General features: G+C 49.8%; 4 protein-coding genes across 6 annotated transcripts in view; 2 read left to right on the plus strand and 2 right to left on the minus strand.

The window, feature by feature from the left end:
- Nucleotides 1-4,265: 4,265 nt before the first annotated feature.
- PLAUR (plasminogen activator, urokinase receptor) lies at nt 4,266-18,870 on the minus strand. 2 transcript variants are annotated; one of them, XM_082862809.1, is made up of 7 exons: nt 18,615-18,870; nt 16,906-17,016; nt 15,490-15,630; nt 8,785-8,937; nt 8,075-8,209; nt 5,724-5,870; nt 4,266-4,828 (listed from the first exon to the last, which is right to left on the minus strand). In XM_082862809.1, exons 1-7 carry the CDS (start codon nt 18,664-18,666, stop codon nt 4,575-4,577), a joined length of 993 nt encoding a protein of 330 aa, XP_082718935.1. In that variant the 5' UTR covers nt 18,667-18,870; the 3' UTR covers nt 4,266-4,574. The 2 variants fall into 2 exon arrangements, with proteins under 2 accessions (XP_082718935.1, XP_082718934.1); XM_082862808.1 differs by having other exon boundaries at nt 15,490-15,633; nt 18,615-18,844.
- A 12,198-nt stretch (nt 18,871-31,068) lies between these two features.
- LOC309976438 (uncharacterized protein) lies at nt 31,069-43,646 on the plus strand. The gene is made up of 8 exons (XM_082862008.1): nt 31,069-31,083; nt 31,241-31,387; nt 34,100-34,243; nt 36,133-36,273; nt 37,717-37,848; nt 39,763-39,927; nt 40,185-40,331; nt 42,463-43,646. The coding sequence occupies exons 3-8, from the start codon at nt 34,186-34,188 to the stop codon at nt 42,678-42,680; spliced, it is 861 nt and encodes a 286-aa protein (XP_082718134.1). The 5' UTR covers nt 31,069-31,083; nt 31,241-31,387; nt 34,100-34,185; the 3' UTR covers nt 42,681-43,646.
- A 16,576-nt stretch (nt 43,647-60,222) lies between these two features.
- IRGC (immunity related GTPase cinema) lies at nt 60,223-61,588 on the plus strand (the record flags this gene model as incomplete). Its single annotated transcript, XM_082862009.1, is given in 4 exon segments — nt 60,223-60,408; nt 60,414-61,045; nt 61,047-61,311; nt 61,313-61,588. Coding segments are annotated over 4 exon segments (1,359 nt in total).
- Nucleotides 61,589-69,310: 7,722 nt separating this feature from the next.
- Nucleotides 69,311-69,733, minus strand: part of SMG9 (SMG9 nonsense mediated mRNA decay factor) — an 18,843-nt gene continuing 18,420 nt past the window's right edge. For both annotated transcript variants that reach the window (XM_082862525.1, XM_082862524.1), the window contains exon 14: nt 69,311-69,521. In XM_082862525.1, the coding sequence (XP_082718651.1) occupies nt 69,443-69,521 (79 nt within the window). In that variant the 3' untranslated portion in view covers nt 69,311-69,442. The remainder of the gene's footprint in view (nt 69,522-69,733) is intronic.

Here is a 69,733-nt window from a genome sequence, read left to right on the forward strand (position 1 = left end):
GCTCCGCAACGGGAGAGGCCACAGCAGTGAGAGGCCCGCATACTGCAAAAAAAAAAAAAAAAAAGACACCCAAGAAGAGATGGCCCTTTGTTATTGCTTCTGAATGTGGGTGTGATGTCTGGAACTGCAGTGGCCATCTTAAGGCCATGAGGTAGATAAGCTTGAATGGATCCTTCAGGACATAATGGAAACATTGAATAAGTCAACCCAAGAACTGCCCTAACTCCTGAGCTCTTGTTCTGTGAGATAATCAATTTCCTCTTTGTTTCAACCATTTTGAGTTGGGTGTCCTCTTAAATACAGCCCTGGCTACCATATTGCCTGCGATTCACATAGAATACATGGAGGCAGCCCTGCTTGCAGATTAAAACACTGTAAGTGGCAGTTTTCTTTTTCGATTGCTCCCCCATCCTTGTGATAGGATCTCTCTCACAGAGGTTGTTTTCTCAGCTCTGGCCAAGTGGGCTGTTTACCATGAGAATTGCCCGACCAGTGGATGCCTGTTTACAACCTGAACAACTGTATGTGGTGGCTTTGACGTAAACTTCCCTGGCCATAGCAGTGGAGGTCGTAGGCAGAGCCCTCACCCAAACTGGACCCCACCAGAGAAGAGTCTGTCCGTTAAAATTTTAGAACCAGACAAAAGTAGTTCTTGACATTTCAAGGGCATATTTGGCTACTATGCTTGAAGCAGAAGGTAGTCTGTGAAGAGACAAAAATAAAGTGAAAGCCCAGCCCATGAGGGAAACCACACACTCAGGGTAGGAGAGAGAGGGACACAGAGGGACAGAGAGATTTTGCAAAACAGAGACAACATTGATTTCACACAGCTTTTCAATTCTGTTTCTTGTCCCTGGTGCAGCCCAGAGACCTAGCTCTTGCTCGGATCTAAACTTCCAATAAAGCTGTCGTTTTTGCTTGAGTCAGCTTAAACAGATTTTATTTCTTGCAACAGAGATCCCTGAACAAAAACTTGGGAGCCATTTACTATGAGGTCCTGATCACAAGGTCTGGGTAGAACATTCTGAGAAATTTATCTCAAGCCTTAATATCTGTATCATGGGACATGTATTTCCATCCTTTGATCCCCACAGTAGGGCATCATGGGAGATGCAATCTTAGACTCCAATCTCTGCCATAGGGTCTCCTGGGAAATGCAGCCGTAGCTTCAATTTCTGCTGTAAGGCATCACGGGAAATGTATTCCTTAGCCTCCAATCTCTGCCGTGGGGTATCATGATGGATGCAATCCTAGCCTCCACTTGTCACCCAGGGGAGCAATCCGAGGGTCCCTAACCCACACTTAAACTCTCTCTATAAAACATGTACACCTATCTTACGCAAGGAGGTAAGGAAGCCACCCCCACCCCTCCCATTTCTAATAAAAACCTCACTCTGGGCAAACTTGCAAAAAACCTGACTGTATCTGTATTTTCTAGCTGTGTTTACAAGACAGGAACAAGAGAGCGTTAACCATAAGACATCGGTATAAGCTGACTGAACTTCAAAACTGGGATAAAGGTTGCTCTACAGCTCATTACCATCTCATTGTAACAATAAGATCTCTGCCCACTGGGCCATATTGGTTCAACCCAATTCCCACCCAGACACTCAAGGGCCGAACAAGGGCAGAAAAAGGCATGAACTGCATTCTGGGAAATCACCACCCATTTCCATGAATCAGGATGACAAAAGACCCCCATCCCCAATAACCTTTTTCACCTTTTTCTATAAAAAGCTTGTCCCCGGTTGTAATCAGAGCTTCCCTTCTCCATTCTTGGGCCATTGAATAAAAACCTGTCTTGCTTGCGCCAAACTCAATTTCTTTATTGGCAGAACCTGAGTGGGAAAGAACTTCCTGAAGGACGGGGTTGAGGTCGGGTGGGAGGTGGGGCTTTGGTTCCCTTAGGGCCCCACGATGGGGGGGCCTCCCATCTAATTCAGTAACACAATTTCTGCTGTAGGGCATCACGGGAAAGGTGAAACTAGCCTCAATTTTAATTATGAAGCATCTTAGAAAATGTCATCTTAGCCTCATCTCTGCCTTAGGGCATCATGGGAGATATAGCCCTAGCCCAGGTTTTGTCGTAAGGTACCACAGAAGATGTAGTCTTTCCTTCCTTCCCTCCCTCCTTTCTTCATCACCTGCCATGTCCTGGGCGCTAATCTAGGTACTGAGAATACAGTAGTGAGCAAATAGAAGGGCTTGTCTTTTAGGGAGATTCTAGTGGGGAGAGTTAGCAAAAAAACAGACAAACAAGTGACTGTTTCAGCCAACCATTGCAGCATAACAGAATACTCCAAAACCGAGCTATGTAAAACCACAACCTCTTTATTTTATGTTTCTGTGGGTTGGGAATTTGAGCAAAAGGCATCGTGAGATCAGTGCGTATCTGCTCCACAGTGGACTGGGGCCAAAGTGGGCTGGCATGAACAGCTGGAGATGGATGGGCTGATTCACATCTGAAACCTTGGTGCTGACTGTTGGCTGGTGGTGTGGGTTGAATTGTGTCCCCCCAGAATATGCTGAAATCCTAACCCCCAGGTTCCATGAATGTGACTTTATAAGGAAATAGGGTCTTTGTAGATGTGATAAGTTAAGATGAGGTCAAACTGCGTTAGGGTGGGCCCCTAAATCCAATGACTGGTATCCTTATAAGGACAGAGAGATTTGGAGACACACAGCCCTATTCACAGAAAAGAAGTTCACGTGACAACAGAGGCAAGGACTGGAGTGATGCAGCCACAAGCCAAGGACTGCCGAGCATTGTCGGCAACCCTCAGAAGCTAGGAAGAGGCCCGGAAGGATTCTTCCCCAGAGACTTTAGAAGAAGCATGGCTCTGCCAACACCCTGATTTTTTTGTTTCTAGTATCCAGAAGTCGAGAGGATAATAAGTTTCTGTTGTTTGAAGCCACTGCATTTGTAACTTTGTAGTAATTTATCATGGCAGCCCTAGGAAATGAAAACAGCTGGGTTTCTCAGATCTCCTGCACATTACATATGCTGGGGTTGCCATGTCCAGGGTAGCTCCTTCACTCACTTGGCTGGTGCGTGGGCTGAGATGGCTGGAACATCTGGGGCTCTGTCTTCAAGTGGCATCCAAGCACGAGTAGCTTGGGTGTCCTCAGAGCATGGCAGTCTCAGTGCAGGAGGACTCTGACCCAGCAACCAGCTTCCCCAGGGTTGGACGGTTTCTGAAACCCCCGGCCCAGAGCGTGGCATGGCGTCACTTCCACCACATTCTCTTGGCCAAAGCGGTCACAGAGCCAGTCATGCTCAAGGGGTGGTGATGTTGACCCCATCCCTTTAGGTGACCACAGAGACAGTTGGTGATATGTGATTTGAGGAGATCCTAAAAAGAAATCCTGTCCCTCAGGGGGGGAGGGAAAACTGGGAGTTTGGGATTGACATACACACACTACTATATTTTAAAAAGATGGGCTTCCCTGGTGGCGCAGTGGTTGAGAGTCCGCCTGCAGATGCAGGGGACACGGGTTCGTGACCCGGTCCGGGAAGATCCCACATGCCGTGGAGCAGCTGGGCCCGTGAGCCATGGCCACTGAGCCTGCGCGTCCGGAGCCTGTGCTCCGCAACGGGAGAGGCCACAACAGTGAGAGGCCCGCATACCGCAAAAAAAAAAAGAAAAGAAAAGAAAAGAAAAGAAAAGAAACCCTGTCCTTCACCTGCCCCCAAATACCACAGAAAATGCCCTTTTTCTTCATCAGCCGTAGGGCCCCAGGGGAACGTAATTTTGTGTCTGTGGGCTTGCCTCAGCGAACCATGGAAAACATGAATTCTGCCATGGTACTCAGTTCCCCTGAAATGGTAGTTCTGTCTTTTTCTCAGTTTGTCTGAGGGTATCCTAGGAAATATAGCCCAGCCTTTATCTCCTGCCCCCAGGGCAGCAGGGGAATGAGGTCCAGTCTCTACTCCTCACTGCAGGGCATCCAGGGGTCATCTCCTAGTCATCTCCTATCTCAGAGCCCCCTAGGAAATGCAGACATGTCTCCTTAGAACAACAAAGTAGTCTGGACCTTTGGATGTGGGAGAAGAGACTGGAAGGTTAGTGCTTGGGTGAGTGAGTTGGAAGGTTGCATTTGGAGCCCAGAAATAGATGTGGAAGTGGCTTAGGGTGGAAGCCTGCATGGGACAGCTCCCAAGGCTGGGACCTCGAGTGCTTGGGCCCTACAATATGACCCCTAATTCCAGGAGCCTGAGGAAAGGTGTCCCCCAATCGTCCTCTCTGGAGAAGGGCAGATCTGGCTTTGTTCACTGATACAAAAATCTTTATTTAAGTACAAAATATTAAATAAAACAAATATTAATTAATAATAATAGCGGCAACAATATTAATATCACAAGAGCTCTCGCCTGCTGGCCCGTAGCCTTCCTCTAGTTTTTCTCCTCTGATTCTCACAGTTCTCTGAGATAGGTGTTTCGGCAGCTGGGAAAACTAAGGCCCAGAGAGGGGAGCACACTGGTCTGAGGTCACACAGCAAGTCAGTAGGTCTGGGAGCTAAGGGAAGGGCAAAGGGGTCCCCTGGATCCAGCCAGGGCAGTGGGATTTTGGGGTTCAGGTGCAGAGGAAAGTACCTCCCCACAGTCTGGCAGTTATAAGCAGGGTGACAAAGAGGCTGAGGTGGGCAGGGCCAGGCAGGGAGGCACTCCCCGTGTGGGGCTGGGTAACCAGGTCTGGATGGTTACAGCCATTTCCAGTACAGCAAGAGACGTTGAGATGGGTGAGGCTGAAAGCTTCAGCCACAGGGAGGCGTTGGCACCAGGAGGGGGTTGCACAGCCTCTTATGGTGTAGCTTGGGTTCCCTAGTCCTGAGGAGAGAGAAGACCATGTGAGACTCCCAGCTCTCGGGCCTGGGACTGGAATTCTCACTGGGTACCAGTGAGAATACTGGTACCCAGTGAGAATTGCCCAGGTAGAATACTACCTCGTGGTGGGTACCCCCAGAGAAAGCATCAGGTCTAAGTTTGGTCCTGGGACCCCTGGGGCTCCTTCCCTCAGACCCTTCCAGGGGATCTGTGAAGTCAAGCTTATTCTTGTAATAATGCTAAAACCTCACTTGCCTTTTCATGCTCTCACAAATGTGTTGTGCTCTCACAAGGGGTTTCCTAGAAACCCTAGGACATGTGATCTTGCAACAGACTGAACGCAGAAGCAGATATGAGGGTCCAGCTGTCTTCTATTAAGCCAGATATTAAAAAGATTGCAAAATGGTAGAACAATGCCAGTCTGCTCGTTCAATTTTTTCATTTTGGACAATGTCTCCTTTTTTTCTTTCATAAAAATATGTCCACATGTGCGTTTTCAATTGTTCTTTTAAAATGAACAAATGCTATAGATATGACTGACGTAAGCAATAATTTTTCAGAGCGAGAAGGAATTTTGAGAGCCCAAAGTTTGAGAACCTCTGGAATAAAGGAACCTGCCCAGAACTTCACAGGATAGGATCCTGGGAGGTCCACCGGAAGTCCCACCCACCCACGGAAGTCCCACCCCCAAAGAAATCCACATTTCTGTGGCCCAAGTATACATTTCCTAATGAACAAGTCCTAATTTCTTACTGCACTCTGCACTCTCCTGAAGGAAGTCCCACCTTCTCCAACAGGGTGATCCACCTCAATTAAGTCCAGCTTCATGGGAAGTTACTTCTTGCAGAATCCCCCATCCCCCCCATAAGTATCCTCTCCCAGCCTCCTAATGGCTCACCATTAGTGCCAGTGGCTTCCAGACATTGATTCATGGGGCCTCGGCAGTCAGTGAGGGAAGTTTCTTTAGAGGAACATCCATGGGTGCTGTTCCCCTCACAGCTGTAACACTGGAAGCCGTTCAGTGGCAGGTTTTGAAGCTCCAGGACTTGGAAGAAGACCAAGTGACACAGACACCAAAGAAATTAGCATGAGCGGTTCACAGCATTACATCCCCAGGACTCCCAACTCTCAGCCCTAGATGTCGTGGAGCCCTCTTGTGGTCAGGAATTGGAACAGCATCCTCTTTTGGGGGGGGTTCTCTAGGGTCTGCGAGAGAAATTCCAACCCTCAGCTCCCCACGAGCCCCCACCTGCCTAGACACAGGGTAAGACGAAACAGTCCTTGCCCTCAGAGAACTTACGATTTAGAGCTACACTGTCCCATATGGTAGCCACTAGCCACATGTGGTTGTTTACATTGACATTGAAATTAATATTAAATAATAAAAAATTATTGCTTATGTTAGTCATATCTATGGATATTTACTGCATTGGAAATGAAAACCAAGAGACTTTAAAAAATGTATTAGTGGGCTTCCCTGGTGGCGCAGCGGTTGAGAGTCCGCCTGCCGATGCAGGGGATACAGGTTCGTGCCCTGGTCTGGGAAGATCCCACATGCCGCGGAGCAGCTGGGCCCGTGAGCCATGGCCACTGAGCCTGCGCATCCGGAGCCTGTGCTCCGCAACGGGAGAGGCCACAACAGTGAGAGGTCTGCGTACCGCAAAAAAAAAAAAAAAAAAGTATTAGTTCATTTTAAAAGAAAACTTGAAAACTCACGACATGTGGACATATTTTTAAAAAATAAAAAGGAGACATTTTCCAAGTATCAAGTCCTCAAAAGCCATGTATAGTAGAGGCTACCATATCCGACAGCACAGATACAGGACATTTCCATCACCATGGAAAGTCCTGTTGGACAGTAGTGATTTATAGAGACAGAATAACACAAAGGATCTAGATTATATTGAAGGGCAGAGTTAGGGAAATTTTCCCTGAGGACAATGTTTTAAAGCTGAGACCTAACGAATCAGAAGTAGCCAGCCAGGTGAACTCCTGGGGGAGAGGTGTTCCTGGTGGAGGGTACTGCATGTGCAAAGGCCATGAGACAGACACATGCTGGATTAGAGAGGGCATAGTAGAGTCTTTGCATTTCATTCTAAAAGCAAGGGGAAGGCGTTGAAGGGATTGAGGAAGAGTGACATGATTTGATTTACATTAAGCTGTTGGTGGGAATGTAAACTGATACAGCCACTATGGAAAACAGTATGCAGGTTCCTTAAACTAAAAATAGAACTACCATATGACCCAGCAATCCCACTACTGGGCATATACCCTGAGAAAACCATAATTCAAAAAGAGACATGCACCACAATGTTCACTGCAGCACTATTTACAATAGCCAGGTCATGGAAGCAACCTAAATGTCCATCGACAGATGAATGGATAAAGAAGATGTGGCACATATATACAATGGAATATTACTCAGCCATAAAAAGAAACGAAACTGAGTTATTTGTAGTGAGGTAGATGGACCTAGAGTCTGTCATACAGAGTGAAGTAAGTCAGAAAGAGAAAAACAAATACCATATGCTAACGCATCTATATGGAATTAAAAAATAATGGTACTGATGAACCTAGTGGCAGGGCAGGAATAAAGAGGTAGACATAGAGAATGGACTTGATGCCATGGGGTGGGAGGGCGAAGCTGGGGCGAAGTGAGAGTAGCATCGACGTATATACACTACCGAATGTAAAATAGTTGGCTGGTGGGAAGCAGCAGCACAGCAGAGGGAGATTGGCTCGGTGCTTTGCGATGACCTAGAGGGGTGGGATAGGGAGGATGGGAGGGAATCTCAAGAGGGAGGGGATATGGGGACATGTGTATGCATATGGCTGATTCGCCTTGTTGTGCAACAGAAACTAACACGGTATTGTGAAGCAATTATACTCCAATGAAGATCTATTAAAAAAAAATCACTCTTGCTGCTGTGTTGAACATTGGCTGTAGGGTAGCAGGAGGACCAGCAAGGTCATTGCAACAATCTAGGTGAGCAGCCATGGTGGCTTGCACCAGGATGGTGAGCAGTGGAAGGATTCAAGAGGATATAGAAGCATAAAGCACAGGTCTCGGTGAAGCTTTGCTAGTTTCATTGAATTCCCACAAAATCCTTCTTTGAGAAAGGGCTTGATAGGTCCACTTTTCAGAGAAGGAAACAGAGAGGAGGGTTTCCCTTCAAGCAAGCAGCAGTCAGCCTGAGTGCACCTCCCCACCCCAATCCCAGGCCTCACGCCGGGTCCCCTGCCCCTTACCTGGGCCCCCATTGCATTTGGTGGTGTTGCAGCACCGCAGGAAGTGGAAGGTGTGGTTGTTGTGGAAGCCAGTGGGGCCTGGGCAGCCAGGAAGGTTGCCACAGCCTCGGGAGTGGCGCTCATCCCTTGGACTCTCTGTGGGGGCAGAGGAGGAGGTCAGATTGTTGATGAGGGGCTGAGATTGGATTTGCCCATGGTAGCAGTCCTCTGTCCATCCTCTGCTTCATCCTTCATAATAGGACCCTCATTTTATTGGAAGCAACCATATATCTAGCCAAAAGACACAATTTCCAGCCTCCATAGGTAGAGTCAAGTGGCTAAGTTCTGGTCAACGTGATCTAAGTAGAAAGATTTTATGGGACTTCTAGAAAGGAGAACATTTACAGAAGGAGGGGTGCCCCCCTTTTGCCCCTTCTTTTCCCCCCTCCTTCTTCCTGGAACTTGGACATGAGGTCTGGAGCTCAGGCAGCCATCCTGGACTATGAGGCAATCTTGAGAATGGAAGCAATATGTAAGAAATGAGAAGACATTTGGGTTCCTGGTGACTGTGGAACTGTCCTAGTGGCCCTGGACTTCCCATCACTGGACTTTCTGTGTGAGTACTAACTTTCTACCTTGCTTAAATCCTGGTTATTTGGGGGTTGTTGTTAAGTGCAGCCTTGGGGAGGAGCAAAGCAGGGAGGGGGAGTTGCTGGCAGGTTGGGGCTCACCTTCCAGGCTCTGGTGGGTTACCACATCCAGGCACTGTTCTCCAGGGTTGCGGCATTGCAGGGTCTTGTCCCGGCCCATCTCACAGCTCAGATCTGACGAGGCACAGGAAGCACATTCGAGGTAACGGCTTCGGGGAAAGTTAGAAACCTGGCCTGTTTAGGGAGGATTAGGAGGGTGAGACTCCATGGGGAGAGTCCTGGAGACCCAGCTTCCTTGAGGACTCACTTCAGCATCAATTCTTCCTTATCCCACCCTTCAGCCAATCATCAAGTGCTGTCCATCCCACCGCCTGAATCTTTCTAGAATCCATCCCCTCCTTTCCAGCTCCATGACCAGGTCAGACCTCCTTCAATACCAGCTTCCTCTCTGGCCTCCTGGTTTCCATTCTTGCCCTTCCCACCCCAGTGCATCCCACATAGCCCTAGAAGTATGTTCCTGATACGCAAATCTGACCCTGCCTCTCCTCTGCTCAACACTCTTCCATGGGTCCCCAGTGCCTTCAGAATAAAATCCAAGAAACTCAGCGTGGCTTTCAAGTTCCATCAAAGACTGGGTCCTGGTCACCTTTCCTGCCTCATCTCCCTCCACCAGCCACTCAGACTCTACACCGGTTTTCCTCAGTCCCTGAGTATACATGCTGACTCCTGCCCAGCCTCTGCATCTGCTGTGGTCTTTGCCTAGAACCCTTTCCCTGCTCCCTATTTTCCCTATCTCCTACTCATTCTTCAGAGGCCATCTTCTCCAATTTTGCCTCCTCCGAGAAGCCTTCCTTGACCTCCCAGGCTGGATTAGGTGCCTCTCGGGGCTCCCTAATCCCAGCCCTGCCCACTCTGGGTCATCCCCGTCTGGTGACAAGTCTGTTTCCCTCACTGTTTGTTTGTTTTTGGTCATGCCACATGGCTTCTGAGATCTTAGTACCCCCACCAGGGATGGAACCTGTGCCCCCTGCAGGGAAGCATGGAGTCCTAACCACTGGACTGCCAGGGAATTCCCTGTTTTTTCTTTTTTTCACTCTTTTTGTTTGTTTGCTTGTTTGTTTCCTTCTATGGATTCAGTCCCAGGAGGGTAGGGCCAGGGCTGTCTTGGTCATTATTATGTCCCAACACAACCCAGCACAAGGCTGGGGCCAGAGAAGATATTCAATAAATATTTGTTAAATGAATGAATGAATGAACAATTACTTAAAACCCTTCTATTGTTCCCTGTGGTAGCCAGCTTCCAAGATGGCCCCCAGTGATCCCTGCTTCCTGGTATTTGTCCCTTGTGTAGTCCCTTCCCATAAGGAATAGAGCTGACCTGTGGAACCAGTAGGATACTGTGGAAATGATGGTGTGTGACGTCTGTGTTAGATCACACAAGACATTGAGATTTCTTCCCGGCTCTCTCTTGGATCACTTGCTCTGGGGGAAGCCAGCTGCCATGTTGTAAGGACACTCAAGCAGCCCCACCGTGAGGTCTACATGGTGAGGAGCTGAGACTTTTGCCAAAACCATGGGAGCTGATCATCCGTGTGAATGAAGCTACCTTGGGCGCCTTCCGATGACTGCAGCCCGCTGTCATCTTGACCACGACATGATGAAAGATGCAGAACCGCCTAGCTAAGCCACTCCCAGAATCATGACCTTCAAAAACTTCGTGAAAGAATACACGCTTACTTTTGTGTTAAGCTTTTGGGCAATCTTTAATGCGGCAATAGATATTTAATACACTACCCAATCATGTCAGAGGTCAAAGCCTCATCTGATCGATCTGTGATAAACTTGCCTCTCACACGGACCTTCCAGTCCAGGCCAAGTGGATGAGTTACTTTTCCCTGGAAACACCAGAGTCATCCCTCTGCCTAGGCCTTGGCTCACACCATTCCCAAGCCTGGCATGCCCTTCCCTTCGTGACCCCCAGATACCCGAGTTTGAGTTTGGGCCAAGTCTTAGAGAAATGAGAGGGCTCTCTGAGCCAAGGCTCTCCACGGGCAGGCCAGCAGCTGTAATTAGGTGAATCACTTATCTCCAAAGCCAGATCTTTCCCACCCTCTCCCAAAAGAAAAATAACTAAAAGGCTGACAGCCCACATCTTCTAATATGAACCACCATGAAAATGAAAACACGAGCTGCCATCACTGTCAAAATAGCTCATACCACGCATGGGTCTCCTCTGTGAGCTCTTCTTCTTATGTCACTCTTCTAAATGTGGGTGATCCTCAGGCTCTGTCTTAGGCCCTTTTTTCATTTCTCATGGTACACACTCTCTCCCATGGGATGTTATCCATTGACACAGTTTTATCTCCACCTATCTGCTGGGAACTCAGAAATCTCTCTCCAGGTAAGACTTCTCTCCCAGCTCCATACCTGTATACCCAAAGGCCTCCTGGAGGCCCTTCAAACACCTGAATCTCTACCTGCCCCCAACAAGACTCTCCATCTTCTCCAAACTGCTCCTTCTCCTGAATTCCACATCTCTGAGATGGCCCCATCTGGTCCCCCAGGGTACAATCCTGGCAGACTCCTTGATCCTCCATATCTAGGCACCCATCTGATACTTCCACTGCCCTGTCTTCTGGTTCTGTAATCCTTTTGCTCTACTGTTTCTGATATCCAGTAAGTCCATCTATTGAGTTCTTAATTTTAATTCCTGTTCTTTTTTTGGTTTTATTTAGTTCCTGTTCTTTATTTCTGTTGGAATCATTTAAAAAATGGTTTCCAGATTTCTGCTAAAAAGTAACCTTTCCTTTATTTTCTTGAATATATTGATCATAGCTCTTTTAAAGTTCCCCTGTCTAGTAACTCCAATATCTGATTCATGGGCTTCCCTGGTGGCGCAGTGGTTGAGAGTCCGCCTGCTGATGCAGGGGACACGGGTTCGTGCCCCGGTCCGGGAAGATCCCACATGCTGTGGAGCGGCTGGGCCCATGAGCCATGGCCGCTGAGCCTGTGCTCCACAACGGGAGAGGCCACAACAGTGAAAGGCACGCATACCGCAAAAAAAAAAAAAAAAAAAGATTCATGACAAGTCTGTTTCTATTGTGGGATTTTTCTCTTGGTTTCCGGTCAGTTGGTCCTTTCTGTTTTCTTCAGGGTACCTTGTACGTTTTGACTAGATGCCAGACACAGACGACTATTTGTAAAGGCTCTAAATGATGTTATATTCTGCCAGAGAGGATTAGGTTTTCTTTCTGTCTAAGATCCGACGTATGCATTTTTAGGGCTGGTCCATTTCAGTTTTGCCCTTACTCCTAGGATGTGGTCCCAGGGGAAAGCCTGAGACCTCTCTTTCCAGCGTGGCAACTTCGGTCCCCCAGCGTCATATGCCTGCTGGAATTCCTGCTCAGTGCTGTAGCTTCCCAGATACTATTTTCTGTAGAGTTCCTTGGAGTCTCACCCTATGCATGTACGGCTTGCCAATGACTTGAAGGAAATTTGCAGATTTGGGGACTCCCTTTTCTGTAGTTCCATGCATTCCAGGATTTTACTTCTCATTTTCCAGACACTCTGGCAACCCCAGACTCCAACCTCTGCCTTGTCAGTCTAGCGACGATCTCTTTTCTATTTGCGTTCTAGTTCCCTTCCAGAGCAGTGAATTGGCAAGTGCATTCAAGGAAAAAGCCAGCTTGTCTGTGGAATTCGACTTCTGTGCTCCCCTTATTTCAAAGATTGGAGCACCTCAACTTCCTCTCTTCATTTGCTTGCTCTTGAGTGACTTTAATCATTGTTTATAATTTGTCCAGCTTTTATAACCGTCATTGGCAGGGGGGTTGGTCTGATACAGGAGACTCCACATGACCAGAACTGCATAACCACCCCGACATCTAATCCATTATCACACTCTGCTCATCTACCTGCTAAATAGCTTGTAAATCCATCCACTTCTCTCCATTTGCACAGCAGACACTCTCTTCTTCTTCTTCTTCTTTTTTTTTTTTTCGGCTGCACCACGCGGCATGTGGGATCTTAGTTCCCCCACCAGGGAATGAACCTGCGTCCCCTGCAGTGGAAGCACGGAGTCTAACCACTGGACCGCCAGGGAAATCCCTACACTCTCTTCTTTATCTGGACAACCTCACGCACCTCCAAGTTGGTCTCCCCTCATCTACCTTCCCTCCGTCCTTCCTTCCCTCCTATCTCTCTTCCACTCTGAGGTCAGAATAACGTGTCAAAAAATACAAATCTGAGGGCTTCCCTGGTGGCACAGTGGTTGAGAGTCCGCCTGCCGATGCAGGGGACGTGGGTTCGTGCCCCGGTCTGGGAAGATCCCACATGCCGCGGAGCGGCTGGGCCCGTGAGCCATGGCCGCTGAGCCTGCGCGTCTGGGGCCTGTGCTCCGCAATGGGAGAGGCCACAGCAGTGACAGGCCCGCGTACCGCAAAAAAAAAAAAAAAATCTGATAGTGATGCTCTGTACTTGAAACGCTTTCATGGCCTCCCAGTGTTTCCCAGATGAAGTCTATATGCCCCACCATAGCCTAGAAGGCCCTGTGTGACGTGGCCTTGCCAATTTCAGCAGTTCCTCTTGCCGCATCTCGCCCTTCCTCCAGCCATGCTACTCTCACCCTCCTCTGGGCCTTTATATCTGTTGCTCCCTCTGACTGGAAAAGCCTTTCTACTGTCTTTTTAACAGTCTGACTCCTATTCATCCCTCAAGATCCAGCTTAGCTGTTGCTTCCTGTATAGGAAACCTTCCCTGACCTGAGTCAAGCATCTCTTGATTCTTAGTTATCTCAGCCCTGATCACTCTGGCCTCTGTTTCCCCTGTCTCAGCCCTGACAATTCTGGACTGTGCTTCCCTATTACAGCTCTGACCTCTCTGGTCTCTGTTTCCCCTATCATGGTCCTGACTCCTTTGCATGTGCTTCCGCACCCCAGCTGCGACTAATCAGGGCAGTCACCATCAGGTGATGGGTCCGTCCGCCTCCCCCCAGCCCCGCCCACATACACATACACGATAGACTATGAGCCCCATAGGGGCAGTGCCCAAGGCTATCTCGGTCACTCCTGTGTCCCCAGTATCACAGAAGAACAGGATGTGGTTTAACCAACTGTTCTAGTCATCACAAACAGGGTAAAATGGTGTTAGATATGGGGCTGATAGGGACTTCCCTGGCGGTCTAGTGGTTAAGATTGAGCACTTCCAATGCAGGTGGCATGGGTTCGATCCCTGGTCAGGGAACTAAGATCCTACATGCTGCGTGGCACGGCCAAAAAGATAAAAGGGGGGAAGCTGATATAGATATATTAGTTATTAAATTACTGAATTGACAGCTGCTGCCCAAGAGGACCCCTGACCGCTCCCAACCCTCTCTGTACTTTATTTTTTTGGCCACGCTGCACAGCTTGTGGGATCTCAGTTCCCCGACCAGGGATTGAACCTGGGTCACGGCAGTAAAAGCCCAGAATCCTAACCACTAGGCCACCAGGGAACTCCCTGCAAACCTGTCTTTAGAACTCTCATGTCCTCAAGATCCACTAAAGGGGTAACACCAGGCCCAGCAAGTGGCCTCCAGTTCTGACTGGTCAATATTATTCTGCGGCACTGACCAATATGGTTAAATATTTTGACTATTATCTCTGATTACGAGTATTATTTAGACTCAATTACAAGTGCTTTCCTTCAGCACATCTAACAGAGAGAGGAAGCCATCTAACAGAGAGAGGAAGCCAGCATCCTCTCTTGTCATTTCCTTGAAAATAAATCTCTGATTCAGTCCCCACCAAAAGATGAAAGTTCGAGGTCAGGATAAATGAAAATCTAGTGGAATCGGGATGGATGAAGAACAAGGGAAAAAACCCAGTGCAGAGGCAGGTGCTCTGCTTCCTGACGTCATTGTGACTAGACTGGCTTGAACCCATTTCCTTCCTCACCAGGGCCAGAAAGAGGAATCTGTCTGACTGTGCACCATGGGTCCATTCGCTCCCCAACCTTCCTCTGCTGTGAGAACTTGGGGAATTTGAGCCTTTCTAAGTCTTTTTCTTATGCTGACCAGAGCCTAAAGGCATGAAACTCAACAAAAAGCCTTATGGAAGTTTCTTCACATTCTTATTTGTGGCCTGACTTAAGAATCATCGATTCTAGGGAGCTTTCCAAGCCCACGGCAGCCTGTCTGATTCCCTCCTATTCTGACTTCCTTTAAGAACTCTGAGTCTTTGGTATCTCTGGTCTTTGTATCCCTTGCTGAGCATCTATTGCTTGAATCATCTCCTGTCCCATGAAAAAAGTTACATGGCGAAAACATCAGTGAGATACCTCACGTACCTCTCAAATGGGTGTGTGTGTGTGTGTGGCTTCTTAAAGGCAAGTGTTGCATCTTATAAATAACAACCACACACACACACATACACACCCCCCCCCACAAACACATATGAGATGGGATAGGATTAGGCATGGGATGCGTGTGTAGATGGCAGTGGGATTGGGGACAGTTGAGATGAGATGGGGTTGATTAGGGGATAGGATGAGAGATGTCTTTGGAAGGAGGATGGGTTTGAGTTGGAGCGTGTTGAGGATAAAAGGAAGTTGGGGACGGGATTGGAGGTGAGGTTGAGTTGGGGTTGGAGCCAGGCTGGAGATGTGTTTAGGATAAGGAAAGGTTTGGGCCGGGGTAAGGCATGGAGCTGGGGTTGGGGTGGCCTAGGATGAGGGATAGGACCAGGATGATGACGGAGGTTGAGCTGGGGATGGTTTGGGGTTGGGGATGGTGAGGGCTGCCCTACTCACCAGGACTGGGCTTGTTGCACAAGTCTGACCCACACACGGCCTCTGTCAGGGTGATGATCTGCGTGCCAGTCCGATAGCTCATGGTCCTGTTGGTCTTTTCCGGGTGGGTACAGCCTCTCTCCACCACCTCCAGCTCATCACCTTCTATAAGGAATGTCTCATTGTCACCGCAGAGGCTCCCCTGGGCCCAACCAGCCTCTGACACTCCTGGTTACAAGGTCACCCGCTCCCAGGGCTGATCCCTGCCAGGCCTCTCCTCTTGCTTGAGTCCAACTCTCTCTTTTCTAGAGCTATGCACCCTCCCCCCAACCCCCTACACTGGAAGCCTACTTTCTTTTAGTGATAACACCATCCCTGGGGCCTTCTGGATCCATCTACCCGCTCCCTCCTAGCTTGGTGATCTTAGCAGGGAGATGCCTCTGATAGGAATCTTTAAAGGAAAATGCTTCGAGCTTACCAAAAATATAAGAGAATGATGTAATAAATACTGTGCTTTCATCACCAAACTTTATAAAATATTAGCATTTTGCTATATTTGTTTCAGATATTTTTAAAAAAAGAAACCAAGTTTAAAAGACAGTTAAAGCCTCCTGGTTACCTCCCTCCCTCAAATCCCACTTCCCTTATGCTCTGTCCAGAGGCAACCACAGGTGTAGGTAATTCTAACACCTCTGTATGCAGAATATTTATTATTGTTTATTTGTACATCGTTTATTTATTTTGATTGTTAGATACTATTTCTATTAAAAGGTGTCAAACTCTGCAACATGCTTTTTTGTTTTTCTTTCAACCTTACATTTTTGACACGTATCCAGGTTAATACCTGCAGCCCTAGCTCCTTCATTTAAGCTGCTGTGGGGTATAATGCGTGATTATACTGTAACGTTTTTCCTCTGCTGACAACTGACTTCAGTCTTTCCAGTTTTCCATATCACAAACGTTCAGTCTAAGAACATTCTTTGACAGGTGTCTCTGGGCAAGTGTGGCCAAGGTTCTCTGGGGTCTCTACATTCCTAGAAGTCCAACTGCTTGTTGTAGGGTATGTTCATCTTTAACCAGATATTGCCTATTGCCACGTGGCTCTGTTTGGTGGATGCACCAATTTACCCCCTAACAGCAAAGCCCGCATCTCCACAGCCTCATCGACCTCAGTATTGTCAGATTTTTCTTTTCTTTTTTTGCTGCACCAAGTGGTATGCCGGATCTTAGTTCCCCAGCCAGGGATCGAACCCGTGCCCGCTGCACTGGGAGCACAGAGTCTTAACTACTGGACTTCCAGGGAAGTCCCTGTCAGAGTTTTAAATGCTTGTCCATCTGGGGGCTTGTAACCGGTCTCCGTGTCTTTTTCATGCGTATTTCCCCGATGGCTCGTGAAATAAGGTTTCTTTGTCACTCCCGTTCCCTGCTCCAGCTCACCTTCCCATGTGCGCAGGACCGTGGTCCTGCAGAGGTCCTGGCCGGGGACACACTCTTCCACCCTGCAACTCCCGGTAGTCTTACACAGCATGCACCGCAGGCCCCAGGAGACTGGGGGCAGAGGGGGGAGAGGAGAGGTGTTATCGCTCTGCGCCAGGATCCCGCTCTCGCCCCCTTAAGCCCCAACACCTGGACCAAGTCTCCAGGCCAGGTGCACTCAGGTTCGGACTCCACTTTTGCCCGCCCCTGGGTTCCAAGGCTGGTTTCCAGCCCGTTATACCATCCTTAGGCCAACGTTCTATCTCCACCCTCTACCCTAAAGTTCTTTCTCCGTCCACAGGTCCTTCCCAAGTCCAGCCCTCGCTCGCTTTCCCTTTCACTCTGTCTGAGCGCCGGGCCCATCCTGAAACTCCAACCCCCCTCCTCTCCGCGGGTGTGGACGTTCTAGCCCGGCTCCCAATTAGGTCCTTTCCTCCACCCCGCCCGCCTCGGCCTACTCCGCCTCGCGAGCTCTCCTAGGGGTGTTCTAGCCTCACCAACTCCAGCTAGTCTTTATGTTCTACCCCCGTTCCCGGTGCCCTCCACTAATGCCCACTGGCTCTCCTCCCCTCCGTAGCCTCTCCCCAGCGTTCTCTCTCTCCACTCAACAGTCCAGACCGAACTTCTAACTCCGCGCATCAGCCGTGCGGAGATTCTAACCCAACTACTACTGTGGCCTCCCCAGAAGTTCTCCCCGCTCCCACTAGCTGCTCCGGAACTGTTAGCCCCTCCCACTTCCCCTCCCCGAAGTTCTGACCCCGCCCACTAGCTCCGCCCCAAGGCCTATCCCTGCCCATCACGTCTCCCTTGCGGTCCCTTCCCCGCTCCAAATTCGGAGTCCCCTTCCAAGTCGTTACTCATTCTAGGCCTCCCGCGGTCCGGAAAGCTTTCCCGGTTATTCATTACCGAACCATCTCCCAACCCCTACCCCCAACCCGGCCCTGCCGCGCCCTGACAGCAGTTCCTTCTCAACTTCCTTTCGTTTTCCAACCCTTTTTAGATTTTCCAGAGAAAGGAGGTGAGAAGTCTCGTCGGCTAGAGGATAGTGAAAGGGAAGCCACCTCGAAGGACGAGCCTTGGGTCCCCGGCCCCCGGCTCCGCGACGCTGAGCCTGACTTTCTTTAGACCTTTTGTTAAATGAGACGCTGTCCTCCCTGTCTTGCAAATGTGTCTGTGTGTGCGTGTGTGTGTGTGTGTGTGTAGCGGGGGAGGGGGGATCTGATAGAGGGGAGAGGGCTGTAGGAGCCCCCTGCGGGTCAGAATCCCACTTACAAGGACTTGCTGTGTGACCTTGGACCAGCTACTTAACCTCTCTGTGCCTCAATTTCTCTGTAAAACGAGGTTAAAATAGTTCCGCCCGCCCAGTTGGCAGTTGCAAGGAAGGAGCTTAGAAGAGTGCCTGGACTAAAGAGCGTACTCACTACGTGGCGGCTGTTGTTAAGCGCCTTCGCTCTACGAATATTTCCTGAGCGTCTACTGTGTGCCTGGTACCGTGCCGTGTGAGGCTGCAGACAGCAGGAGAATTATTATTTGAATGTGGGTGGAGGGGCTGGGGACTGAGCCCTCCTCCAAGTCATCAGACTCTGAGCTCTCTTCCCTTCCTCTCCCGCCTCCCTTCCCTCCGGTCTGACCCGGTCCCCGGCGCAGAGATTCGGGCACCCAGCCCCTACCTGGAATGCAGGTCTGAGCCAACAGTAGCAGCACCGGCAGCGGGCGGCCCATGTCCGGCGGCGGCTCCTCTCCGCGGTCTCCCTGCACCTCTCAGTCTGGCCCCCGGGAGGAGACAGTTATGTGGCCCTGGGGGCTCCTCCCAGAGGTTTGCGAAAGAGCGAGTCAGCTCCAGATGCGTGGGTCATCCACCCCCACCCACCTTCCTCAAAAACTTCCTTTACCAGGACGCGCCAGCGAGGGGTAGGGGGGCTGGCTCTGCTCTGACTCACGCTGGCCGTGGTCACAGCTCTCCCCAGACTGCCTGGGTGCAAATTCCACATCTCTCTCTTCCTGCCATGGGACCTTGGGCAAGGGCCCTCACCCCTCGGATTAAAACTTGTCACGAGGGGAAATATGTGCCTATTATTAGATAATATAGGTCTTTCTTTAGTTTTGTTAGGAAGGATAATGGTATTGTGGTTATATGGGAAAATGTCTTTATCATTTAGAGCTGCACGCTGAAATATTTGGGGTTGAAATAATACAATGTCTCCATTTACCTTAAAACACTTCAGCCAAAAAGTAGATATTGCTGTTATGACCATGGTTTTGTGGTTATGTGGAAAACTTTTTCTTATATTTTACAGAGATGCTCAATGAAATATTTAGAGGTTGAATGTCATCGGTGTCTGCATTTACCTTGAAATATTTTAGGAAAAAAGAAAGGCAAAATAGCTGTATCAATTATATCGAGGTAATTTATATGCCATTCTATCTCCTCTGTGTTTGTAAATGTTCATAATAAGTTTTTTAAAAGGAAAATAAAGTGCCAAAGGTAACATAGTCTCTCCCTCCCAGTCAGAACAATTTAATGCAGTTGAATTAAATGCCTGAAACAGTCACTGGCCCACATGGAGGGCTCAACAATCTCTGTCAACGTTTACTGAGGACCTACTTTGTGCCAGGCACTGGTCCAGAAGCTGGGGACACAGCAGGAAAGTCCCTGCCCTTGTGACAATAGGGAGTAAATATATGTTATCTAATCTATTGCTGTCAGGCTGTGATAAGTAAAGTGCAGAAAAACAAACCAGATTGAAGGAGGTGCAAGGGTACAAGTGAGGCAAGGTTGGTTTTAGGCCAGGTAATCCAGGAGGGCTTTCCTGAGGAGGTGATATTTGAAGAGCGGCTGAAGGTAGTGAGGGAAGAAGTCCAGGCAGATGGTCCAGGAAGAATTCCAGGGAGAGGAAACTGCCAGTACAAAGACCCTGAGGTGGGAGCAGACCTGATGAGATCTAGGAACAGCAGAGAGGCCAGTGTGGCTGGAACAGTAATAGGCTATGAGTAAGCAGGAGTTACCTCTACCACTGCAATAATGATTATACTATTGTCATTCTTACTAATGCATCAAAATCTTAAGGTAATCATTTTAAGATAAGGTAAGAAAAATCCCAAAGAAATTCTCTTTTCTAAGAGGTTAAGAGTGTGGGGGCTGACACCAGACTGTGAGGGTTCAAATTTTAGCTATTCAATAGCTGTGCTGCCTTGGGCAGGTTACTTAACCTCTCTGTGCCTCAAGTCCTCTATCTGGAAAGTAAAGCTAAGCGCCTCCCTCCCAGGGCTTGTGGGCTAGCGACAGAAAAGTGTACACCCAAGGCACTTGCACAGTGCCTGGCACATAGCAAGTGCTCAATAAAAATCATGTGGAAAATGGGGTCCCTCTTGGGGCTGGCGTGAAGACTGAATGAGATATTAATGCATATGACGTGGGGAGATAGAAAGTCGGGGTGTTGGTCCAAGTAGGCTTGAGACCCAGCTCACCTACTTGCTCCTGGGCGACCCTGGGCAGATGGCTTCACACCACAGATTTTTGCTTTTCCCAGCTGTGACATGGATCTGGGGTGGGTGGAGGCATCTCTCAGTGAAAGGTAGGTTCAAGTTTGGGATCACATGGAGCTGTGTGGTCTGGCACAACCACTTCCTGGCCGGATGACCTCATTGCTCCGGACCACGGTTTTCTCTTTTTTTAATATATTTATTTATTTATTTATTTTTGGCTGCCTTGGGTCTTTGTTGCTGCGCGCGGGCTTTCTCTAGTTGCGGCGAGTGGGGGCTACTCTTCGTTGCGGTGTGTGGGCTTCTCATTGCGGTGGCTTCTCTTGTTGCGGAGCACGGGCTCTAGGTGCGTGGGCTTCAGTAGTTGTGGCATGAGGGCTCAGTAGTTGTGGCTCGTGGGCTCTAGAGCACAGGCTCAGTAGCTGTGGTGCACAGGCTTAGTTGCTCTGTGGCATGTGGGATCTTCCCGGACCAGGGCTCAAACCCGTGTCTCCTGCATTGCCAGGCAGATTCTTAACCACTGCGCCACCAGGGAAGCCCCACGATTTTCTCTTTTATTTGAAGAATGAGAGAGATAACTCAGAGCCTTCCCATCCCAACTTCAGACTGCTCTGGTCTCCCGATCTGTCCATCTGTCTCTCCCTTTCTGTTTCTCTGTGTTTTTCTATCTCTGTCTTGCTCCTTTTCTTTGCCTCTCTATGTCTCTCTCCATCTTATCTCTCTGACTCTCTGTCCTCTATCTCTGTGTCTCTGTATCTTTTTTTCTGTCTCTCTGTCTCTGTTGTCTGTCTCTCTCAATGCCTGTCTTTGTTTCTTTGTCTCTTTCTGTCTCTCTGTCTCTGTCTCTGACCTGTTCTCTCTCTCCCTCTCAAGTGACACACACTGTGAGGTCCAGTGACGTGTCACAGGAGGGGGCAGGCACGGGGCTGGGCCGTGCACAATCCCAGAAAAGCGGCAGGAATGTCAGCTCCTTCCTCCCCGTGACTCACCTGGGCCTCACCCAGCTCCTACCTGCCTGCTGGGTCCTGGGCGAGGCCCATGGGTTTCGGGGGCTTCCCGGGGCTGAGTAAAGGAGAATCTTGTGCAGAGACAGAGAGGGAGAGAGATCGAGAGAGACAGAGACAGAGAAAGAGACAGACAGGAAGGAGAGAGAGTGAGAGAGATAGAGCCAGAGGCCCAAGACAGACAGACTCAGGGGAAATCAGAGAGGGAGAGAGACAGAGACTTGACATATACACACTACTCTATTTAAAATAGATTACCAGGGACTTCCCTGGCAGTCCAGTGGCTAAGACTCTGCGCTTCCACTGCAGCGGACACAGGTTCGATCCCTGGTCGGGGAACTAAGATCCCGCAGACTGCGAGGCCAAAAAAAAAAAAGTAGATAACCAACATGGACCTACTGTATAGCACAGGGAACTCTGCTCAATATTCTGTAATAACCTAAATGGGAAAAGAATTTGAAAAAGAATAGACATATGTATATGTATAACTGAATCACTTTGCTGTACACCTGAAACTAATACAACATTGTAAATCAACTATAGTCCAATATAAAATAAATTTTTTTTTTTTTTTTTTTTCAGTACGCGGGCCTCTCACTGCTGTGGCCTCTCCCGCCGCGGAGCACAGGCTCCGGACGCGCAGGCCCAGCGGCCATGGCGCACGGGCCCAGCCGCTCCGCGGCATTTGGGATCCCCCCGGACCGGGACATGAACCCGCGTCCCCCGCATTGGCAGGTGGACCCCCAACCACTGCACCACCAGGGAAGCCCTAAAATAAAAATTTTTGAAAAAAGATGAAAAGGTTCTGAAGATTGGTTGCACAACAATGTGAATGTACTTAACACTACTGAACTGTACATGTAAAATGATTAAAATAGTAAATTTTATGTTACATGCATTTTATCAAAATTATTTTATTTTATTTTATTTTTTTTGCGATACGCGGGCCCCTCACTGTTGTGTCCTCTGTCGTTGCGGAGCATAGGCTCCGGATGCGCAGGCTCGGTGGCCATGGCTCACGGGCCCAGCCGCTCCGTGGTATGTGGGATCCTCCCGGACTGGGGCACGAACCCGTGTCCCCTGCATCGGCAGGCGGACTCTCAACCACTGCGCCACCAGGGAAGCCCCCCAAATTAATTTTTTTTCATTAAAAAAAAAAAAGGAAAAAAGAAAACAGCAGCTGAGAGCCAAGCAAGAAACAGAGGGACAGAGAGAGACTGACAGATGGAGTTAGTGAGAACGACCTCCAATTGCCTTTAATGAGAGAAAAGTAGAGACAGATTGACAGATACTGTGTGTGTGTGTGTGTGTGTGTGTGTGTGTGTGTGTGTGTGCGCGCGCGCGCACATCCATGACCCCCTCAGCCTCTTGCCACCTGCCTGAGGAAGTGATCCCCTCTGGCCTGGGCTGAGAGTGGGGGTGGGGCTTCAGCTGTTACCTCCCCAACTCCAGGAGGCCTGCCAGGTAACACTCATGGGCTTTCCCAGCCTGGCCTGGCCGCCTCCTACCTGGGGGACATCTCCTCCCAGGGCCTTGGCTTTCCCTCTGCACAAACGAGGGACAGAAGAGGACTCCCCTTCAGGAGCAGCAGAGCTGGGAGACCCCTGAGGTCCGCACCCATCATTTTCCAGACAGAGAAACTGAGGCCCAAAGGGGAGACTGTCAATGAGGCTCTCCCTGTCTCAATCTGACTGGATGCCAGGGCTACGCAAGACACTGGTCTGAGTGCTTTCTCTCTATAACTCGGTGACTTCTCACGGTCGCCTGTTTTACAGTGGAGGAAACTGGGGTTCACAGGGGTGTGGTAGGCTGAGCCGTGGCCTCCCAAGATATCCAGGTCCTAAGCTCTGCAACCTGTGAATGTTACCTCACGTGAAAAAAGGGTCTTTGCAGATGTGATTAAGTCAAGGAGATTAAGATGGGACATTCATTATCCTGATGATGTGCGTGAGCTCTACCTGTAACCACAAGTGTCCTTATAGAGGGAGGTATGTGGACCTGTGACCAGAGACAGAGTGGAGGAAAGTAGGGTCAGAGAAAGAAGATGTTTTGCTGCTGGCTTTGGAGATGGAGGGAGGGGCCGCGAACCAAGGAATGCAGGATGTGCAGCTCGAGCTACTGAAAAAAGGCAAGGAGATCACTGCACCCCTAGGGTCTCCGGAGGGAGCACTGCCCTGCTAACCCCTTGGTTTGGAGCCCTTAAGACTCATTTCAGGGACTTCCCTGGCAGTCCAGTGGTTAAGACTTCACCTTCCAGTGCAGAGGGTGCAGGTTCCATCCCTGGTGAGGGAGGTACAATTCTACATTCTACATGCCTCATGGCCAAAAAAACAAAACATAAAACAGAAGTAATATTGTAACAAATTCAGTAGAAGACTTAAAAAAAAAAAAAAGACCTGGACTTCCCTGGTGGTGCAGTGGTTAAGAATCCGCCTGCCAATGCAGGGGACACGGGTTCGAACCCTGGTCCGGGAAGATCCCACATGCCGTGGAGCAACTAAGCCCGTGTGCCACAACTACTGAGCCTGTGCTCTAGAGCCTGCGAGCCACAACTACTGAGCCTGCGCTCTGGAGCCTGTGAGCCACAACTACTGAAGCCTATGTGCCTAGAGCCCGTGCTCCGCAACAAGACAAGCAACCACAATGAGAAGCCCGCACACCGCAATGAAGAGAAGCCCCCGATTGCCGCAACTAGAGAAAGCCCGTGCACAGCGAGGACCCAAGGCAGCCAAAAATAAAAATAAATAAAAATAAATAAATTTATATTAAAAAAAAGACTCCTTTCAGATTTCCAACCTCCAGTGCTGTAAGAGAATACATTTCTGTTCGTTTAAGGTACTAAGTCAGTGGTAATATATTACAGCAACAATAGCAAATGAATACAAGAGGTTAAATCACTTGCCTGTGATGACTTGTAAGTACAGAGTCAGGTTTGGACCCAGGCAGTCTGTCTCTACCACCTGCTCTCATAACTACCATACTGAGTATCTCTGCCTTTGGGGGACAAGAACCAGGAGCCGGAAGCCCGCAGCCTTTTTCCATCCCGTCCTCCACCAGTCCTCTTTGCCATGCCTCCCTCTGGTTTCATGATGCTGGGGTGACCTGGGGAGAATAGGGGAGCCAGAGGAAAAAAATGTGCTGAGTTTGTGCAAAGAAAGGTTTTCCTGCCTCTAGCACTTAGCAGCTCAAGTTTCCCCACTTAGCTGCAATAGCAGAAATAACCATTGCAATCCAAGGGCTAATGTTGCTAATAGATAAAAAGCTCGTATCAGGGATTGAAGGGTGTGCCCCACCTCCAAAACAAAAGGAAAGAAAGAGAAAAAGATATGTTGAAGTCCTAACTCACCTACTCACAATGTGACCTTATTTGGAAACAGGGTTGTTGCTGATATAATTAGTTAAGCTGAGGTCACAGTGGAGTAGGGTGTTCCCCTCATGCAATGTAATTGGTGTCTTTATAAGAAGATAGCCATGTGAAGACAGAGACACAGGGAGAAGGCCACGTTATGCTAAAAGCAGAGATTGGAGTTATGGGTTGCCAGCCAAAGACTGCCAGCCAGTCACAAGAAGGCGCCAAGAGGCAAGAAAGGATCCCCTGATGGGTTTCAGAGACAGCACAGTCCTGCCAACACCTGAATTTTGGACTTCCAGCCTCCAGAGTGTGAGACAATACATTTCTGTTGTTTCAGGCCACCCAGTTTGTGGTACTTTGCTGTGGCAGCCACAGGACATGGAAACAGCGCCTATGAATCAATAGAAAAATTAGGAAAGGATGGAAGAAGAAACACAATGACTCTTGTAAAAATGACACTGAAATACCATTTGCGTCAGCTGGCTTTTGCTAGATTACACCACCCCAAATTTGAGTGGCTTGAAACAACAAACATTATGTCTTGAGATTCTGTGGCTTGGCTGGGCCCATCTTGGTCTAGGCTGGCTCAGCCGGGCCTGGTTGATCTTGGATGGCTTCACTTGTAGGTTGTCAGCTGGAATGGCTGGGATGCCCAGAGCCTCTGCCATCCTACAGGAGGCAAGCTGGTTCGCACAGTGGCAGAAGGGTTCTCAGCAGCAACAAGGTGATGACAGAAGCAGCAAGTTCCCCTTAGGCAGAGGCTCAGAACTCATGCAATGTTAATTCTGCCACATTCTATGGTCAAAGCAAGTTCCAGGACTGGCTCAGAGTTGAGGAGAGGGAAATAGACTCCATCTCTCTCTCTCTCTCTCTCTTTATTTTTTTTTGGCCACACCGCCCTGCGTGGTATGCGGGATCTTAGATCCCCAACCAGGGATCGAACTCGCGCCCTCTGCAGTGGAAGCATGGAGTCGTAACCACTGGACCGCCAGGGAAGCAAGGACCGCCTCTTGATGGAAGGAGCCGCACAGAATTGATGGCCACCAGTGTCCTACCACATGCCTTCACCTACGGATTGGCAAAAATAAAACAGTTGGGTGATACACAGAATTGGCCAGTCTGTGGGGAAACGGACACTCCCCCACTGCTGGTGGGAGTGTACATTGGTACAACCCCATGGATGGTCATTTTGCAATTGCTCTCAAAATTACAAATGTAGAAAGCTTTTTTGCTGTTGCAAAACCACTTAATCACTTCTGGGAACTCAGTATCTGTGTTCTTCTTTCACGACAGCATCGTTTGCAATACCGAGTGATGGGAACACACCAAATTGTACAAGAGGTACAATTATCCAATGGAAAAAAGAAAGAGGGAACTATGTCATTCAGCTTACATGATTGTCAGGTGGAAAAATCTAGGGGCAGAACAGTGTGTATCATATCCTGTTGTTTGTACATCAAAGCGGGGTATGCATATGCCCATATTTGCTTGGACATGCATTAGCGAACTGCTCTGATGTCCCCTCACCTCCAGGTTTCAAATTAAGGGCAGGGAAACGTCCACCCCTGCCTCCCTGCCCTTCACACTCTTTACCCTGAAAGCCTCATGTTTGTGCAGCTCATGGCCTGTTTACCCAGCCTGAGTTATCAGCTAACCTTTGACGACAGCAGCTGCTAGTCACGAAGCCCCAGGAGCCGCTCCCTCCTCCTGGACTCTACGCTCCCTGGGGACTGTTCTCCCTTCTTCCCACTGCTCCTGGACCAAGGGCTCAAGACCCACCTGGGAAGGAGGTGGGCCCCCTCCGCAAACTTGTCCCTGCTACAGGACCCTGTCGGGAAGAGCCACCTCCAGCCTCCTGTCTTTCCCCCTTAGGACTAGCACCTTCCAGAGAGAGCTCCTTGACTGTACGCCCTGACTGAGGGCCCTTCCCCAGAGTCTGGGAAGCCTGACAGCCCTGCGGAGTGACCTTGGATTGGTCGTTTCTCTCAGTTGGGCTCTCTTGTCTCAGCCAAGGGGGTAGGCCCATCCCAGCCTTGCCAGGCCCGCAGCTAAATGATGATGATGATGACGACGATGAGAATGATGAGGTCATGACGATGAGAGGGTGATGATGAGATGTTGATGATGAGACAATGAAGATGATGGCGATGAGAATGATGAGGTCATGACGATGAGAGGGTGATGATGATGAGAGACAATGAAGATGATGATGATGATAATGATGAGGTAATGACGATGAGAGGATGATGATGAGATGATGATGATGAGACAATGAAGATGACGACGATGAGAATGATGAGGTCATGATGATGAGAGGATGATGATGAGATGATGATAAGATGATGATGGTGATACAGAGCATCTATTGTTCTCAGTGCTCTTCTCTGATGCCTCAGTTCATTTTATCCTCACAGCAGCCCTGGGATGTAGGTCTTCCCATTTGCCCTCTTTGACAAATGAGGAAACTGAGACTCAGGGGGGTGAAAGGTCCAAGACCACCCAGCCTGAAGCAACAGAACTGGAACTTGAACCCAGGCCTTCTGGTTCCGCGGTGCTCATCCGCCTCTGCATGGGTGTGAGGTTTCCTTGCAGCCTGAACGTCACTAGTATGAGTCACCTCAACCGTCAAGTAGCCGACATTTATGGAGGAACGCCCTGGCTTGATGCCAGTTAATGTCACCAGGGCAGTGACATATCACTCATCTTATCTGCTTAGGGACTGGTGGAGGCCTGATGACCTAACTTGTTTCCTTCCTGGGAAGTGCTAACCAAGCTGTGGTCTCCTAAGATCTAATATGGATCCTGCGGGCGGGGCAGGGATCCCTGACGTAACCTCTGAGGTCAGAGCCTGAGTTTGCAGAAGAATGGAACTGTCCATTGAGGATTAACAATTCTGATTTAAAATCATAGGGCTTGGGACTTCCCTGGCGGCGCAGTGGTTAAGAATCCGCCTGCCAATGCAGGAGACACGGGTTCGAGCCCTGGTCCGGGAAGATCCCACATGCCGTGGAGCAACTAAGCCCGTGCGCCACAATTACTGAGCCCACGTGCTGCAGCTACTGAAGCCTGTGCACCTAGAGCCCCTGCTCTGCAACAAGAGAAGCCACTGCAATGAGAAGCCCGCGCACCACAACGAAGAGTAGCCCCTACTCGCCGCAACTAGAGAAAGCCCGCGTGCAACGATGAAGACCCAACACAGCCAAAAATTAAAAAAAAAAAAAAATCCAGAATCGAAAGAAAAGGATCTCAGTGTTCAACACAAGGCCCCAAACAAGGCAAGGGATAGCCCCAGGGTTACTCCACAAAGGAGAGGCCGGTGGGGACTCAAAGGTTGTGAAGAGACATTCCAAGCGTCGGGGCTGGAAGGCCCTTCGTGGGTGGTTGAGATGGACCTTATTCCCATTGAACAGATGTGCAAATCAAGGCTGCCCAGCAGAGGCGGGGCAAGAGAGCAATGCAGGCCTTGTCCAGAGGAAGGGAGCTGTCTTCCCCTCCCCTCTTGGTGAAACCCAATGTCAATTCAGTGGGGCCTGCGTTCAAATCCTGATTGCGCCAATGTCCTCACTTTGTGGCCTTGGACAAGGCCCTGGACTGCTCCGAGCCTTAGTTTCCTTCTCTGTTAGATGCGGAAACTCAGGGCTGATTTCAACTGTACCAGTTGTAAAAATATTGAGATACCTCCAGATTTGGTTGGTAAAAATCCGCTCCCCCAAGACCCTGGTTGCCCCCTAACCTATGGCATGTCTGGGTCCTCCCAGACATCCCCAGGTTCTACTAACTAAAAGGGAAACACCAGGTCAGTGGAGGGCACCAGGACATTGCTCTAGTAACGGGGCCGAATTGTTACTGCTGCATAGCCAGGCCTATACTGACTGATGCTCAAAATATTTGGAATATGCCTCCTGGGGTTAATGGTGATAGCCTGTAGGATTATTGTAAGGATCTAGTGAGTTAACATCGCTATGGAATGACCAGCAAACCTATTAGTAATAATAATAATACTAACAAGAACATGCTCATCATTCTTCTTTGGCTTCGCTGAGTCGCCTCCAGCTCATCCTACATGCCCCTCAGGACTCAGTTTCCCCATCTCCACATTCCCTAAGCCCTTTCCCCCACTCCCAGTGGCCAGGATGGCGGGTGGGCCTGCTATCTCCCCAGCCTATTTGCTCTCCCTCTTCCGGGGCTGCCACCCTAGCCAATGCCCTTGAATAAAAGGGCAGGGCACCTGGGTTCTGCTTCCTCCTCTCTGGCCTGGATCATGCTCTGGCTTCTCTCTCCTCTGGCGCTCCTGGGAGCGCTGGCAGCCTCACAAGGTAGGCGCATTGTGTGTGGTCCCTCAGAGAGGGAGAGGGTGGGCCCCAAGGCCACATGGGTGGTGAGAGTCTGAGTGCCAGCTTCTTGTATATTGGCTTTTTGTCTAACGGAAGCAGCTGCAGGGAGTGTTTGAGAACGTAGTTCTGGAGCCAGGCTACCTGGGTTCAAATCCTGGCTCTGCCATTTCTTAGCTGTGTGACCTTGAGCAAGCCACTTAACCTCTCTGTGCCTCAGTTTCCCCATCTGTGAAATGAGGGTGATAATGACTCTGCCTCAGGGGGCTCTTGGGGGCATTCACTGAATTACTATGTTTGAAGAGATAGAAAAGCGTTAAATTCATTAACTTGAGATGTCTGGGTTTTGGGGGGGGTTAATAAATTTATTTATTTTTGGCTGCATTGGGTCTTCGTTGCTGAGCGCGGGCTTTCTCTAGTTGCGGCAAGCTGGGCTACTCTTCATTGCGGAGCACAGGCTCTAGGTGCGTGGGCTTCAGTAGTTGTGGCACGTGGGCCCAGTACTTGTGGCTTGCAGGCTCTAGAGGGTGGTTCAGTAGTTGTGGTGCACGGGCTTAGTTGCTCCACAGCATGTGGGATCTTCCTGGACCAGGACTCGAACCCGTGTCTCCTGCATTGGCAGGCAGATTCTTAAGCACGACGCCACCAGGGAAGTCCCTGGGTTTTCTTTAATTAGCAGTAGTCTTTTGATGTTCGACTACCTGTGGGGTTTTTTGTTTGTCTTTGCAGAAACTCCTATATACCCTGGCTCCTCCCCTACCTTTTTGGAACAGTCCCTCAGAACTATCTGAGAGGGTGTATCCCAGGCTTAAGGCCTCAGGAATGCCTGAAATAAAACATAATCCTCAACTTAAAAAATAATTCTTTTGTTTGAGGAGCTTTTTAAGAGCTTAGAACAGTATCAGGTCATAAGTGGCCCTGCCTGAAGGTGAGTTATTATTCATAACTTATTATTATTCCTTTACCTCGTCTGCCTATCTCCCCCCTGGTTCTAATTCTACCCGCTTTGGCTGGGAATTAAGTGGTCAAAACCTAGCCAGGACCTTGCTGCGTGAGACTCTAAGTACCGCCCCCCCACCTCCCCGGCTTCACTTTCCTCATCTGTAAGCGGAAGGTATGAGTCAAGGTCAGAACTTTTCAGACTCTGTGTCTTAGAGCCTTGAGGTTTCTTGGAAGAGCCTCAGGGGCTTCTTGGGGGTTAAGATGAAGACTCACTAGACATTGTCCTCAGCCCAGCTGATAAAGAGAAACGATGAAGGGAAATGACACTCTTAACTGTTCACTTCTGGACTTGGAGGGGGGAAACGTTGCGAGAAAGAGTTCCACGGTGAGAACTGATAGATTACACGGAGACCCTCCTCAGCCCCAGCTTGGAGGTGCTGCGATTCCGGCTCCCAAGGTTTGCCCACACTGTTCCGCGCACCTGGAATGCCATTTACTCAGCACCAGGAAAATGTTCCTGGATCTTCTCCCAACAGTCCTCCCACCCCCAGCCCTTAGTTCTATTCTTTATTTTTATTATTATCCTTTTTTGGCCGTGCCAAGCGGCTTGCGGGATCTTAGTTCCCCAGCCAGGGATTGAACCCAGGCCCTTGGCAGTGAACGGGCCGAATCCTAACCACTGGACCACCAGGGAATATTCCCCCTTGGTTCTGTTCTTGAATTGTGCGTGAGAGTGTGTGTGTTTGTTCCCCTTTTTTTCCTTCTCAAATCACAAGTTCTGATCACCCCTCTCTCTCCACAGGGACCTCCAAAATGTGTCCAGTCTGCTCTCTACCAGGAAACTGCAAAGAGATAACCTGTCCTTCAGCCCGGAACTCCTGCTTGTTAAACCAGTTGCAGCTGGGTGGGGGATCGGCCAGGGGGTGGGCAGGGAGGATGGACAAAGTACCCAAAGTGGGTGGGCAGGGGTCAGAGGGGAGAGGCCTGGACCTGCCGTCCTGGGACTGAAGGTTCCAAACTTTGCCCGGTAGCTCAGCTCACTGCCGCGGGGGATTGGGGGATGTGGTGCTCTCAACACCAGCTGAGGCCCCAGATTGACCTCTGGGCATTGCTGCAGAGGGGCAGAGGTCTGGGAGGGCTTGGGGGGTGGTCTCTAACTTCCCCTCCTCAACTTCTGTCGCCAGCAAATGGGACTCTCGTCAAGAATGGGTCCTGCGTGGCCCCTGGGGAATGCCGAAGAGATGTTTACTCCCTGACCTACGGCCCCGACTTGAGTCTCTGGATCAGCACAGCCTGTTGTGAAAACAGCTGTAGCGGGTTTACCCGACAAGGTTGGTCAGCGGGACCTGGGGGTCACACACCCGGGTGGGGTGACATGGGAACTTGGCCTTGGTTTCCGGCTCTGCCTGGGACAGGAAGAACCTCAGTTTTCTCATCTGGAAAATGGGTGTGAAATAACTTTGGCAGGGGGTGCGTCCAGCACAGGGCTGGCATATAGTAGGCACTCTATAAATTGTAGCTGTGCTTATCCAGTTATTGGCGGTGGGGCTGGAGAGAAACCCCAGACTCTTATTTCTCCTTAGGAGAGGGGCTGCCCCGAAGGATAGTCAAGCAGAACAAGAAATGTCATGGGTGGTGATGGGCTCTGGTCTAGGGTAAGGGGAGGTGCTCATTTTCAGGTGCTGACTTTGCACTTGTTCGACCTTGACAATGAGCATCTCCTTGCTGGCTCACTCCAGACCTGTCTCTGAGTGGTGATAAAGATCACTTTTGGTTGCCTGGTTATTTTTTCCAGAGAAGGAATTTTGTATTTGGCAGGTCTAGCGGTGGGGAGACTTGAGACAGCTCCACATTCAGGGCTACTAGCCATCCTTCCAGACACGTGGGATTTCCCGCCTCCTAAACTGTGCACGTCAACCAAATAAAATAGCCAAGTCCAAGCTGAGAGGTGGGCATGCTATTCAGCATATAAAATGCCAATTATGAGTATAACTGCATCAAACAAAACTCCTATGTGTAAAGAAAGGTTGAAGGGACTACCTCATAATACTCTTTTATTATTATTAATTTTTTTTATTTTAAAATAAATGTATACATATATCCATTCTTTTTCAGATTCTTCTACTGATCATTTTTATTTTATTTTTTGTTCTGTTTAAAATTTTTTTTAGTATGAAAAATTCTTAGCATGATGTTTTTTTTAATTTTTAAAAATTTATTAAAAAAACAAAACATAATGGTACAAAAAGGTTGAAAGTAAAAAAGTTGGAAGAGATATACTGTGCAAATATAAACCAAAAGGAAATTATATAATAACAGATACAGTAGGCTTGAAAGCAGAAGTGTTACTAGAAATAAACAAGGACACTTCATATCAACAAGACCAATTTACCAGGAAGTTTTAAATTTGTATTAAATTTTTATTTTATATTGGACTACAGTTGATTTACAATATTGTGTTAGTTTCAGGTGTACTAGAGTAATTGTCTCTTGGTAGATGCTGAGAGCAGTGCTGTCTGTAGAAATACAATGTGAGCCATATTAGGGAATGAAAGCCTTTCTAGTAGCCACATTCAAAAGCACAAAGAAACAGGCGAAATTAATTTAAGAATCGACCTTATTTAAGGTACCATATCTAAACTATTACTTCAATATGGAGATAATCAATATAAAATTATTAATGAGATATTTTACTTTCTTTCCCCAAACTAAGCCTCTGAAATCTAGAGTGTGTTTATACTCACGACGCATTCCAAAGGGAACCAGCCACAGTTTAACTACTTAATAGCCATGTGTAGAAGGCAGCCACATATTAATCAGCACAGTTCTCTACTTTTCTATATCTGCCAATGTTTCAGTATAAACCCATGTTAAAAACGATATGTGGCTTAGTTTTGGGGTTTTTTTTGTTTGTTTGTTTTTTTCCTTTTTTTTTTGGCGGTGTGCGGGCCTCTCACCGTTGTGGCCTCTCCCGTTGCGGAGCACAGGCTCCGGACGCGCAGGCTCAGCGGCCATGGCTCACGGGCCCAGCCGCTCCGCGGCATGTGGGATCTTCCCGGACCGGGGCACGAACCCGTATCCCCTGCATCGGCAGGCGGACTCTCAACCACTGCGCCACCAGGGAAGCCCATGTGGCTTAGTTTTGACTCAGGAAAAACATGCTTAAATGGCTTCCTCGTAAATGTTTCAGATCTCTAAGAAAACTCTGAAAACTCATCAGGTGGTGGAGTACCACTCTTTTGTAGAACACCAAAATATCTTAAAACCTAAAATAACAGGATCACCTTTTCGTCACATTTGGAACTTGGGGTCTTTGAGGGGGACCTTCTGTCTGTGTGGTCAGTGCTGTGTCCTGAAAACAGGGCCTGGCACACAGTAGGTGCTCAAGAAATGTTTGTGGAATGAATGCAAGAAGCCTTGGGATTCAGCCTGAAGGTTTGTGCAGGACAAATGAACAGAGTGGGGCCAGCTCCACCTTTGGCTCTGTTCACTCTGCTCCTCGGAATAAATCTTCAAGGGCCAGAAGGGTGTCTGAGACCAGGCTGGTCCCACTTTGGAGGAAAACGCTCTGGTTTTCTTTATTTTCGTTTTTATTTTTAATTTTTGGCTGCACTGGGTCTTCATTGCTGTGCGCGGGCTTTTTCTAGTTGCGGTGAGCGGGGGCTACTCTTTGTTCCAGTGCGTGGGCTTCTCATTGTGGTGGCTTCCCTTGTTGCGGTGCACGAGCTCTAGGTGCGCGGGCTTCAGCAGTTGCGGCTTGTAGGCTCAGTAGCTGTGGCTTTCAGGCTCTAGAGCACAGGCTCAGTAGTTGTGGCGCACGGGCTTAGTTGCTCCGCGGCATGTGGGATCTTCCTGGACCAGGGATCGAACCTGCGTCCCCTGCACCGGCAGGTGGATTCTGAACCACTGCGCCACCAGGGAAGTCCTGCTCTGGGTTGTTGTGAGTGGAAACAGCAAGAACAGAGGGCTGGAGGGGGAAAAGAGGGCTGAGAGGGGGGTCTCTCTCAGCCCCACCCTACCCTCACCACAACCGCTCCCTCCAGAAGCGAGACCCGAAGCTCAGCCCAACGGGGTGAAGTGTTCCTACTCTTCTGGGAATAAGTTGGCCCCATGTGGCTCCCTTCCGGTCATGAACTGCACCGGGAACGAGACTGTGTGTTTCACTCTCAGTGGGACATGGCGTGGAGGTAAGTGTTCCCTTCAGGAGGTCAGTTGCATGGCTGGCCTCCCTCCCACCTGCACAAATCAGTGTTGAGGTTTATTTGCATGTGTGTTCTGGTTACCTCTTGCTACTTAACAAATCACTCTCACCCATAGTGGCTTAAAACAACAAGAATCATTTTACGAACTCTTACAGTTTCTCTAGGCTGGGAAATCAGGAAAAGTTCAGCAGGACAGTTCTGGGTCTCTCATATAGTTACAGTCAGAGGGTTGCAGGGCTGAGGGCAACTAGGGGCTAGATGAGCATCTCATACATGTAGAATCCAGGCTTTTCCATGTGTTCTCTCCACATTGGTTAGATTGGGCTTCCTCACAGCATGGCTGCCTTGGGGCTTTTTGTATGGTGGCGGAGACTCCAATACACTGAATAATACAGAAACAAGGCAGCAGCTTGGGCTAGTTGGCCCCCTTCTCTCTCCATGTAATCTCCAAGCTTCTCTGTGTGATTTCGCCTCGTCGGTCAAATTGGGCTTCCTCACATCATGGTTGCCACCATCTTTACATGGCAGCTGAAGAATTCAAGAGCAAATATTCCAACAAACAAGGGGGCAGCTGCCTGGTCTTTTATGACCTAGCCTTGGAAATCACACCTTGTCACTTCTGTCATGCTTTATTGGTTGAAATGGTCACAAAAGTCCATCTGATTTCATGGAGAGGAGGTATAGACCCTCACCTTTTGGTCTTAAAGAATTTGCAGATGTATTTTTAAATCATCACTATTGCTTGCAAATGGTTGGAGCAGAGGTTTTGTGAACAAAAGTCTTAGAATAGAACCAAACTGATCAGAGAATAGACTAACTATGAAGGCAGCAAAGTGAAAGAGAGAAGTGGCCTGGGCTTCTGTTCCTGGTAGTCTAGCCTGGCAGACTAGATCCTCGGAAGGGTCTTTCTTCTACAAACAGTGGCATGCTGGAAAGGTGGAGGTGGGAGGAACAAGAATGGGGGGAGTGGTCCACTCCAGTGGAGAGAGGTATTTTATCACCACCAGTGTTTAGAAATGCGGGTATATGGTGATAATAAAAAAGCAGATTGACTTTCAGTTCGTTTTATTACTGTTTTTAACTGCTCTGCAGACAATACACCCTCTTATAGCCTGCTTCCAGGACGGATTGCTCCCACCACCCATCCCCCTTGGTACCGTTTACAGATGAACTAGATGCTGTCAGAAATGTTTTCCCATGATTTTGGGGGCTTATGGGAAGTTAGGGAAATTTCCACGGCTCCCCAAATTAAACTAATATGTGAGCAGAAATCAGGAAGGAGATCAGTGAGTGAAAATGAAAGGCGCGGTAAGAGTGAATGCTGATAACAGTCTGGTTTAAGTGACTAGGTCTTGGGTCCACAGCACGGTTGGGTAGCTGACTCTTTAATCCCCACGTAAGCCAGGGACCGTGGAAGGAGGCTGAAATGATCCCAAGTTGGTAGCACCTCCTGGCTCTCAGCATAAGCAAAGGCAAATCGTCTCCAGGGAAAAGCCCCCAGGACTCCCGCAGATTGACATCAACCAAATGGGAGCTGACAATCCGGAGACCATGACATGCATAAGGAAACAAGCCACCAAGAGCGATAGCAGAAGCCACAAACAACAGCTAGAGGTCCACGAGGAACTCAGCTATTATCATGAGCAGCTACAGAACATAGCACAGCTATATGTGACATACATGAAGGAATAAAGTTAGAATCCTCCAACTGGGCAGGCAACAAGTGGTTGTAAGAAATGACCAGATAGATGTGAAAATGAATCCTACAGAACGATCAAGTGAGCCGGGAACTTTCAGACAGAGAAAGACAGACATCAAGTTGGGAAGGCTCAAGCTCTGAGTCTCCCCCCTCAAGCTTCCCCCTGTGTCTGCAGGGGGCCCCCAAATCCTGAAGGGCTGTGCTACACCAGAGGTCTGCCACCTGCAAGCGAACACTACCCTGGGCCCGGAAGCGTCTGGATTTCATCTCACCGCCAAGCCTGAATGCAACCACGTGGCTCCTACCACCCACCCAGGTGCTTTGAACCCTGACTTCCTGAGACCCTACCCTTTCTGCCCTCTCTGGATCCCAAATGCCCTTTCCGATCCTATGTGTTCCCAGGGTATCCCTTCCCCCTACCATCATGCTCCCAGGGAGTGCAATTACCCATATGCGCGTGCACGCGCGCACACACACACGTACAGACTCATACCACTTGACACCTGGAAGCAGAAAATCCCATTGGCATATATCCACACCTCCACAGACATCTACATTTACATCCCAGCACCCAAAACACACCTACAGAAGAGCATGTACTTCAAAACACGAACATCCTGTTGTGTAAGTGAGATTAGACATCTAGACTCGATTTAGATAAGAAATCTGGCTGTCTTTCCCTTTTCTTCACTTCCTTGCTTGTGAAAGAAGCCAGATTTGCCAATAGTCTTCTTTCAGCTTAACAAAGAACATTGACAATAATTTTCGTCTTCCAGAAAAGAGAGATGTTAATTGAGATAGTATTTACCAGGGCAACAGCTTTTTAAGTGAGACAACTGACCAGAATTACAGCCATTTCAGACCAGCAGAGAAAATTTTCACACCTGGATAGAGCAGTATCCCCTCAGCTCCGGGGATGTAGAAGATGCTCTTGTTAGAAACCCGCACAGCAAGGACAAGTTCTGTGATGAAGGGGATCTGTTTGCTGCATCTGCAGGCAAAGCAGGAACATTCTCACCTTCACTTTCTCGGATTACCAGCTGCTAGGCGGTTTACTTTTCAAAACTAAGCAGAGGATTAAATGAATGATCACGATGAAGAAAAAAAAAAGTAAGACTTGGGAGCTAAAATTTACGACGTGGAAAGGGAAAAAGGGCAAAATAGGATTACTAACCACTGGAAGATGGGACTTGGAATTTTCGTGTATACAGTCCCTGCGGGCATATAACATATCTGTGCAGGGACACATCGGTTGTCAGATCCAGACACGTGGACAGGGAAAGAGACAGGTACAAACACACAAACATACAAAAGTACAAAATATACACAGACATACTGAAACACTTTACTAACATCCATATCTGTGCGCCAACATATATATCCAAGCACCCCAAACCTTGCTGGAAACACGGACCCCCCCCAAACAAGCCTGCTACAAATACACGTAAACACAGACATGCACGTAGATACCTATACACACAGGGGCCCACGGAAGCGGACACACAAACATCCCCAGCCCTCCTCAGACAATTCCACACATACACATGCACAACCACGTGACCACATGTGCGCACAGAGAAACAGACCTGCATGCTCGTACACGCAAACTGCATCATTGCAGCACTGCGTCCATGCAGCACGGTCACAGGCATATAGCTGTGTGCCCAGAAGTGTACACACACACACACACACACACACACACACACACACACACACACACATGTTGTCCTCCAGCCACTTCATCTTCCTCTCTCCCCAGGTCCCCATGTACCTGTGACCCATACCAAGGCTAAGGTCACCGTCTGTTTCACCTGCTCAGACCTCCACCATTGCAACCCTCTCCCCTGCACGGAAGATAGGAACTACTGCCTTCAGATAGCGGGCATCACAGGTGGGTGCCCCTGTGGACAGGATTGGGCAGGAGAGGAAGAAATGGGACCTGAGACACCCAAGACCTCTCCTTGCCCTCCTGTGTTTGCTGCCTTGACTCCAGCCATGGTAGCCCTTTTCTGGCCATGGAGGAGAGAAGCTGGTGGCAGTGGAGGATGTGAGCTTAAAATCCGATGTCACGTTTGTCACAGTTATTCCTGAGTAACCGAGCAGCTCAAGATGTAGAGGCTTAACCAGGCACAAAGGACAAATAGTGTATAATTCCATCTACAGGAGGTAGCTACAGTAGCCAAAATCATGGAAAAAGAAAGCAGAATGGTGGTAGTTTCAGTTTTGCAAAATGAAAAATTTCTAGAGATCTAGCATACCACAATGTGAATACTGTTAACAGCACTGAACTGTACACTTAAAAGTGGTTAAGAAAGTAAATGTCATATTATGTATTTTTTTACTACAGTGATAAAAAAAAAACTTTGTGACTTAAAAACAGCGATGATTTTGGGAATTCCCTGGCAGTCCAGGGGTTAGGACTCAGCGCTTTCACTGCCATGACCTGGGTTCAATCCCCGGTTGGGGAACTAAGAGCCCACAAGCCACACGGCAAGGCCCAAAAAACCAAAACCCAAACCCAAAACAATGATTTATTATTTCTCACCACTCAGTGGGTTGACCAGGCTCAGCTGGGCTGTTCTTCTGCTCCAGGGGTGAAGGCTGAGGTCCAAGGGGTGTGGCTGCACTCAGCTGGGAACTCAACTGAGGCTGCAATGTTCAATACAGCCTCTCACCTTCCGAGGCCTCTCTCCATGTGGTCTCTCATAGTCTGTAGCCTAGTTGAGCTTCCTTACAGTATGGTGGCTGGCTTCTGAGCAGGGAAAAGTGGAAACCACTGGCTTCTTAAGAGATAAGCCCAGAACTGGCATGCTGTCACCTCTGCCACAGTCTATTGATCACAATAGTCACAAGGCCAGTTCAGATTTAAGAGGTGAAGAAATTGATTCCACCTCTTGATGGGGGAGTGGTAAAAAGTCATGTTGCAAAAAAGCACGTGGGATGGGAGAAACAGTTGTAGCCATCTTGGCATCTACTGCAACATTCTGGGCAGGGAGCCCCCAAAGTTCCCTGTCGATCTGCATCATAAAGGGAAAAACTGGACTCTTCTGTAAATGGGAAGAGGGATTAAATTAGAAACCAGCTCCTCTCTGGGATGAATTCCAAGATGCACATGAATAGCTGAGATAGGAATTCCAGCAATATAATTAGGAATAGTAAGGATAAGGTACCAGACCAAGTGCTGGGCGTTTCTGGGGTCCTAGAGAAGTTCCTGGCTAAGCCTATGTGAGACTCAGGGACAGGCTGGGGAGACATCGCCAACAGGTGTACCTGTTCATCGCCAATGAACAGGTACAGAGTCACCTTGTTCATTGAAACCCTAAGGGGAGAAGGCAGGGGACTCTGCATCTTTTTTCTTTTTTAAACATCTTTATTGGAGTGTAATTGCTTTACAGTGGTGTGTTAGTTGCTGCTGTATAACAAAGTGAATCAGCTATACGTATACATATATCCCCATATCCCCTCCCTCTTGTGTCTCCTCCCACCCTCCCTATCCCACCCGTCTAGGTGGTCACAAAGCACCGAGCTGATCTCCCTGTGCTATGCGGCTGCTTCCCAGTAGCTATCTGTTTTACATTTGGTAGTGTCTATATGTCAGTGCTACTCTCTCACTTTGTCTCTGTCTTCCCCCCCACTGTGTCCTCAAGAGGATAATATGTCTCATGCTCAATGACATCAAGTCCATGAGGGGGAATCTCAGACCCAGTGCATGCCAACAATGGCACCCAGAGGGATTTGGGGGGCTGTGTTGGGTGGTGGCTGGTAATTGCTTCTCCTCATGAGCCTGCCCTCCATATCCTTCCAGTCTTAGGTGCAAGTAACTCTGTTTCCTGGAGAAATGGTTCCTGTGTGGCCTCCAAGGACTGCACATCTGACAACTCCATCTTTGCCTTGACCTACAGCGTTGGTTTTGGCTTCCGGGTCAACACCACCTGTTGCCAAGGCAACTGCCAAGAGCCCCCTCCTCTCGGTACGCTGCCACCAGAAAGCAGTCAGATGGGTGGCCAAGGAGGTGGTGGGGTGACTTTGGAGCAGAGTTTGTCCTGCGTTGAAGAGGGCGTGCACTCAACACCCATTCTCCAGCCAGGCTATCCTAAGGCGCCCTGACCCCAGTTCAGTGGGAAAGCCCGTTAATGTCATTCCCTTGTAGTAGAGCCTAGGAGCGCACGAAGGGCCCTGGGAGGTCCTCAGAGTCCTCCCGGCTGACTGTCACTCTCCCCTACATAGCCACCCTGCCGGTCTCAGGCACCTTGAGCAAGTTCTTGTGTCCTACATGTCCTGGGGGCCACTCAGGGCCCTGCAACCACTCCTTCTACATGCAGTGTCCCAGTGGGGAGACAGAGTGTGTCCAGATGAACCTGGTGTCTGAAGAAGGTAAGGTGTGTGTATGTGTGTGTGCACGCGTGCACAAGTGAGCCTGGGTGCACTGGTTTTGGATACAGGCATGCCTGGGTTTGGGGGTCCATCTCCATCATTGACTCTGTGTGACCCAAGCCACTTCATCTCTTTGAGCCTCAGTTTTCCCTTATGATAAATGGGAACGCTGGAAGAACACCTCACAGGGTTTTGTGAGGATGAAATTAGTTCATGAGAGAGGTGATGGAGTGGAGGGCATAAAGCAGGACTCTGGGGCCAGGCTGCCTGGGTTCAAATCCTCACTCTTATGAGCTGGGTGACCTTGAGCAGGGGACTTTCTTTCTCTGTACCTCAATTTCCCCATCTGAGAAAGGGGATAATTATAGTCTCTTATCCCCAAGACTGCTGTGAAAATTAAATAAGATAATCCATGAAGCTTCTAGGTGAGTGCTGTCCAAAAGAAATACAATGTTCACATGTGTAAATTAAAAATTTCCACTAGGCTTATGTAAAAGGTAACAGGTGAAATTAATTTAATAATATATTTTATTTAACTCAATATACCCAACAGTTACCATTGCAACATGCAAATGATATAAGACCTCGTAAATGAGATATCTTACATTCATTTTTGCCTGCCAAGTCTTTGAAACCTGGTGTGGCTTTTATCCTCACAGCCCGTTCCAGTTCAAATCAGCCACATGGCAATTGCTCAGGTACACATACAGCTACTGGCTACAGCATCGAACAGTTTAATTCTTGAACATAGTTAGGACTGTGTATGGCATTTCAGCAAATCTAAGATGTTCCCGATGGGAAGACAGGAAGACAGCTCTATTCAGGAATGTTAAAATGTGTGTTTGTGTGTGTGTGTGTGTGTGTGTTGGGGGATGTGAATGTGAGTCTTGGAACTGATGACTTTCAGTGTTAGTGGTCATCATTGTTATGTGTGTATAAGGCTTATGTGGACTGGACAGACCTTCAATCAATCACTGTCCAGGGAACGGATGTGCTGGGGAACTTGTGTTTGTGTGCACAATGGGTGTGTGTGTGTGTGTGTTTCTGGGGGAGGGGTGATATGATAGTGGGCAGGGAGGCTGGGCACGTTCTGGTCTCTGGGGCATCACGGGAGCTGTTTGTGACTGAGATGTGTGTGTGTGTGTACACGTGTGGTAGGTGTGCATGATAGTGGGTGTGGGACCATGACTCACAAACATGGCTCTATGGAGGAAGCATACCCCAGCATACTCCAGGTCAAGATGAGACAAATACAGACAGTGCTGTGAGGCTTACATTTCTTTTTAACTTTTGTATTATGGAAAAATTCAAAGATAAATAAAAGAGTGAACAGTTTAATAAGCCCCAGGTACCCTTCACCCAATTCTGAGAATTATCCACTCATGGTCGATCATGTTTCATCTCCACCTTGACCCCATATTATTTTGAATACACACAGATATCTTATCACTTGACAATAAGTATTTCCACATATGGCTAAAACTTAAGGACCTGAAAATAACCAAGAGTTGTGGTGAGATGTTTTTCTGTTGGTAATATAACACGATTTCACTTTAGCATTTCCCATCAAGTCCTCCACAAACTGGTTACATCGGTATATTTACATTTATATATAAATATATCCCATCCTATCATATTATACCGTATATGGATGGCTCCGAGGACGCATAGGAAATAGTTGGGAAACCGGTTGGAGGGATGTGTGAAGCTGAGTGGCCTCCAGGTGTCATAGTTTTTATTAATATTGAACACAAGTAAAAGAACACCTGTAACACACGTGTAAGGTATAAAGAATGACGAAAGGGACGGCCGTGACCAGCCCCAGATCAAGGATCAGAACATTCTTGGTGAGTTTTCCCCAAGGACATGGATTTGTGGGCCTGCCATTCCCTCCGAGGTTGGCTGGCTCCCATGTTCCCTTTTCCATGTGTCGAAGTCTTTTAGGAAGGCGACCTCGCGGGGTTGGAGGGAGTTTCAGGGCAATCTGCTAGATTGGAGGAACCCCCGGAATCTGGGGACAGCGACGCAGGGCTGGTGCCAGTGGTGGCGTGCGTGTGCCAGGCGCGCGCGCGCAGGGGGACACCTGCCAGCGCGCATCCTCACGTCCCCCTCCCTACTCGCGTCTCCGCAGGCGGCCGGAACCTGAGCGTGCGCGGCTGCGGCACCCGCGACCTGTGCCAGATCGGGGGGCTCCCGACGCTCCCCGGCCACCGGCTGGCGCGCTGGCCGGTCTGCAGCACTACCCAACGCGCCGTCCTGGACTCCGAGTGCCACTCGGGCGCAGCGCCTGGCCCCCGCCTTGCCCTGCCTGTGCTGATGGTCGCCCTGGGCACCGTGGCCCGCTCCTGAGCCATCCGACCCGGACCCCCGACCCCCTCCCCGGAGCCCGCCTGCTTGTCCCGCTAGATGGCGCCCTGGCTCCCCTCTGCTAGGGCATCTCTAGGGGCCTGGAAGCTCCTGCTGAGAAAGTCAAAAACCAGGGGTGGGCCTCCTCCCTCAGGCTAAGAGCTTCCCCAAGGCTAGTCCTCTTTCTTCACGCCAGGACCCCAAAGGCTGTACCTCTTCCCTCAGGCTAGGCTGTTTTTCTTCCTCAGATAAGAGAAGCCACCATGGTTACACATTCTCCTTCAGATTGGGGGCCCCAAAGACTAAGCATCCTTATTCAAACTAGGGGGTCCCCATCACCAGGCTACTCCCTCAGACTAGGGCTGTATCTCTTCTCAGGAACATTGGGCAACACCTCCTCTTTCTCTCTCCCTCTTCAGGGTCTAGCAAAGTCCTGGGCAGTCAACCTGGGGCTTGAGGACCAAATACCACCTCCCCCACCGGTCTTTTAGAGCAGCCCATTCCACCCCCGCCACGGGCCCTCTTCTGTCTGGGCTCAGTCTCCCAGCTGCACACATCTGAATGAATCGCCTTGCACCATGCCGAGAAGTTTGCGTTTCCTTTTTCTGACGTTGCAGCCTCAAGTGGGGCCTGGATGGGGTCTACTCTCACCTCTGGGGATTCTGGGACCTGAGGGGACCTGCAGAGGACAATGTCTGGGGGCCAGAGTGGGCGTAAGATCAAATGCTCAGTCTGGAGTGAGCGTCATTTTAGAGCAAGCCCTGGACCCAAAGGACTGAGCAGAGAGGTAAAATGGAGGAACCCACAGGAGGCAGAATGCCAGGAACATCTGCTTGCAGCTGAAAGTAATAGAAAGTCCAAGGAGGAGAACTGAAGCAATTCACTCAGCGTTCATTTAACAAGCATGTATTGATCACAACACTATGCATCCAACATAATTCTAGACACCAGGGATACAGAGTAAACAAAATCCCCTGCTTTCAGGAAGGTTATGTTTTCGTGGGGGAGATCATAAACCTCTCATATGATATTCCAGGTAGTAATGAGTACTCTGGAGAAAACAGTGCAGGGAAGAGAAGTGGGGATACTTCCAAATGGGGTGCACTTTTATGCAGGGTGGGTTAAGAGTGACATCTGAGTAATGACCTGAAGGGACTGAGGGAGAGGGCAGTGCAGATGTCTGAGGAGTGAGTGGGGGGCATTCCAGGTGGAGGGAATGGCAAACACAAAGGCTTTGGGGTAGGAGCAGTAAGGAATACCTAATATTATACAGCATAACAGAAAGAATGGAGATGGACATACCCATGGGTCATTAATTCAGCCGTTCCAAGGAGTCATTGAGAACATACTTTGCTGTCCTGCCGTCCTCAGCATGTTGGTGTTTGCACGATGACGGCCAGAGCTCCAGCATCAAGCCCTCTTACAACCATATCCAAAGCTGGAAGAGGTGGCTTCCCATCTTTGTCTTGTCAGAAACCCCATCACCTAGCAGACATCTCTTACGTCCCATGGGCCAACCCCTGGCACGGTGATAGATTATTCTGAATGACTTTGCCTAATCAAGAGTCAGTCCCTGGGGTGAGCGTCGAGAGAGAGAGAGAGAGAGAGAGAGAGAGAGAGAGAGAGAGAGAGAGAGAGAGAGAGAGAGAGAGAGAGAGAAACCTAGTCTATGAAGACAGGCAGGATCACTTCTGCCATATTCTCTTCATCCAGGCTCAAGGAAAGGGGAGCTGGACTCCACTCTTGATGGGGAGTGAGGAGTGACAAGGCTCTAAAAGAGCATGTAGGATCAGAAATACTTTTGGAAAAGTACAATCTGCCATAGGGAGTATTCCACTGATGAGCAACTGCAGGTAGCAGGTCCCACCGCTAACGCCAGGCAAACCAAAGGGAGGAGGTGGTGTTAGCACACCTAAGAGCCCCTTGCTACTGTACTACAGGGCAACTTGTGCTGGAACCATGGGGGGGGGGGCTGTGTGGCAAGGGCTGGGGCCACAGAGGAGGCACCACACACAGGCACAGTTCCATAGATAATGCTACAAGCAGGGGCGGGGGAGGCTCTTTTTACCCTCTGACCTGGAGTGCTTCCTCTTTGCAGGAGTCAGGTGGCAAGGGATCCTGGGAAATGTAGTTTTCAAAATCCCCCAGCCCCAGCATTACAGGGCAGAGAAGGGTAGATATGGAACTGAGGGACCACAGGTAAATAACAACGACATTAAACAGGTCCCTTCCTGCTCAGTTTCTTCATCTGTAAAATGGGAGTAGTAACTGTTCCTGAAAAGGCGAATGAATATAGAGTGCTTAGTAGTTAATAAGTAACTACTTAGTATTAACTACTTAGTATTAACTACTTAGTACTAACTACTTAGTACTAACTACTTAGTATTAACTACTTAGTATTAACTACTTAGTAGTTAATAAGCATTCATTAGATGGCAGTTGTTAGGCTACTTGTCTTAGTTGGCTCAGGCGGCCATAGCAAAATACCATAGACTGGAGAATTCCTTGGTGATCCAGTGGTTAGGACTCTGCACTCTCACTGCTGAGGGCCTGCGTTCAATCCCTGGTCAGGGAACTAAGATCCCATAAGCCACAAAGCGCAGCCAAAGAAAAAAGAAAAAAGAACCCAAAACAAAAAACCATAGACTGGCTGGCTTAGCCAACAGAAATTTATTTTCTCACAGTTCTGGAAGTTGGGAGTCTGAGATCAGAGTGCCAGCATGATTGGGTTCCCGTGAGGACCCTCTTCCTGGCTTAAAGGCAGCTGTTTTCTCATTGTGTCCTCACATGGCAGAGAGAGCAAGCTCTGGTCTCTCTTCCTCGTCTTCTAAGGACACTAATCCCGTCATGGGAGTCCCACCCTCATGGCCTCACTAAACCTAATTATCTCCCAGAGGACTTGCTTCCAAATATCATCATATTGGAGGGTTAGAGCTTCAATATATTAATTCTGAGGGGACACAAACATTTAGTCCCTAACATTACTTAAAGGAAAGAGGGAAGGAGGTAATATTTCTGATTAGCACTGTGTGGGTGTTAAACATAATTAATCTTATTTAATGCCCTATGAGTTAGGCATTACAGACCCTCATTTTGCAAATGAGAGATGAGTCCTTGAGTCTCCATCTGAAGGTCAGCCATCAAGTAGCTGGACTCATCTATGATTACTGATTCATGTGGGTTGAAGTGTCATCAGGCCTAGTTTGAAAGAATGGGGATGTCCTTGCAGGGCCTCTGAAATGTGGGCAGAAGCAACAGGAGTCAATTCTGGACAGAAGTTTTAAAAGCCTTAAGAGTGGTTTGCCGTATCCCTGCTCTCTCTACCTGGATGACCACAAGGCAGAGTCCATCAGGCTGACCACCATGAACATGTGATGTGAGTGAGAAATAAACTCTTGTTGTTGTAAGCCACCAAAGCGTTGTGGGGCTGTTTGTTACTGTAGCTTCACCTGGCCTATCCTGACTAGTACAAAGGTCACAAGGTAATTAAAGGCAGAGTTGGGGGTAGAACCAAATATCTCACATTGTTGCCTCGGGTAGGGTAGTGGTTAAGATCTCTGGACCTGGGAGACCTGGGGTCCTGACCTGGGTTTGTAGTGCAGATTCACAGATTATCTGTTGTGTGGCTTTGGACAAGTCTCATAACCTCTCTAGGCTCTGTGTCCCCATTTGTAATTGGGAGATATTTAGAGTTTGACCTCCCATTATTGTAAGGCATGGAAAGCTTAAGGACTGGCACAGTCTAAGTTTTCAACAGATGGAAGTAGTCATCTCCTGTGGTTGCTAATCATCCTGATAACGGTACTATTATTTATCTGCATTGTGAAGAAGACAAAACTGAGACTCAGGCGGGATAAAGGACTGCTAATGAGTGTCAGCAGTGGGATTCGAACCCACATCTGCCTAACTCCAGAAGATAAAGTTTTTTCTACCTTAAACATTAAGGAAATGTCAACATAGACAAAAGTGGAGAAAATACCTTTGTGAGAATGTGTTAGGGAGACCTAACTCAAAACTGGAGCTGGGAAGCCACAAAGGGAGGGCTCTCGTGCACGTCACGTGTTGCAGCTTGTATAGTCCAACAGGAAGAAGGAAGATTTCCTCTCTTGGTTGGCAACAGCAAGCTGCAGGTGCCTGACGACAGCGAGCTGCCCTTGTCTGCAGTCAATGAGGAGCCACCACCACTTCAAACTCTCATTTTCCTTCAATGAACTTTTGCTCAAAACAACCCCTCCCCAACTTCCTCTTTTCTTCTGTAAAAGAATACTTTCCTCCTTCGTTTTCTGGATTTACATATGGTTCTCCATGGTTTGCTTGTTCTGAATTGCACTTCCTCAGCTATTCCTGAATAACCTCAATTTTTGCCTAAATAAAATTGCTCTTTGTTCTGATTAAGGTTGCTATTTCATGGTGTTGATGCCGAAAGCTCAGCTTCTCTGTACATGGCGCCAAATCGTATCTCCGAGACGGAGTTTTGGGTGAAGTAGAAAAGAATAGCTTTATTACTTTGCCAGGCAAAGGGGGACACAGCAGGCTCCTGCCTTGAAAAACTATGGGTCCCCCCTTGGAGAGTAAGTAGGAGTCGGCATCATCAACCTTCAGGTTCCAACTGGTCTGGTGTCTACGTGCTTGTGGCATACCATCATTAATTGTTAACTTCTCCCACCTGGAGGGGGTTTCAGTATCTGCAAAACAGCTCTAAGATGTTGTGTGTATCTGTTGATGGGGAAGCAGGACCTTGCCCCAAGGCTGCACTGTTGTTTCTCTCCACTGTTTCTCCCTTTTCTCGCATCCCCTCCCTTCCCTAATGAACAGCTGCTTGAATCTGCCCGTTGGAACTCCGGGAAGGTCACGGAGGCTGAATGAAGGCTATTTCCTGTAATCAAAGAAATGGGGGACTCAGAAAGGCTTTGTGCCCAGGAACCCCACAGGGCCCTGCTCGGTATCAGTGTCATAAGTGGGATCCGAAGGAAACAAACTCCTGAGGAACTAGCAACCCCCAGAACCATGTGCGGTACCCATTTAAGCCCCTTGTGCTCTCTGCTTCTGTGAACCATCTCCTTCCTTTTGGTTTGGTAAGCCTTCTCTTGGATTCGCGCTCCCTCCTTTTGATTGAGCTCTCTAACTGTATTCGGGATCCTTTTTCTCGAAGGCATCGTCTTTTTGGTGAGTATTTATTTGTTTTCTGAACCTCTGATTTTGAAGTATGGGATCCCAATCCTCTAAATTATCTCGGGAGGGTCCTCCTTCTGGGGTCCTGGCCAGCTTTATATTTAAAAACTACGGTCCCTCGTCATGCGCATTTTTAACTACGTGGATTAACCTAACCAAAGACAATTTAGAACTTCAATGATCATTACGGGGCATTTTTTGATCTCCCCAAACTTGTTTTTCTCAAAACTAAATTTGAAGACTGTGGATCTAAAATAAAACAAACGGAACGGGGCGCCCATCTCTTTACAAAATACTATTCTAAATTGAGGCAGATAAACAATTGAAAGAAAATAAAAAGGCATCAGAGGCCTCTTCACCCCCGTACCCCACTGCACTAACTTCCCCTTTGGCTACTGTGCCTGCCCCATCTCCTTTGTACCCTCCACTTCCCCATTCTAATCCTCTCCCTGAACTTCCCCTTTTCTCTGAACCTCCGGCTGTCACTTCCTCTCTTGACCTATAGGTTCTCCTAAAGTTGACGAGACTCCGAGGGATTTCCTGGTAAACTGCTACGTTATTCCCTTACACCGCTAAGGGAAAACTAGAATTAAAAATTAATAAGAAAACCTTGCCAAATTCTGGTAAATATTGGAGCTACACTATCCACTTGAAACCCCACTTAGAACCTGTAGATGCAATCCTTAAAAAATCTGGCAGAAGCCAAAAAAAAAGGTGAAAATTCTTACTAAGATCAGCTCTCCCAAATCTCCATCTGTAGTGGCCAGTTGCGATAGGAAAATAAAATTTCACGTTGCCTCTTCTTTCCAGGTCCAGACCCATTCATTATCCATCCTTTCTCTCCTAGAGATAGCTACTGCCTTCTTGCTTGTCGTGTTTTGCATCTGAAGACATTGGCTTGGCTTTCTACCTGCCTGGGACAAGCAGCTGTTGGTTCCTCCTTTTGGCTATCTGTAGGAGTGACTCTGGATCTCGGGAAGGTAATAACCTTTGCACCTTCTTTGAGGACACCTCTTGGGTCCATGGAGTTATTTAATACTGCCAGAAATATTTACTGTTTGTCCCAACTGAAACCTGACAAGATATTTGAAAGGATTTAGTAAGGTCATGATCAGAAATTTGGCCAATCTGGAAGCTAATATACAGATCCGGATAGGAATTTTCTTTTAGACCCTTTCCTTTAAGCTAAAATATACCTGGGTGGTGGAGGAGAGCTTTAGCCATCTGAGAAGATAAACTTAACTTGTTCCAACTGTCCTTTTATAACTAGTGTGCTTGGTATGATTGTACCTGATTCATGGCATAAATTTTAAAATGAAACTATAAGGTCTCTGTTTGCATCTGTCTCTGTGCTTATGTGTGTCAATAAATGTGTTGTAGATGTGTGCGGTTTTCTACCTTTGGATGGTATCACAAAAATTAATGTGTAGGGACTTCCATGGTGGCACAGTGGTTAAGAATCCACCTGCCAATGCAGGGGACACAGGTTCGATCCCTGGTCCAGGAAGATCCCACATGCTGCACAGCAACTAAGCCTGTGCACCACAGCTCTCGAGTCTGCACTCTAGAGCCCATGAGCTACAACTACTGAGCCCGCGTGCCACAACTACTGAAGCCCGAGCTCCTAGAGCCCATGCTCCGCAATAAGAGAAGCCACCACAATGAGAAGTCTGCGCACCGCAACGAAGAGTAGCCCCCCTCTCGCCACAACTAGAGAAAGCCCACATGCAGCAACAAAGACCCAACGCAGCCAAAAATAAAAATAAATAAATCAATAAAATTAATGTGTAGTTCGATTTAATTGGCTTAAAGAAAATAAAGAGCTTGTATAAATTAAGTATTCATAAAATTTCAAGAAATATAGTAGAACTCCACCAAAATGCTTTTCAGGTTCATGTGATATGGGAAAATATTGTTCGGTTAAAATAATTTGATTAAAATGGACATGTCTTAGAGTTATAAACATGGAATGTAATGCAAACATACAACTTTTATTCAACCTGGGCTTATTAGTCAAATAAGTTCATATTACAAAATTTGTCAGCAAGAAAAGTAACTTGGTATGATGAAATTTTCATAAGTAATCTAAACATTGTTGTTAAAAATGAGTAAATTAAGTAGATGTAAGTAGGATAAAAAGTGTTTAGGTGAATTTAAAAAATAGTTTCCCCAAATCTTTTGGAACCTGAAACCTTAGTTTTGCTAAGTTCAGTTAAATAATGAGTTAAGTTGAATTCACTGAATATCCAAATCATCTCCAAATAGATAAGACACTGAAACATTAAATATTTTCTTAAAAGATTTATTTATTATTTATTTAATTTATTTTGGGCTCCGTCAGGTCTTAGTTGCAGCACACAGGATCTTTGTTGAGGCATGCGGGATCTTTCGTTGCAGTGTGCAGGCTTCTCTCTAGTTGTGGCGCGCAGGCTCCAGAGTGCGTGGGCTCTGTAGTTTGCGGCACACTTTCTCTCTAGTTGAGGCACGTGAGCTCAGTAGTTGTGGCGCACGGGCTTAGTTGCCCCGCAGCATGTGGGATCCTAGTTCCCTGACCAGGGATCGAACCCACGTCCCCTGCATTGTAAGGCGATTCTTTATCACTGTACCACCAGGGAAGTCTGTGAAACATTAAATATTGAACATAGGTTTTTCCATTTTGGGCTTCCTTTAGACATCTGGGTTTATTAGTAAACATGTTTTATGCCACACTGAGAAAATTTTCTATGAGAAAGTTTGTTTCTAGAAATTATAAAAAGTATTCGTGGGCTTCCCTGGTGGCGCAGTGGTTGAGAGTCCGCCTGCCGATGCAGGGGAGGCGGGTTTGTGCCCCGGTCTGGGAAGATCCCACATGCCGCGGAGCGGCTGGGCCCGTGAGCCATGGCCACTCAGCCTGCGCGTCCGGAGCCTGTGCTCCACAAAGGGAGAGGCCACAACAGTGAGAGGCCCGCGTACCGCAAAAAAAAAAAATAATAATAATAAAAAAAAAAGTATTCGTAAATTTGCCAAGCCACAGAATGCTAATTAGAAGAAACAGTTCAGAATTGTTTACTCTTTTATTTTCACTAAAAATTAAGGTTTCTAAGGGTTAAGAATTCTAATTAATATATGCAATTAAAGCTACTGGAAATAATAAGAGAAATAACTCAGTATGCAAGAAAACTACGATATGGGTTTTTTTTTTTAATTGTTGTTATTGTTTTAGAAAGGGTGTGAGGTATGGAGATGCATTTTTGTTGAGGAAGATGAAAGTGATTTTGCCCTAAAGTAAAGCTGGTTATTTTGGAAAGGGAAAGAAACTAAAATGAACATAGATATTTGTAGAAGATTCGTGGAAAAGGAATCTTGGGAAAGGGATTTTATGGTGTGATCAAGCTGGATAAGATTGAAAAAATTTGCTATAAAGGTTTTTTTAAAAAATAAGCTTTAATATCAATAGTGTACTTATGAATAAAACTGGAACTTAACTTTCTTCCACCTGCTAAAATGACAAAGTTTGCTTCTACTATTGGTCTGCTTCTGAGAGGAGCTTGTAAAAGGTTTTTCCTTACTTTTTAAGTAATATGCCTAGAAAGGAAAGATTTTGTGTGTTTTTGTTAATTAGTTAATTTATTTATTTGGCTGCATCAGGTCTTAGCTGTGGCACGTGGGATCTAGTTCCCTGACCAGGGATGAAACCCAGGCCCTCGCACTGGGAGCACAGGCTTAATCACTGGATCACCAGGGAAGTCCCTGTTTTTTCATATTTAAGGAAACCTGTTGTCTTTTTAAAAATATTTATTTTTATTTATTTATTTGTCTGCGCTGGGTCTTTTTTTTTTTTTTTAATTGTACATTTTGGCTGTGTTGGGTCTTCATTGCTGCGCATGGGCTTTTCTCTAGTTATGGAGAGCAGGGGCTACTCTTCGTTGTGGTGTGTGGGCTTCTCACTGTGGTGGCTTCTCTTGTTGCAGAGCATGGGCTCCAAGCACGTGGGCTTCAATAGTTGTGGCACACAGGCTCAGCAGTTGTGGCTCGCGGGCTCTAGAGAGCAGGCTCAGTAGTTGTGGCGCACGGGCTTAGTTGCTCCATGGCATGTGGGATACACCCGGACCAGGGATCGAACCGATATCCCCTGCATTAGCAGGCTGATTCTTAACAACTGCGCCACCAGGGGAGTGCGCCGGGTCTTAGTTGCAGCACGTGGGATCTTTTAGTTGCCATGCGAACTCTTATTTGCAGCGTGTGGGACCTTATTCCCTCACCAGGGATCGAACCCAGGCCCCCTGCATTGGGAGCACAGAGTCTTAGCCACTGAACCACCAGGGAAGTCTGAAACCTTTTGTCTTAAGTTATCTATGACTTATACCAATTTGGCAAAGTATACCTTTGTAAACAAAAATGAAACATTTACTTTCTCTTCCTACCTGATCCCTCCAAAATTTGGAAATTCTTGCATATTATTTTCATGGCAATATAGTTACTTATTTACATAAGTTCAATAAAAATCTGTTCTCCTTGTAACAGGACAATTAGAAACACTGGCTGTATTACCAAGGTGTTGACTGGAAAATTATATTCAAGAGAGATATGCATGGAGTCAAATATGACCAAACAGCTTTAAGGAACTGCCTTAAGTTTGGCTTGCCTTCCTGGACTCGAGGGGTTTTTAGCATTTAATCTGAGATTCCTTATAAAAAGTTCCAACAAAGCAGTCTTAAAAAGAGATTATATGGTCAATCACTGTTCTTGCTGCATTTATAATCAGGGCAAATTGAATGCAAATAAATTTAGTTTTACTGTGTATCTTTGATTAAAATGGCGGCAGTTGTAGAGAGAGAAATCTGTCTATATTTCAATCCTGTTAATGGTCTCTGAGATTTTGTTATATACCTGTAAACCGGGCTGGATCCTGAATTCTTCTAGTATTCTCAAATATCTGGCTATGAATCTCCACACTAATGTTTCAGTCAGTAAGAACAAAGACTGCCCTTGGGTCTCCTAGGAAGAGACTAACCATATCTTCCTCATTACCTGGATGGCAGCCAAACTTCAGGGACTTGAAACTTGGATATACATCTCACAGCTGAAAAAGGCTCTGCCTGGCATCCAGTCCTGTACAAATGCCAGAGACCTCCAAATCAACTTGACTAGGAAGAGATATAGCTGACATTGAGGTAGACTGCCTCCTCCCAAGATGCCGGATAAAGACTTCTTACTTTAGCTAAATATAAAACACTTCCATTCTTCTTCCCTTTACTCTGGCATTGGTCTGGAAAGATAATGCCATTCTCCATTTGTCTCAGGCCATTGTTAAGGGGGATAACTTTTCGGACCGCTGGATTTGTCATCAAAAACTCTGATCTGTCCGTGATTCTAGAGACCTCCCTGGTCCATTTCCCTTTCTCTTGTTAAACCCAAACGTGGGTCAATTTTTGTCCAGGCTCTGTGTAAAGAAATGGACATAAGGAAAGAATAACAAGAATAAAACTCCCTGTTTGGTCTAGAGACCATTAAAATTTTACTGGCCTGCGTGGCTGTCACCTTTCCAGTTCTGAGCTACAGATTCAGGCATGAACAACTTGGAGACATACATGCCTCTGGGGTTGCCTCCACAGGGAGAGCCTTTCTCCCTTGAGTTGGACTTAGTGTCAATAAACATATGATCAGCAATCTCTCTCTAACGTTAGGAAAACTGGCCAATTCCACAGCCAAAGCAATAGCAGCCCAACAACCATTACTGGACTTGTTAACTAAAATAGTTTTGGACAATCACATAGCCCTTGGTTACCTACCTGCTGAAGAAAGAGGCATCTGTGCAATAGCAAGTACCTTTTTCACATGGATAAATGTCTCTGGAGAAGTAGAAACTCAATTACACAAGATCAGGGAACAAGTGCATTGGTTACAACAAATTTCATGTGAATGTCCACGGTCCTTTAACTTGTTCAGCTGACTACCCTCAGGTCTGGGTTCACGGTTCAGGATGATTATACAAACTGGATTTGTCATACTACTTTAAATTCTGCTTTGCATAATTATTTTAAAACTTTACATCTGTTGCCTGTCAAACCTCTGCAGAAACAATGCACCAGATAGAATAATGTTGGCTCAGTGCTTTGCAGTGAATTTTAATGCTTATAAGCTTAGGTATGATCTTGTAGAGTGAGAATGCCTGAGAGTCACCCCTTCTATCTTCCTTGTTACTCAAATGTGGCCTCAAATCGTTTCTGATCAATATGCACTTTCCCTCTGATGTTGGACATGACACCCAGGAAAGGTCCTTCCTGGTACCAAAGGACAAAAATTATTCTAATAAGGAACAGATGACCCAACTTTTGATCAGCTGTGCTTTCAGAGAAAGATCTTGATCAAAAGAAGGAAATGTGAAAATGTGTTAAGGAAACCTAACTCAAAATTGGAGTCAAGAAGCTGTGAAGAGGGATTCCCTGGCGGCACAACGGTTAAGAATCTGCCTGCCAATGCAGGGGACATGGGTTTGAGCCCTGGTTTGGGAAGATCCCATATGCCACGGAGCAACTAAGCCCGTGCACCACAACTACTGAGCCTGCACTCTAGAGCTTGCAAGCCACAACTACTGAGCCCACGTGCCACAACTACTGAAGCCCGCGCGCCTAGAGCCCGCGCTCCGCAACAAGAGAAACCACCGCAATGAGAAGCCCGTGCACCGCAACAAAGAGTAGCCCCTGCTTGCTGCAACGAGAGAAAGCCTGTGCACAGCAACGAAGACCCAACGCAACTAAAAATAAATAAATAAATTTATGAAAAATTAATAATTTTTTAAAAAAAATATTGCAGTAAAAACATCATTTATCTTGATAACTGAGTTTTTTGGCACCCCCTTAAATTGTGCACCCAATGCCAGCTTATTGACCCTAGTCCTGACTAGTTCTGACCAAACTGCGTCACTGAGTGCAGAAGGATCCCCCACCTCATTTCTGGCCCCCTCTTGACATCCCCCCCAAAGCCTTGGATTCCCCCACAGGTAAAAGGTATATGAATCCTCACCGCCTAGCATGAGATCTGGGCCCTGATCACCTCTCAGACCTCATGTCCTAGAACTCCCTCCCTTGTCACTCTGCCCCAGCCACACCAGCCACCATGATTCTCGCCAGACACACCAGGCTCACTTCTGCCTCAGGACCGTTGCACGTCCATGCCCTCTGCCTGGAATGCTCTTCCTCCTAATGTCCACCAGGCTTGTTTCCTTACTTTATTAAGATAGAAGAATGTTACCTTTTTAGACGGGACTTCCCGTACCACGCTATCAAAAATAGCACACTCCCTCTCCCAAATCATTCGGCTATTAAGTGGCGTAAAACAATGATTTAATATTTCTCACAAGTCTGAAGGTTGGCTGGGCTCAGTTGGATGGTTCTTTTACTTCCACATGGTATCGGCTAGGGTCACTCCTGTGGGTCACTCCCGTGCGTTCAGCTGGAGCTCAGCTGGGGTTGGAACATCCTGGATGGCTTCAGGCCCATCTCCACGTGGTCTCTGTTTCTCCGTGGGGTCTCTGCAGCAGGGTAGCAGGACCTCTATATGGTAGCTCAGGGCTCTGAGAAGCAGAAAGCAGAAGGTTCCCTCTTAAAGCCTGGGCCTAGAAATCCCAGAATGTCATTTCTGCTACATTCTGTTGATCAAAGCAAGTCATAAGGCCAGCTCAGATCCTGGAAAGGACAGAGACTCCCGCTCTTGATGGGAAGGGTGGCGTGTGTCTAAGGAGATGGGAGAAACTGTTGGCAGCCATAGTTACAGGTGATCCACCAACCCACCGCCCCATCCTGCACCCTTGCTATCTTGTTCTTTTTTTCTTGTCACTATCGGACACTACCTTATTTTTGTTTATCCCCTATATCTTTCCAAAAATATAAGGTCCATGAGGGCAAAGGCCATCTGTGTCTTGTTCACCAGTGTGTCAGTGCCCAGAACTGTGTCCAGATCCAGAAGGCAGCCAATACGTATTTGAATGAATGAATGAATGAATGAATCCCTGGGGACAAGCTTCAGGTTTCCCCCAGGGTGATGGCAAATGGTAGGAAGGTGAAGGTCATAATGTGTAGATATTTCTAAGGCGGTGCTTTAGGATTTTTCAGAGACACACAGAGAAAGGACAAAGAGGAAAGGAAGATGAGAAGCGGGAAGGAGGAATGGGAGGAGGAAGAGGCGGCAGAGGACCGGGAGCTTCAGGAAGGAAGGACCAGGGACCGTCTTAGTCCTGGCTGTATCTCCAGCCTTGACCAGCACAGGGCCGGGCACACAGCAGGTGTTCAGAAAACGTGTGCTGAGTGAGTAACTTTCTCCAAAAACCCTTCGCTGACCTGGCACCTCAACACACTGCTGGGTCAAGCATCCCCTGGCTCTCGCAGCCCTGTGGGCCATTGCATCCCCACCTCACCCACTGTGGGTTGTCACGGTCAGGGGGTGGGTCTGTGCTCCCCAAGGGACTCTGAGTCCTGTGGGGACAGGGCTGGGGCTGCCTCGGCCACTGCTGGGTCCCGAACATCGACCAACGGGCCTTGGCCCATAGTAAACGTATATTGCACAAACTTCCTCCCTGCGGGAAATACCGTCTGCGTCATTGCTGTGTTCCCGGACTGGCAGACGCAGCATGAGCACTCAGGAAACACCTCCATCGATTCTCAGACGCACCCCTTTCATCCCCCCTGCATTTTAGCAATTCTGAAATCAGGAAGAGTCCCAGTCAAAGGTGCTTTACAGACAGGCGGCCATTGTGATGCAGCTGGCCCTGCCTGGGTGTCATCGTGGAGCTGCCTTTTCTTTTTTTGTTGTTTTTGATGGTTAGCAGTTTTTAGCAGTAAAGGTTTTTTTGTTCAATTTTGTTCGTTTTTTAAAATATTTTTAATTGAAGTATAGTTGATTTACAATGTTGCATTAATTTCTGCTGTACAGCAAAGTGGCTCAGTTATACATATATATATATATATATATTCTTTCTTTTTCAGGTGGGAGAACAGAATTCTAGACCAGGTTAAATGAGTTACTCCATCTGACAGGCTTCACACACACCTGGCGCATCATAAATGCCGGTAAGTGAACACTTAGCCTTAGCGTGTGAGCGACTCAGCGCACCCACCAGCCCAGGAGGTGTGTAGGAGCAGGGGTGAGTGTGAGTCACATCTCTGGACCAGCACAGGGACTGGTCAGGTCTAAACAAATGTTTGTGGAATGGCCAAATAACTGAGTGAATTACTGGGCAAATGAGAGCTTCCTCTCAGCTTAGCGTCTAAGGTTGTTCCTTAGCCTGGATGCAACTCCCTAGCAGGCGATCTGGCTCACTCCTTCTCATCCTTCAGATCTCAGCTCAGATGCCTGTTCCTCCAGGAAGCCCTCCTTGAATCCTGAGCTGGGTCAGGTGGCCCCTTGGTACTCCCACAGTCCTCTGGGGTCCCCCATCCCAGTCTGGCCCCGTCTGGGCCATCACTGTGTGGGGATGGATCTGACTCAGCCACTGGACTGTGAGTCCTGTGGGGACAGAGGCCAGGGCTGTCTTGGTCATGGCTGCGTTCCCAGCACCTAGCCCAGGACGGGGCCTGGAGAGGTGCTGAATGTTTGATGGATGAAGAGAGAAGAGGAGACTTGGCAGACAGGCGTGGGTTCAGCCTCTCTCTGGCTGGTGCTCTCAGGAGCTGGGAGAAGCGCCCCTGGCAGCGTGCCAGCCTGCATTAGATGCATTTGTGCAGGTGCCCGGCAGCTGTCTTGGCCCACAGTCACCCTGGGCTGCTGCCATCCCCCTTTCCTCCAACCTGGAGCCTCCAAGGGCCAAGCCTAGCCTGATGTACTTCTGGGGCCCCGGATCACGGCTGGCCACACGGATTATAGGAGCTGGAGCAGAATGAATGGATGTGGTGGGTTTCAGGGGATGCCATCTGTATACATTGTCTGCGTGTGTAATTGTGTCTCTTCCAGTCTGCAAGTCTGTGTGTGCCTGAATGTGTGTTGCTTGCATGGCTGTTATGTCTGTACGTTTGCCTGCGTTTGGCTTTTCTGTAATGACTGTATTTGAGGGTCTGTGTCTTTCCTTCCCCTTTCGGGCCAGGGTTGCGTGGCTGTGGATTCTGGGGAGGAAACTTAGTCTGCGTGTTTGCTGTCTGGGAATTTCTGAGAATATTTTTTCATCTCTTGGTCTCTGTGTTTGTGTGGTGGAGTGGCGGTCCCATGAGCAGCTGGGGGGGTGGGGTCCCGGGCCCACCATGGGACCCCCACCCTCTGACATCACCCTCACATTATTGTATCAGGGCTGGCTGACCAATAAGCTGCGGTTTGCTATTATAATGGGTGGGCCCTGACCTTGTGCTAACGGGGGTGGGGGGGGTGGGGTTGGGGGGGTGGGGTTGGTGGGGGAAGGCCCCATCAGCGGGGAGAGTGAGAGGGGAGAGAGAGCCTGCAGGGCAGGTGAGTTCCCCAAGGGCAGGGCTCTCCAGCTGGGCCCTGTCCAATCCCAGTCCCAGCTCCCTCAACCCTAAGCCCACCCCAGGGGCCACTGGCCTGTCCGCCCCTTGCATTGGGACCTGTCCCAGGATCCCCCTATCCTCTACCCAGACCATGCCCTGGGATGGGTTAAGGAGACAGGGCACAGGAGGGACTGGGTATAGTCTGGGGGAAATGCCCCCACCTGGGCTGGGGGATCAGACCTGGAGGGAACAGTGGAATAAGGATGGTCTTCTGTAGGAGGTTGGGTGCGGCTGGGGACAGGGGCAGCCGAGGAGAGAAGGGGGAGGCAAAGACGTGTGGTTGAAGGGAGAGCAGCTCTTCAGAGGGACCTGGGTTTGAGTCCCAGCTGTGCCTCTGAGTGGGGACATCCCTTGTCTAGTCCGTCTCGGTCCGATGGAGACAGTGGTCCCTGACCTGAGCGTCTCTCCCAGGGTTCTCTGAAGAGTCTTAGTCAACGAGGAAGTGTATTTTAGAGGCGATGGACAAGAAGAGCGTGTGACTGGGAAGAGGGAGGCCAGGGAAACTCCAGGGTGAGGAGGATGGGGTCACAGGAGAGACCATCATGACGGGCTCTGCGAGGTGGGAGGGGACTTGGCCTAGCAAGGCCTGCCAAACAGGGCTGGGTGTTTAATGAGATGCGGTGTGGGGGGGCACCACCTCCCGTGCCCGGCTGCACCCGAGAATGTCTTCAAAGATGGCCTAGAGAAAGACAGATGATGAGGCTCACGATGGTCACAGCAGCCCTGTGAGGTGGGCAAGGTTATCGTCCATGGTGCAGATGCTGCAGGTGAGGCTCAGAGAGGGCAGGGACGTCACACAGCTCAGAATATTAATAATGATCAGAACAATGACGGTGATGCGGATAACGCAGACCACCTGCTCTGGGTCGGGCACTATTTTATTTTATTTTTATTTTATTTTATTTTTTGGCCATACCTCGAGGCTTTTGGAATCTCAGTTCCCCGACCAGGGATCGAACCCTGGCCCCCTGCAGTGGACGCTCATAGTCCTAACCACTGGACCACTAGGGAATTCCCCAGGCACTGTTTTAAGTGCTTTATATGTACGAATTCATTTCATTTTCAACAGCCCTAGGAGGTGGTTTGCTACTATGATCGTTATGATCCTCATGTGTAAGATGAGGAACGTGAGGCAGAGCTAAGGAACTTGCCCCAAATCTTTCAGTCAGTATGTGGTTGGCCCCGGATTGGATCCCAGGCAGTGTGGCTCCAGGGTCTGGGTCCCCTTGGCCATCACTTCACACTGCTTCCGATCACAGTAGAAGCAGCAGGAGAGCAGCTGCTCTCTTTGCCTGGTCAGCAGGAGCTGGGCTGAAGCCCATTCCGTTGCAGGTCTGGCTAAGTAAATTTTGGGGCTCAGTGCAAAATGAAAATGCAGGGCCCCTGCTTCAAAGAGTTACAATTTTCATCAGTGTCATCAGAGTATTAAGCAAAGAGCTGGGCCTTTTAAGCGTGGAGCCCCGTGTGACTGCATGGGTCTCAAACTGCCCATGAAACGGTCCGAGTTCCTAGGTTATCCCCAAGACTCTTCAGCCCCTCAGTAGGCAGGTCAGTCATTACGCCCATTAAGCGGAGAAGCAAACAGGCTCAGAGAGGTGCCTCGTTTTGCCCCAGGCCACACAGCAAGTTAGTGGCAGAGATGGGATGGGAACCTGGGCCTACCAAATTCCAAAGCCCCCTACCTCGTGTCCAAAACGTACCCCGGGTTTTTGAGAAGGAGAGGGTTGCGGGGCTCCAGAGGGACTCCCCTTATATCCTCGGTGTGTCTCTCTCCCTGCCCCACGCCAAGGCCCGGGAGGCGTGAACGGCTTCCTTCTCCCCGCTCCCCCGCAGACGCTGAGGATCACGCGTCCGTCCGAGACTCTCCCCCAGCCCCCGCGCCCTCTGAACCGCCGGTCACCATGGCTACTGCGAAGTTGCCAGTGGTGCCCGGGGAGGAGGAGAACACCATCCTCATGGCCAAGGAAGAGCTGGAGGCCCTGCGCACCGCCTTCGAGCCGGGCGACATCCCCCAGGCCGCCTCCTGCCTCCGGGAGTTGCTGGCCTCTTTCGAGAGCACCCGGCTGGAGGTGGGCGTCACAGGCGAGTCCAGGGAGGCAAGTCGTCCCTCATTAATGCCCTCCGTGGCCTGGGTGCCGAGGACCCCGGCGCGGCCCTCACTGGCGTCATAGAGACCACAATGCAGCCCTCGCCCTACCCGCACCCGCAGTTTCCAGACGTGACCCTGTGGGACCTGCCGGGGGCCGGCTCTCCAGGCTGCCCGGCCGACAAGTACCTGAAGCAGGTGGACTTCGGCCGCTATGATTTCTTCCTGCTGGTCTCGCCCCGCCGCTGCGGCGCCGTGGAGACCCGCCTGGCCTCCGAGATCCTGCGCCAGGGCAAACAGTTCTACTTCGTGCGCACGCGCACCCAGCGACCCTCGGGCTTCAGCGAGGCGGCGGCCCTGCAGGAGGTCCGCGAGCACTGCGCCGAGCGGCTGCGTGGGGCCGGCGTGAACGACCTGCGCGTCTTCCTCGTGTCCAACCTCTCGCCCGCGCGCCACGACTTCCCGCTGCTCGTGTCCGCCTGGGAGCACGACCTGCCCGCGCCCCGTCGCCAGGCCGGCCTGCTGTCGCTGCCCGACGTCTTGCTGGAGGCCCTGCGGAAGAAGACGGACATGCTCCAGGAGCAGGTGCTCAAGACGGCCCTGGTGTTGGGCGTCATCCAGGCTCTGCCCGGGTCCGGCCGGCGGCCGCTACGACAATGCGCTGCTCGTCCGCTCGCTGCGCGACTACCACCGCAGCTTCGGCCTGGACGACGACTCGCTAGCCAAGCTGGCCGAGCAGGTGGGCAAACAGGCAGGCGATCTGCCTTCGGACATCCTCTCCCCGCTGGCCAACGAGGTCTCGCCCGAGACTGTCCTGCGGCTCTACTCCCAGTCGTCCGATGGTGCCATGAGGGAGGCCGGGGCCTTTGAGAAGGGCATCCCCCTGCTCGGAACGCTGGTGGCCGGGGGGCATCAGCTTCAGCACCGTCTACACCATGCTCCGGGGCTGCCTCAACGAGATGGCCGAGGATGCCCAGCAGGTCCGCATCAAGGCCTTGGAGGAGGAGGGGTCCCAGCCTGAGGTCAGCCTGCAGGCGGCTGGTGACAACGGCGTGGAAAAGCGGGGATCTGGGGAGGGGAGCGGCGAGGCAGACCAGCTCTCGACCTACCAGAAGCTCGGCCTCCTTCTCAAGTACATTCTCCACAGCTGGAAGAAGCGAGATTTGTCGGAAGACAAATGAAAGTGCGGCCCCCAACCCCCTGCCTCACCCACAAACCAAGCCTTATCGAAACCTACCAACCAGACAAAAAAGGCTGAAAATGAGAGCTGCAGTTGCTGAGGGGCGGGGTGTGGAGAGCTGAGGGTGGCAGGTGGGCCCAAGTCCAGGTCCCGAACCTGGGATAGGAACTGACCTTGGGAGGGAGAGGTTCAAGGTATGGACGGGGGGCAGGGGGTCAGGGCTCTTTAATAGTCTCTCTCTCCCTGGTCCCCAAGTGACCATGAGGGATTTGGGGGCGACAGGACAGCCCGGCCTGGATCCAGGACAGGAGCCCACTGTCACCTTGGGTGGGTGGCTGAGTGGGCACTGGGGCCTGCAATCTCATGTCCCTTTCTGAGAACCCCAGAGTCCCAAAGGCCTGCTCTGGTGGGAGAGGGGCGGCCAACGCGTGCCCGGGATCGGCACGATGGTGCCTAGCAACTGGGTTAAACAGAGGAGGGGGAGATGGGACATCCTGGGCTAGCCCTGCTGCCTGTGAGTGATGGTGGGGGGGGGGGGTGGCAGGGAGAGGGGAGGCCAGCTGGCCACGGGGAACCGTGGGGAACCTGGGGGAACAGAATGAGAGCGGAGGTGGTGAGAGGGCAGGTGGGCAATTCTGTAAGCATGCAAAGAGGGAAGAGGCAGGGGCGCAACCGGCCACCTAGAACAAGTCTCGTTTCAGAAAGGTGGTGAGTGGGTCCGCGTGTGGATGTGTGTGGCGGTGAGCTTGCTGGTGTATCTGTGATTGGGAGGAATCTTGGTACGTCTCTGTGATTTGGATGCTGTGGTCTAAGATCGTGAATAGTTGGCTGAGACGGGTTCCGGGTGTGCGTGTGCGTGGCTGCGTGGCTGGGCGCAGATGTTGGGGATGATGCTGAAAGGCCACGGGTCTGACAGGGAGGGCGCCTGTTGGGATTTCTGTGCGAGGCTTTGAACGACAGAGGGTGTGTAACGCACTGAGTGACGGTATTAGCCTGGCCCAGGAGACCCTGGGAACCCAACTGGTTGGCACATCCTCTGGCTCTGTGCTTGGCTTTTTGGCTGGATGCAGAAGGGAATCTGACACCCTTATCTGCTCAAGCCAAAACTCACATGCCGAGTCAAGGGTCATGCATGTTTAAAAACGGACCACCAGACTGGGGGCCTTGGACAGGACAGGGGTTGCCCCAAGAGCATCTGTGGGCTTGGATGAGGGTCAGGGAAAGGTGGGATTTAGGTGCAGAGAAGGGGAGTTTCCAGGAATTCAGAAGGCAGCTCTGGTGCTGTGAAGGTGGCCTCACTAATACTCCCTGAGGGTGTTCCAGGACCTGGTGATGGTTCTAGCCTCATCTGGGGGCCTCAAACTACCCCTGACTCTGGGAAACAGACTAACAGGGTCCACTTTTACCTGGAGGATTAATGGCGGTGCCAATTTTCTTTGCTGAAGAGCTCTGTGCTTTGCAAAAGATTCCCCTCTTCCCAGAAGGCCTCCCATTGGCTCTGCAAGGACTACTTGGGGTTCATGTGGACCTTTTGGCACCAAAGGAGGTGCGAGGGACCATGGTAGGTTCCCTTAGATGCACAAGAAAGAAGGTCCCTTCCAAATCCATTCTCAAAAACACAGCCCACATCCCTATACCTGTGGACCCTCAGACATCATCCTAAGCACAGGACTCACCAACCCCAAGTGGCTGAGATGGAAAGGTCAGGCCTGCTCTCACCACACTGGGCCTAAGGTTAAGAGAGACAGCCTGGGTGACTTTTGTCTCCTGCTTCCAACTAGTGGCCTCGTCCTGTCCCTTCTGCCTCCACCTTTCCCTTTCCCACCTCCCATCTCAACCCCCAGCCCCTGTTCCAGCTGAGGCCTCCGCCTCCACACCTAGGTCCTGCCCCAGCCCCTCACCTTGTCTCCCAGGCCCCAGTCTCATGCACCGTAAGGCCACGGAAGGCTCGCTTTAAAATTATTTTTATTATTTATTTATTTATTGGGCACGCCACATGGCTTGCAGGATCTTAGTTCCCCAACCAGGGATCGAACCCAGGCCCTCGGCAGTGAAAGCGCGGAGTTCTAACCACTGGACCGTCAGGGTATTCCCAGGGGGGCTCTTTCTAAGGTCCACCTCGGACCCCTCCCTTCCCTGCTCAGAACCCTTCCATGGCTACCCACAGATAAAGATCAAGCCCAGCCCGATGTTCCAAGCCCTTCCCAAGCTGGCCTCTTCCTGAACCTCGCCAGCAGTAAGACCCCGAGTCTTCCTAGAACAGCAGAGCTGGGAAGGCTCGGAGGAGTCATCTCTCCACTCCACAGGTGAGGAAACTGGCACCACCCCCCGTCACAGAGGGGAAAATGAAGGCTCCAGAGGGGATATGGCTTGCCCCATGTCACCCCACAAGTCCCTGGCACGGCTGGGATTAGACGCCGTCACGCAATCCCAGGATGTGAACGTGGCTGCCCCGTCCATCACACGGGTGAGGCCTCGGAGGCCTAGAGGCAGGACGGGGCTTGCCTAGGTGTACCCTGTGGCTCCCGAGCACATGCACGTACTCAGGAGCCAGGCAACGAGGATGAGTAATGTTTCCACAAATGCACTAGACCCGTCTGTTTTGCTAGTGCTGGAAATGCAGCACTCTTGGCACGTAGTGAGGGCTTAGCTGTGCAAAGATTTGTTGGGGGAGGTTGTATGGCTAAAGGATCAGAGGGAGCTGGCCCATATCCTGGTTCTGGTGCAGGCTGTAAGACATTTAGCAAGGGACCTTTATCTCCCTGAGCCTCAGTTTTCTGCTCTGTAGAATGGGCACTTGATGAAATCATGTATATGGTTAGAACAGTGGCTGGCCCAGAGTAAACATCAAATAAAACTGATCTATGATTACCAGCAATGACGAAGATTCCAGCTCTTAATCACTGCCCTTTATGGTTGATCCCAGTGCCTGGTGCATGGTAAATGCCCCCCAAATTTAAGACTTTGAATTCCAGGACCAAAAGATTTCAGCCCCATTCCCGATATCCCCAGGAATCAGCTGGAGGCCTTGGGCAAGTGATCTATCGTCTCAGTGCCAAATGTGGAGAGGAAGGGAGGGAATCTTTTCTGGCTGTTTTGAGGATTTGATGAGATACTCCAGGAGGAGAAGCTGGTGGTGATGAATAAATGCGAACTTAAATAAAGCACTTAGCACCGGGCCTGGCATCTTGCAACACTCTCAGTGCTATTACTGGTGATGCCGCAAATACTTCAGGCAAGCTGAGGGATGTAGAGAAGGGAGGGCAACTCAGAGTGAAAATACTCCCTTACCTGTCCTGTCCAAGGTCATCAAGTCCTGAAGACGGAGAGCTGGGGGTCAGGCAGCCCATGGCAAGCAAAGTCTTCCAATCATGCCTCAGCCAGTCCAAGATACTGGAGCTCTCGCAGGGCACCAGGGCTCTGAAGGAGGTGGGGGACCTGCCAGCAGTAGCTGCCACGTTACAATCTACGCTTCATCCTCTGGAGAACGTCGGGCTGGACATTGGTGTTACCGGGGGAACGGACTCAGGCAAGTCGACCTTTGTCAACACCATCCAGGGGCTGGGGGGGCGAGGACCGCCACCTCGGCCTGCACGGGCGTGGTGGAAATGACCGTGGACCCCACGCCATACCCGCATCCCAAGTACCCCAACATCGTCATCTGGGACCTGCTGGGCATAGGCGCACACGCCTTCCGGGCTGACAAATACCTCCAGCGGGCGCTGCTGGGCCGGTACGACTTCTTCCTCATCATTACGTTGGAGAGCTTCGCCGCTGACCATGCCCAGCTGGCCCTTGAGATCCGGGGCAGTGGGGCGAGCGCTTCTACTCCATCCACTCCAAGGTGCATGTGGACATCTCCGCCTCGCGCAGCTGCCGCCTCAGCTCCTTCTCGGAGGAGACGGTGCTCATCCAGCCTCGGGACGACCGTGTGCGGAGGCTGGAGGGTGAGGGGCAGGCTCTGGAGGGCTGGATTCGCTCTGGGTTTTTTTGGCCGAGCGTCTTGCGGGATCTTAATTCCCCAACCAGGGATTGAACCCGGGCCCTTGGCAGTGAAAGCAGAGTCCTAACCGCAGGACTGCCAGGAAATTCCTATCTATTTCCTTATTTATTTTTTTAATTTTTATTTATTTTGGGGGGGGCTGGATTCTTGAGGGCTTGCCTCCCCCTTCCCCTTCATCTTCCCACCGAGGCCCACAGTGGGGTGAGGGGTCGCCCAGGGTCATATGGCCCCCATGGTGAAATGCTGCTTACAGCTGCCATTTCAGTCACCTGTGATGGAGACCAGTCACTTGCATAAAGGAAAAAAAAGGGTAGGTACTGGCTTATGTATTGGCCAAGTGAGAGCAGTGCAAATGCTATCCGCCCGTGCCCAGGCGGATGCTGGCAACGCGTCGCGGCTGGCAGCTGTTTCTTGAGGGCTCACCAGCGGCCACGGACCACCTTCAGCAGCTCAGTTCACCACCATGCCATCCCTAGGAGGTAGGTTACAAGCATCCCTTGGTTTTACAGGTAAGTACAGGAAAGCCCAGAGAGGTCTGGTAACTAGCCTGATGCCACACAGGGCGTAGGGAGCGAGGCTGGGATCTGAACTCAGGCAGCCTAGCTCCAGGGCTGACGGTCTTAAGCCACATGCTGTGTAGACCCAGCCTGCACCCAGGCAGCTCTCAGGACAGCTGGGTCGGCTTGGCGCGGGGACCCACTGAAAGTGCTTTTGTCTCCTGCAGCGGAGGGCCTCAAGGACCCCAAAGTCTTCCTGCTGTCCATGTTTGAATTGGGCGAGTACGCCTTCCGCCTGCTGGAGGAGTCGATGGTGAGGGGCCTAGAGAGCCACAAGCGGCACACGTTCTTGGTGGCCCTGCCCAACGAACGTCTCCAAGCCCGTGCTGCAGCGGAAGGCGGCCTCGCTACGGCAGCACATCTGGCTGGTGGCCACGGTGGCCTGCGGGGCCAACCCGAGTCCCGTGCCGGGCATGCCGGAAGTGGCCTGTGACCTGTACACACACGCTCACCCACTCCCTGGAGGGCTACCGCCGCAGCTTCAGCTTGGACGAGGACTCCCTCGTCAGGCTGGCGGAGCAGATGGGCCGGCCCGTGCACAAGATCCTGGAGGCGCTACAGGGCCCGAAGACCAAGACCACCGAGGCGCTGGTGGCGGCACTGCTGGGCCAGGCCTCCGGGGATGCCTCGGCGTTCAGCTAGGAGCCCCTCAACGTGCCCATCCTGGGCTCCCTGGCCGCCTGCGGACTCTCCTTCGCCACTGTTTACCGATGCTCCGCACCTCCCTGGATGTGGACACCTAGAGCGTGCTGGTTGAGGCCTCCCTCGACAACCCCGAACACAAGCTCCCAGATAAATCCAGTCAAGGATCCCAGCCCTGAGCCTGGGCCAGCTGGAGGTGGCAGTGAGGGGCTGGGAGCACGCAGGCTCCATCTGTGCCCAGGCTGGGTGGCACTGGGGGACGGGAAGAAACTCAGCAGCAACTCTCCTGGCTGCGCCTGTGTGCTCTCGTGCTTCTGTGCTCTGGGTCTCACACTCTCGCTGGCATTGCCCCCACCTTCCCTACTCTGGTGAACCCACACACCAACCAGCACTGCCCTGGGAAGCAAGGGGAGGGAACGGCACACGGGAGTGCTAAGTTCTGATAAGGCAGAGAAGAGCCAGCTGTCAGGCTGGAGAGAGTGGCCAGAAAGGTGTCCCCGCAGATCGGGCACGGCGGCAAAGGATGCAGAAGCATTTCCATAAGAGGGCAGTGAACAGCTCTCAAGGGCCTGGGGGGTCATGAAGGGAGGTTCCCGCCTAAGGTCTCAGCCAGTGGTGGCAGGGCCAGAGCCTGCCCTGGGCCTCATACCTCCCAGACCTGGGGTCTGCAGACTCCCCACTTCTGGCCAGACCTTCTCTGGCCTGACTGCTTTCTTTACTGACCCCTACTCTACCCTCTTCAGCTGTGCTTTTTTTCTCAAAAGACCCCGGGATTCCCATGACCTGGACACCAGGACTGTACACAGGGTATGTCAGAGGGCAGGGGGAAGCCAGGGAGACCAAAGTGGCATGGGGGGTGGTGGACAGACCAGATCAGCTGGTTGGACTGGAACCAACTGCTTTACTGAAGGGTGGAGTGGTATGATTTGAGGGCCAGGACTAGTTTGGGATTAGGGTGTGGTGAACAGACCAATCTGGAGACATACTTTGGGAAACACTAAACTAGGATGATGTACCATATTTAACTGAGCAGGTGAGGATAGGTACTACATTGAACTGTATGGTGTATTTAATTGAGGGTAGGTTCTGGATTAAAGGGAGGGACCATTTCTCAGCAAGAGCAGTTGAGGTTTAGAGAGGAAGGAAGCCACCATGTGTAAGGGTAACATCATGTGTAAGGATAACATATGAGTATTTGAACAAGGGTAGAACCTGTTTTGACTAAGGGGAAGTACAGTTGGCCCTCTGTATCCGAGGGTTCCACATCCGTGGATTCAACCAACCTTGGATTGAAAATATTTGAAAAAAAAATTCCACAAAGTTCCAAAAAGTAAAACTTGACTTTTCCAAGTGCTGGCAACTATCTACATACCATTTACGTTGTATTTACAACTATTTACACAGCACTGACTGGTGGATTAGGCTTTTTTGTTTGTTTGTTTGTTTTTGCGGTACGCGGGCCTCTCACCGTTGTGGCCTCTCCCGTTGTGGAGCACAGGCTCCAGACGCGCAGGCTCAGTAGCCATAGCTCACGGGCCCAGCCGCTCCGTGGCATGTGGGATCTTCCCGGACCGGGGCACGAACCCGCGTCCCCTGCATCGGCAGGCGGACTCTCAACCACTGTGCCACCAGGGAAGCCCATGGATTAGGTTTTTTAACTAGTCTAGAAGATGACTTACAGTAGATGAAGGATGTGCGTAGGTTACATGCAAATACTGTGCTGTTTAATATACGGGACTTGAGCATCTAAGGATCTTGGTATCTACGGGGGGTCCTGGAACCAATCCCTTGTGGATACCGAGTGACAGTATACTATATTGACTAATTGTATTTAACTAGGGACGTGTTCTATTTTTTAACGAATATGAGTTAGGCATTGCATTTAACTCGGCATTTCACCAAAGGGAAGGCACCGTCTTCAAGTGAGCAGAAAACGAGGGCCCTGTACCTTCCTCTCCATGGCACAGAGACGGGAGGCTTGATATCACCCCAGGGAATAGAATACCCCTTTCTAGAGGCTTCCTCCGCAGCAAAGACTGGTCTTTAACCACCCCTGGCAACTCTCTGACCTACAGTGGATGTGCCCATAGGAAGTTCGTTCAGGCTCCAATGGGAGGCCATGGCTAACCTGCCCCCAAGGGCTGGGACCCAGAACTGGGGGGATTCCCAGGACAGCACGCTGGGGAGGGGGAAGAAGATGAGCGCCAGCATAGGCTTGCGTGACTGTTTTTATTCCAGCCACCAGATCTGCCCCAATAAAGAGCTCCCAGACCCTGCCTCACCTTCCAGGCAGGGGCCTGGAGTCAGGGCAGAGGGACCTGCTGCTCCTGTCCCTGCAGAGGGAGGCTGACACGGAGCCTGGGCTTCCTGGTGACCACTCAGGCTCCTCCCGCCGCCTGTCCCTGTGGGGGCTGATGATGGGCTACCTCGTCCAGGCTGGGGGCGGGATCTCAAAGTCACCCCCTGAACAACGCTCCCTTGAGGATGGGGGACCGGCCCTGGACACCTCGTGTCTCCGGGTGAAGAAGTCACGGTCCCTTGTCCATCAGGCCTGCTGCCGCTCTCCGCCCCGCGGGGAGAGGACGTGGGTGCCCCTCGCCATCCACTGGGGGCCCGGAAGGGGGTTCTCTGCGAGCCATTCCTCCCCTTGGCCTCAGGCCAGCAGGCGGCTGTACTCTGCCAGGGCGGAGGACTTTTTCACCCCGTCCCAGATCCGGGCGGCGTAGTGGAACCTGTGAGGGGAGGTCAACAGTCAGAGCTGCCCTGGCTGTGGCCCCCGCATGACCGTAACGCCTGGGATACAGGGAAGATGCCAACGCCGATGCTAGGTGGCCTGATCCCCTCACCTCCCCCAGGGGAAGCGAAGGTGAAGTCCTCGAGCGCCCACCTCTGGGCCCAAACTGCTTCCCGCTCCACTCAGTGCTGGCCTTTGTGGGTAGGGGTC

This window comes from Leucopleurus acutus (genome assembly GCF_964270905.1).
Source record: "Leucopleurus acutus genome assembly, chromosome: 20".
NCBI lineage: Eukaryota > Metazoa > Chordata > Mammalia > Artiodactyla > Delphinidae > Leucopleurus > Leucopleurus acutus.

Excerpts from the sequence above, each read along its gene's own strand:
- PLAUR (XM_082862808.1), bottom strand. The coding sequence starts at position 18,666 with ATGGGCCGCCCGCTGCCGGTGCTGCTACTGTTGGCTCAGACCTGCATT. Across the intron at positions 8,938-15,489 it reads GTGCAACAAGCCCAGTCCTG|GCCAGGTTTCTAACTTTCCC; the intron begins GTGAGTAGGGCA and ends CTCCCTAAACAG. Across the intron at positions 5,871-8,074 it reads CAAATGCAATGGGGGCCCAG|TCCTGGAGCTTCAAAACCTG; the intron begins GTAAGGGGCAGG and ends TCTTCTTCCAAG.
- LOC309976438 (XM_082862008.1), top strand. The coding sequence starts at position 34,186 with ATGAACTGCACCGGGAACGAGACTGTGTGTTTCACTCTCAGTGGGACA. Across the intron at positions 34,244-36,132 it reads CAGTGGGACATGGCGTGGAG|GGGGCCCCCAAATCCTGAAG; the intron begins GTAAGTGTTCCC and ends CTGTGTCTGCAG. Across the intron at positions 40,332-42,462 it reads GAACCTGGTGTCTGAAGAAG|GCGGCCGGAACCTGAGCGTG; the intron begins GTAAGGTGTGTG and ends GCGTCTCCGCAG.